Source organism: Paramacrobiotus metropolitanus, unplaced genomic scaffold, assembly GCF_019649055.1.
Source record: "Paramacrobiotus metropolitanus isolate TYO unplaced genomic scaffold, Prichtersi_v1.0 Parri_scaffold0000079, whole genome shotgun sequence".
Lineage (NCBI taxonomy): Eukaryota > Metazoa > Tardigrada > Eutardigrada > Parachela > Macrobiotidae > Paramacrobiotus > Paramacrobiotus metropolitanus.
The window spans coordinates 73,930-144,761 of NW_026570299.1; the positions used below are offsets into that span (position 1 = coordinate 73,930).

The 70,832-nt window shown below is 43.3% G+C and overlaps 8 protein-coding genes across 11 annotated transcripts; 4 read left to right on the forward strand and 4 right to left on the reverse strand.

Moving 5' to 3' along the window:
• Positions 1-4,688: 4,688 nt before the first annotated feature.
• LOC129595561 (uncharacterized) lies at positions 4,689-6,869 on the reverse strand. The gene is made up of 7 exons (XM_055492605.1): positions 6,511-6,869; positions 6,324-6,391; positions 6,049-6,255; positions 5,754-5,868; positions 5,540-5,625; positions 5,153-5,341; positions 4,689-4,947 (listed from the first exon to the last, which is right to left on the reverse strand). The coding sequence occupies exons 1-7, from the start codon at positions 6,812-6,814 to the stop codon at positions 4,879-4,881; spliced, it is 1,038 nt and encodes a 345-aa protein (XP_055348580.1). The 5' UTR covers positions 6,815-6,869; the 3' UTR covers positions 4,689-4,878.
• A 3,380-nt stretch (positions 6,870-10,249) lies between these two features.
• On the reverse strand, positions 10,250-10,732 carry LOC129595531 (uncharacterized). Its single transcript, XM_055492574.1, has one exon. The coding sequence runs from the start codon at positions 10,730-10,732 to the stop codon at positions 10,250-10,252; it is 483 nt and encodes a 160-aa protein (XP_055348549.1).
• A 620-nt stretch (positions 10,733-11,352) lies between these two features.
• Positions 11,353-12,856, reverse strand: LOC129595512 (uncharacterized). Its single transcript, XM_055492552.1, has 4 exons — positions 12,443-12,856; positions 11,916-11,999; positions 11,736-11,817; positions 11,353-11,692 (listed from the first exon to the last, which is right to left on the reverse strand). Exons 1-4 carry the CDS (start codon positions 12,528-12,530, stop codon positions 11,644-11,646), a joined length of 303 nt encoding a protein of 100 aa, XP_055348527.1. The 5' UTR covers positions 12,531-12,856; the 3' UTR covers positions 11,353-11,643.
• A 4,335-nt stretch (positions 12,857-17,191) lies between these two features.
• Positions 17,192-23,791, forward strand: LOC129595504 (membrane progestin receptor gamma-like). Of its 3 annotated transcripts, XM_055492537.1 has the most exons (8): positions 17,192-17,450; positions 17,922-18,006; positions 19,829-20,148; positions 20,378-20,493; positions 21,145-21,350; positions 21,743-21,879; positions 22,329-22,590; positions 23,373-23,791. In XM_055492537.1, the coding sequence occupies exons 3-8, from the start codon at positions 19,849-19,851 to the stop codon at positions 23,612-23,614; spliced, it is 1,263 nt and encodes a 420-aa protein (XP_055348512.1). In that variant the 5' UTR covers positions 17,192-17,450; positions 17,922-18,006; positions 19,829-19,848; the 3' UTR covers positions 23,615-23,791. The 3 variants fall into 3 exon arrangements, with proteins under 3 accessions (XP_055348512.1, XP_055348513.1, XP_055348514.1); XM_055492538.1 differs by lacking the exon at positions 17,922-18,006; XM_055492539.1 differs by lacking the exons at positions 17,192-17,450; positions 17,922-18,006 and adding an exon at positions 18,665-19,377.
• Positions 23,792-24,679: 888 nt separating this feature from the next.
• LOC129595532 (alpha-2B adrenergic receptor-like) lies at positions 24,680-25,618 on the forward strand. Its single transcript, XM_055492575.1, has one exon. It carries the CDS (start codon positions 24,680-24,682, stop codon positions 25,616-25,618), a length of 939 nt encoding a protein of 312 aa, XP_055348550.1.
• A 460-nt stretch (positions 25,619-26,078) lies between these two features.
• LOC129595505 (uncharacterized) lies at positions 26,079-30,376 on the forward strand. 2 transcript variants are annotated; one of them, XM_055492541.1, is made up of 2 exons: positions 26,079-26,805; positions 29,515-30,376. In XM_055492541.1, exon 2 carries the CDS (start codon positions 29,529-29,531, stop codon positions 30,120-30,122), a length of 594 nt encoding a protein of 197 aa, XP_055348516.1. In that variant the 5' UTR covers positions 26,079-26,805; positions 29,515-29,528; the 3' UTR covers positions 30,123-30,376. The 2 variants fall into 2 exon arrangements, with proteins under 2 accessions (XP_055348516.1, XP_055348515.1); XM_055492540.1 differs by lacking the exon at positions 26,079-26,805 and adding an exon at positions 28,799-29,308.
• Positions 30,377-43,162: 12,786 nt separating this feature from the next.
• On the forward strand, positions 43,163-43,660 carry LOC129595533 (alpha-2B adrenergic receptor-like). The gene has a single exon (XM_055492577.1). The coding sequence runs from the start codon at positions 43,163-43,165 to the stop codon at positions 43,658-43,660; it is 498 nt and encodes a 165-aa protein (XP_055348552.1).
• A 1,195-nt stretch (positions 43,661-44,855) lies between these two features.
• LOC129595568 (uncharacterized) lies at positions 44,856-55,048 on the reverse strand. Its single transcript, XM_055492615.1, has 3 exons — positions 47,850-55,048; positions 45,854-45,983; positions 44,856-45,621 (listed from the first exon to the last, which is right to left on the reverse strand). Exon 1 carries the CDS (start codon positions 54,702-54,704, stop codon positions 52,725-52,727), a length of 1,980 nt encoding a protein of 659 aa, XP_055348590.1. The 5' UTR covers positions 54,705-55,048; the 3' UTR covers positions 44,856-45,621; positions 45,854-45,983; positions 47,850-52,724.
• Between the last annotated feature and the right edge of the window lie 15,784 nt (positions 55,049-70,832).

The following is a 70,832-nucleotide window of genomic DNA, read 5'->3' on the forward strand; positions in this document are numbered from 1 at the left end:
GCTTTTCTGACAGCCATACACAGGCACGTTCCACTTACAGCAGCCGGGCTTGTTGTCATCAGGGGAAGTGACTCTGGCGCCGCCTCCATAACGGGGTTGAGGCTGCGCATCCCCTCCTCTGCACTGGACCCCACTCAGGATCTGTACACCATACAATAAAACTAGCTAGACAGCCATTCAAGCAACGACCACGATTAATCACAGATTGCCACATACCGCAAAGGAAACCAGGGCGCAAAAGGTCAAGAGAATCATCGGATTCATGATGAAACAGGCAGACTACCTAAACCGAAGAAACCTGTAGAAAGCATAAGTTTTAATTTGGATCTGGGAAAGTAAGTGTACTTCACAAATGCGACAATGAGCAAGTATCTCAAACAGCGAGATTTATATCTTTGTAGTTTCCGGTACGCGTCAGTTCCAATTGTTCGGTGCGTTGGTGCCAAAACAAATTTGCTGATAAGCACTATATTCTTGGTATCCCTCAATTTTTAGTCAGCATGCATCCGCGAAATAAGTGCATATTCCGAAGATTCTTGCTGACAAAAGAATAGAGAAACATAGCGCTGTGTGTATTGAGCGCGCCAAGTTATCCAATCAGTGAAAGCTGAACAGGCGGTGGCGGTCCTGCTTTCGCGAAAGCCACTCGAGGAAAACGAAAGCGTTTATCGGAAGCGCCTTTTTGCATAATATATTGTAGATTTTTATGCTGGTCTCAGCTCTTCCAGCGGTACTTACACCTAAGTGCTTCTCCATGAAGCGCGCAGAGCATGTTGTCATGTCAGACTCATCGTTTCGCCTTCCTGTAATTTCAGCGGTTCAGTGTACACACCACTATACAAACACTGTAATTGATTTTTCAAAAAATTTTGAAATCTTAATACAAATACTAATCATGTGCAGAAAATATTTAATTCGAATTCTTGCAACTTAGAAAGCCGAGAAAACTATGGTGCTGCAAGATCAACGAATCTCGGCAATCTTTGTGGTAATAACTGTGATAATTTGTGTTAGCACATCCATAAAATTTCTGAACTACATAACGTTGCAGCCGTTTATGAGGAGTAGAACGTCCCAGTATATGCAGAGTACTAATACCATATAAATATGTACCAAGAATCTGCTGTTATTGTTAGCTCAACGGACAGCGGTGCACGCACTGCACGACTACTGTGCACTTATGAGATTCTGTAACATCCAAAGGTTTTGCAGGTTAGCAGCTGTTGATCTTCGGTTATTTCGTTTCTATCGTCAACCGTAAACGCGCGAATAAACTGCATCCATCGTCGTGCACCGCACATAAACAAGGAACCTTTCAAACACAGTTATTAGAAACTACAGCAAGAATTCATCATCCTCTAATACAGCCGGTTGTGCTGGTATTGCTTCCAACACGACCGCAGTTCGGGTCGATTTCATTTCGATTTTCCTTCAGTTGCAGCACGAAGGTCCCGTAGGAGAATAAAACACCCATCATCTGCAACAGTATTTGCCGGTAACGAGAGTACAAGCATGTTGAAGAGGTACAGTACGACGCTGATGCCGGTCGTAAATAATGACCAGCAAATGCAGATTCTAAGCATTATCGTTGACATCTTACCGTTCCAACGAACGTTCGGTCGATGGCGACAATACCACCCAAGGAAAACCCGGCGGGATTCGACATTATCCAGTATAAATCCGTAAACATTTTGCTAAACTTGAGCGGATTTGTTTGCCAATCAGTCAAAGTCCGGATTTCCTTTGTCACATTCGCCTTAAAATGTGCATTAATACATAGTAATTGATTTCACTTTCATCGGTTAATATTTTTAAATACACCGCATTGTGACTTTGCACAAGTTATGCATAAAAGGCCAGTATATGACAATCTTCCTTGACATCACTGAATTAGCAATATTACCAATACCAGGGTATATGATTTCTTTGACAGCACTTATGTTGGCTGAAAAATCTGATGAATTATTATCATCATTACCTGTTCACGGACATATATCATAGCAGCAGTAATAATCAGGGTGGAAGTTATAGTTAGTGCCACGCTGTATGCGTGAAGTCCTGCCGGTGTGACAGCGGTTGCAGGCGTTGAATTGGCGAAATTATTGATCGTCCATACAATCCAGACAATCGACTGTACAAAGAACACCAGCAGAAATCCCCCGATATGCTGCGACAGGCTTTCGATCAAATTGCACATATTGAAGTAATTGCGAATGTGTTCTTTTAAGATTCCTTCCTCTTTCTCCAATTTCAGGCGCTGCTTAATCCGCAAGAACAACCGACCAATGATGCAGCAGAAAACGACGAAGAGTGTCGCAATAAAGTTGACCAAAAACGTTCGGATAACGAGAAACCCGGTGTAGATGTACTGGATAAATCGTGTCTTAAAGCACGAAACACCGTAAGTATCCGCTACAAATTTCGTTTCGGCTGCGCTAGCTAAACTGAAGCTAATGTGAAACCAGCGTGGATGAAAATTCTGAGCGCACGTCAATATAGTGAAGAGTGTAACCGTCGTCACGGTGATAATTAGCCGCCGTTCTCGTTGAGAAAAGTATTCCGCTTCGTAGTGCCGGATGCGCTGCATGGTTGCCAGAATGTTTTTCCACTCAACTGCCACGATCACCGATGCCAAAAGCGAGACAACTTCCCGTTGTCGCAAACACACCAAGTAGAAGAAGTTTTCCATGGTTCCTGTCAAACCGTACATCAGTAATGGAAACGTGACGCAAGAAACGTAAAAAAACTTGATCACGGTGAATATAATAATCCAGGAGTAAGCGGCGATGACCTTCCAGTAATATTTACCGGGGCGCTCGTGATCAGTCATCCATAACGGACAGATTCCACTGACTTTGAGAAGCGTCTCCCAGAATGTGACTACAACGTTGAGAAACTGACTGATGACCTTTGGGCGTTTTGAACCAGTTGTTAAATCCATCTCCGAGCGGCTTTTTTAGAGTGGTAGGGGAACTGCAGAACCCAGCCTGTATTTATGTAACAAAGTTAAGTGTCCCGTGCTTATGATGGTAGTGAGTGTCTCGCCTAAATGGTAAGGGTTACGTAACAAGGTTTTCGGATTCCCCAGGGAATGAAATAAGTCTTCACTGTTCGGTTTGCCTGGCAGGGCGTTTTTGAAAACGTCGGCATTAAATGCTGGTGATGAAACCCCTCTCGATGATTCTGTTTTCGACAGTCCGGTTCAATAGATGTGTACAACTGCATTTGCAATTGTTAGAAATACTCTGTACATCGAGATAGTGCTATGGAGACAGCGTCGTTTGCGCTGCAGCAGGCGCTCAATTCTGCGTTCATAGCCGCTGCCGCTGCTCCTGAGTTTCGCATCATCATAGCGTAAGGTGCCACACTTTTTGGAAGCAGAAAAACATAGAACGTAGCGCATAATTGCCCTGTCGCTGTGTGCGGTTTCTGTGCTCTCATTTAATTGCGTAAACTTTTATGATCGATCTAACTTTTATTTCTTTTTTCGAGGCTTTAGAAAACACGCTCTGTGAATTTTCTATGCTGTTACGATGCCCGTGTACCATGATTTCCAATTTAGCATTAGCGATCATGTTACACGAAACACAATATTACGATTAAGTAACCGTATGTTACAATTGCAGTTACATCAGAGAAACATACGAAATACCTATTGTAGTTTAGGTTTTTATCCTGCCGGCGTGGTTGCTGTTGTTGCGGCCCTCGTCGTCACACATGAGCTCCACAGTGCGGTATCCACCGGCCTGCAATATTTCATGCACACCATGATGCACTGCTCTAATCTATTTGGCTATAGCGTCCTTCCCGTCAAGTTGTCCGTCGCTATCATGTTGCTAAACGAATCCGGATCCCACAACGCAAAACTTTAAATTACTGCTGCACTCACGTGACAATTTACCTATCTGAATTATGGAACCGGTGTTTCAGCTTGGAACGTGACGGTAAAAACGCTATCCGTGGCTGTGGCTCCACCGGAATCGTAAACTTGACAGGAAGGGTTTGTAAACTTTGCTGCAGTCTCGATGGTAATTTCCGGAGATGTCTGCCTTTACCGGTACTTATTGGAATGAAACGTTTCACCATCGCAATGCTTTCCATTACTTCCAGTGTGCCGACCGCTCGTAGTTGGAGTCTGACATAAGCTGTAGACTGTATGTTCAGATAGAGAGTGTAAAAGTGAACTAACGTAGTTCCTGCTTTTTCTACTGCACAGGTTCTGCAGCGAAATGTTTGCTGTACATGCTCATGTTTAGTAAAGTTCTTAATCTATTGCAGTAGCTTGTTAATTTATTTAGCAGAGAGCAGCATCTTAACAATTGTGTCATAATCAGCACCAATCGCAGCGATCTACTACACTTAAAGGAAAATGACTTTGGAGACAAAGCGAGCACACTGTCTCAATTTTGTCTTTGGAGACAAAATTGGAGACAAAGCGAGTCTTTGGAGACAAAGCGAGCACACTGTCTCAATTTTGCTGATTCTGGTACTCCTTTTTAGCGGGACAGGAGCGCGCTTCTGTGCCACTGTCGCGATTAAAAATAATTGTCATCTCAGTATGGACATGACCGAAAGTCTAAGCGTAATTTCTGTTTTTTTTTTCTACTGAAAGGAGATCCTGGCTTAGGTTCTTATACATACCGTAGCGTAACAGTGGATTTTGCATACAGACTGTAAAATGCAGGATGCATGGCGTTCCTTTTTATCTGTAGGCGGTCAAAACAGCCATTTACTATGTCGCAGAAGATCCTGTATAATTGGTAAGTCACAACTCATTTCGTATTTCTAGACTGCGGTCGCATCATAAAAAAACACTATTTTTTAAATTAATATTTTTTTTATCCATTCATGTTTTTTATATTCATTCATTTCGAATAATTAGGAGGTCGTGGTGGTGGTAGCGGTAGTTGTCGTTGGCTTGCAGTATCCAAGGTTCTCCAGATACATCTAGAGTAACATCATCGCGGTTCACCGGGACAGAATTAGGCCCTCATATACTATAGTGATTACTTTATGGTTTATAGTAGTTCTATGTATTGCAAATCACATTGCGTTAATTCTAAATGATCTGAACTATGGGATGGCACGAGGCGCAGTTGTTAAAGTAGTGTAGTCGGTGTACAATACAGGTACTGTATATGGGCGGGTTTACCTGTATATAGTAGACTCCTAGCTGATAGCCGGTGAAGCTGTCAGTGATGGTCATCACGCCGTAGTTGGGAATGCCCGAGTTGACGTCGCATCCCGGATTGTTGACGTTGACAATCAGAGCGCCGTCGCTGCGCACTTCCGCGCAGGGCAGGTTACTCAGTTGGTAGGATAATCGGTAGAAAGGGCAGCTCTAATACAGATCAATTTGTCACATACCACTACCACTTATTAATTTATTACAAATTTTACAAAAGGTTATACACGAATCTGCAATATACAGACCCAGCAAATATCTGCTAAAGCATGGTACAATTATTCGTTGTTAACTTGTTATACCCAAACTGCGCCTCTTACGCACAGGTACAAGAAATGCACGCAGACTGCTTACTATATAATCCGGGGTAAGAAACTGTTCTTGGCAGTAGATCGGATGGTAGTTTCCGTTGTTTTGTGACGTCGAAAGTGTGTAAGAAACTGTAGCATAAAAAGCAGCGATACTCGTGCCGTTAATTGTGAGGTGATGTTGCAGTGCCGTGCTTAGAGTTCAATGATACTACTAAGGCAGTACGTATTAATTTTTAATGAATAAATTTTCTATGTACCGCTGCAAGCTGGCGGTGTTGTTGCGCCCATGGCTGTTGTTGTTGCCGCCGTGGATGTTGTCGTTGCTCCCGTCGCTGTTGTTGTGCCGTAGCAGCTCAGCATTGAAGTGTCTATCTGCAGTAAGAATTTCACGGTAATTATCGCTCTGGCTATCAATTGGCAATCCTTATTTTCGGCATAGATCTAATATTATAATTTCACAATTATTCATCTTCATCATGGCAACAAAAGTTAGAATTAGGAAGTTGATGGAATTTGGAACTACAACGGAAAACGTAACACTGCAGTGCTGACCTGGATCGAGCTGGTCGCTAGGGTCGCCCCCGTCCAGCTATCCCTTGCTGTTAAGTTGCCCATATAAACGATTCCGGGTCCCACAGCGCAGCCGCCGCTAACGGGATTAAACCGTACTACGCCGAAGCTATCAATGGAGGTACAAGAAAATGGCAATGAAGGTATGCCTGCCACCAGCTGAAAGGTCACCCTCGAAGAGGGGCATCCCTGAAAATGGTTGACAGTACAGTATGGAAAATTCAAGAACATGTTTTGTGTTTGCACCATTTCCTTACTATTACGGTGGCTGGGTTAAACGTCTGATCGCATATCCAGAGATGAAACGGTCCCTGGTCAATAGTTACTGCAGTAAACCAAAAAACAGAGCATAATAAGCACCGTGTTATGTGCCTCAACCACAACAAAATTTTAACAGAAAAATTGTGATTCAAAATGTTTGGCATTTCTTATGACTTTACCCACCGCTGCAAGTAGGAAGTGGCGCGGTGGTTGTCGTTTCCGGTGGACAGGGTGGATTAGGCCCCGGAAGGAGCGGAACAGGGTAGTAGACAACCGGCGCACCGCCTCCGCAACCACCACCGCAACACCGGTTTCCGCCCAGCAGGTAGGATAACATCCCGGCGAACCCGTTACATCCTCCAGATCCAGGATAGCCCCCTCCGTATCCCTGATATCCGGGATAGGATCCATCGCCTCCCCATGGATACTGGCAGTTGATTGTGCAGCACATCAGGCTGCAGATAAAGGTTACCGTAAGCAGATTCATTTTTATAATTTACTATGAGTCCAGTTAAAAAAGGCGCCTTAACGTGGGGTCTGCAGCTGCCGGATGCATGTCTGGCTTTCCGCAAAGGCCTTTATATAATTGTAATTTCTTGTTTTTTTATTACCTTTCCTTATTTGCGAGGTATTTACGAACGTGCACTTGTGTCATTGATTATCGTTTTTACAGGAACTTTTCGTATTTCATAGTGTAAGAGGCCAAACATCTTCTAGTTGTTAAAAGTTTCTGGTGGATATTCTGCCTGGCCGGGATGTCGCTGTGCAACGATTCTAGCGCATACACGTGCCGGTTTTATGATGGCTTATAATCTAGGAACGAATTACTGGTATTTCGGTGTAGAACGTAACAGTAAAACGTTATCAGTGGCGCCAGCGGAACACTTGGCAACTTCTTTGAGAGGTTTTCAGGCTTTGTCCAAATAGTAGCGACGGTAATTCCCGAAGACGTATTCTTTTATCGGTACTTAACTGAATGAAACGTTTCAGGATGGTGATGTGTTCACGTTGCTTTCGGTGGCCGCCATTGCTGCCACAGGGTAGATCGACAGCTTCTGTAGTGAGCATAACAATACTTTTTTCTGCATTTCCTTTTGTGAATTGCATCTTTTCCAACATTTTTATAAAATTAAGCGCTATATGAGCTACAGCGCACATAGTACTTCTTTTGACCATGAAACAAGAGTCATTTTGTTATACGAATAACGTTATTAACGTTATACGATAAGCTGTAAAAATAAAGTGGATATACTGCGCACGCACTACCCGGTACAGAATAAGCATTGCACTGGGGTATACAAGTACCGTTGGCAGTCAGCTGAAGTCAGATTACACGTATAATTACTCGACTTACAACATAATGTTGATGCATGTGCATAATATAATAATTATTACATGCGTATAATATTGATACCTGTGCTGTATTTAAATTTATTTACTTATTTACCGGCTAGTCGACCATGCCTACAGAGTATGTAACTGTACAATTTGAAGTACTTAATATGAGATTAAAGCAAAGTCATTATAAATTGAGGGTACAAATATTTAAACATCATTTATTAAATTATTACAAATCGTTCTTCTCAAGCGAATAGAAACTTGTTGCAGAACAAAAGAAGAATTACAGTACTAGGACTGGATCAACTGCGAAAACGCGGCACCCGCTTTTAGTTCGAAATTCACGATCGGTTATATTAACTGTTCGCCCCAGTTCCCATGCATTTACACCCATCAATAAGCCAAAAGCGCGCTGGCTGAAATCTGTCTTGTAAAACTCGATACAACCTTTAATTCTAGCTTGTAAGCAATTGCAAGCTTAACACTCGCACAATTTCACGTTCGATTTACGTCGGCTTTTCCTGTGCGCCGGCCAGGCAGCTCCAATCACGATCGTGCAACACGCCCATTTCCGGCTGTGTTACGAGGCTTTTACACTCTTGCGCCAAATTTAACATTCCAGTTACAGTTTGCCTGATCTGATTTTTTTATCATTTCCTGAATTTTGTAATTCATTTACTTTTGCGCTTCGCAGAGTAAGTTCCGATATTAGAAAATCTGGGTCGACCCATTGTAGTTTTGTAAGTTCCTAAATCATCGGTATTATGGAGCATTGATTTGCAGATCAAGACTGGGACGCTCAGTAATACCCTTGTCATGGGCCTTGTGCCTGCGAAAAATATCGTTTTCTGAATAATTTATATTAACTCGTTCTTCAAAGTCTGCGATATCTACCGTAGCTCAAAAACACAGCCAGCAGCGCATATCTGCAGAATCTACGAGGAAAGATGGTCGATGTTATGTCTACTTTTCAAATGGAGTCGACTCCTGGGTAGTTAGCCGTGTTTATTTGAGCCGTCACTATGGCAAATTCGGTTCTTATTTTTGCGAGATGGACTCATCTAGGAAGCCGAGGCTCCCATTTACTCTGATGAACTGGTCTCCATTGCGTTATTTCCAGATAATAACAATCACAACAATGTAACGAACTGCTTATCTTCTGACGTACGGGATCGATAAACATATTCGGACGTTTCATCAGTGAGCTCTTCGGTTTCTGTATAAACCAGCAATTCAACTTGCTCTGACTCTGAGGCTGTTTTTACACGGTTGCTGCTGAGGTCGACCTCAGACGCGGTGTTCACACGGCTCCTAATTAGCAAATGATATTATTTTTACATTTTAGATTATTTTTTGGAGGAAAACATATTATCAATAATGAAAAGCAAAGAAAACTATCGAATAACAATCATGCCTCAACCACCTAAATAATCAGCAAATAAAGTATTGGTAAGATTAAATTAGCGCAGTCTGCTACAAAGCCAGTCCGAGGGAGACGGTAGAATCGCGGACAGAGCGATTTTTATAGTCTCCTGTGTCACAAACTTTTCTTCCCGTATCAACAAAACAATTTTCCCTAAATGTCAAATGGTTTTAAAATATGCTGAATGACAGGATCTAGCAACGTACGTTGTCCGATTTGAAAACAAAAAATCTGGTCGAGCGTAAATAAGGAAAACGTGTGTCACTTCCGGTTCGGGAGTGTTCCCGTTTTTGTTGGCCAAAATTAACACAGTTGGTCTGCTTTCCTCAAATTTGATCTAGTTTGATAGCTTATCAAATTCTCTAGGAATACATGTAAGGCTAGAGAGCGTGGCACAACTACAGAATTTGTTTTCAGTTTTTTAAGCATTTATTGCGCCTGAGCGGCAGTAGAAATTGTGCGAGTGTTAAGGGATTTGGCCCGGTACATAGCACCAAGTTCGTGATCATCCAGGGGAAGTTTCGCTGGTGCGCGCTCCCAAACACTTTTTTGCATTGCTTTATGGTATTTTGTAGCCAGAAGAATTGTTTACCTAGGTGAGAAAACCGTTTGCAACATATCCGGTTGCGAAGTTATGAGGGTATCAAAATTCCAAGAGTTTGAATGCAGTCAGGTGTAATAAAGTTCACCGATCCTTTCAAATTTTGCGCGCAATGCACATTACCATGAAGATCGTTTTGACACGGATCCAGACTTCTACGATTTTTTCAAATTTTAAAATGAATTTTAAAATTTTTGAAATTAATTTTAAAATTTGAAAACATGTTAGAACAGTGGATCCGTGTCAAAACGATCTTCATGGTTATGTGCATTTACAAAATTCGAAAGGGATCGGTCCATGACTTTACACCTGAATGCATTTAAACTTTTTGAAATTTTGTTACCTCATAACTCCGCAACCGGATGTTGCGCGCGAAAACGGATTTCACGCCTATGTACACCAATCATTTGGCTACACAATGTCAAAAACCAACCCAAAAAAGTGTTTGAAAGTGCGCGAAAGCGAATATTCCCGTCAATGTACACGATTGTAGCGCTATGTACCGGGCCAAATCCCTTAAGCAAAGAATGACTTGATTACATCAGAATCCCGGTCACGGATTATCCCAGTATCCCAGGACGCCCTGTCGTCGACGTCAGCCCCGGAATGGGTGTCACCAGCACCGGCACACCTGGAACCGTCGGTCCACTGCCGGCGGGCAACCCCACACCTCCTGGGATAGCCCCAACCGTCGGGAGGACACCACCGGGGAATGGCGTGGTCCCGAGCACTTCCAAAGGCAGCGTTGTGGTCGGGACAGTGGCCGGTAGTGTTGTTGGGACGGTAGGTGGGTTGGTGGCAACGGTGGCGCCCGTGGTGATGGGTGGTGGAGTAGCCGGTACACCTCCGGGGCCGATGGGACCGTTGGGTACCGGGACGACGTTAATCGGCGATCCGGGGAAGAGTATCGATACGGGACGTTCGGGGAAGGGTAGGTGCGCCGTGAGGATGTTGGCGCCCTCCGGACGTCCGGGAATCGGATCGCAGATGGTCGTATGAACGACTCCCAGGAATATTAACAACGGTGTGTGGATGGGTAGCATTATCGATGATTAAACGAAATCAGTTAAGGAATTATGAGTATTTTTGCTAAGTTTATGTAAAACTTGGTGCTTGTGTTCCGACTGTTTAATAAGCAGATGCATATTCAGAACACATTTACCGGTATCTGTGTACAACATTACCGATTAACGTTGAGACAGGAAATTTCCGCTTGAGATGCCAACGTGGTTCTTCCTCTTTTTTGTTTGTTTCTTCTTACGCTTCGTCAGTCAGCTGAACATTTTTCTGCCTATGTACTGCGAGTTCGATTCGTTAGTGAATCAACCAAAAACAAACTGCAAAATCACGATCGCAATGCGCTGGATGCAGTTGTATACCTATTTGATGCGCCTTAATTTCACCGTGATTGTTGTAGTACAATAACGGGGATTACACATGAAAATTGTATATAATTTGTACGACAGAAACATTGATCTTAAGTTGTGCTTAATTGATATCTGTGAATATATGTATATGTAAACAAGTTTTTCGAAGCCTAGAAGTATACATTGCCGATAGAAGCCGTACAATTCGTCCGTAATCGTTGTAATCCGGTCCAGGCCTAAACGGTGCTGTACTTGGGCACATATAATTGCTTGTTGTATGACGTAATATGAAAGCATCACTGCATTATTTTATTCAAAAGGCGTGCGTTTGAAGCGATGTATCACTTGTAAATAATCACTTGTTAACCAAAAAAATTCTACCTACAACGGTAGTACACATTCACTGTAGCTCTCGAGCTACGAGAGTCCGATACGCACTGTACCTCTACATACACAAATGTAGTAACCGGTATAACTATGTGGGATTAAAACTTCCAGAACGGCTTCTTCCAGCACAGTCGTATCCAGCCGATCCGTCGAAGTGTTAATACAATGATACGTACGAGTGCACATTGAGACTGATTGAGTTACAGTCGTACGCTTCCGCCCTGCAGGGAGCCCGGCAAGCTAATATAGGCGATTTGAAAGGCGCTAATATACGAGCTAATATAGGCGATAGGCGATTTGAAAGTTAGAGTCCTGTGCACGTTGTGGTAACTGTTTGGCCTCGTCGGATGTTATACACTTCTTTGCTCGCTCGGCTAAAATGTAATTGTACGTGTTAGCTGTAATATTCCTTCTCGCTATCCACGTAAATCGCCATAATTATAAAAATTAATTCGGGCTTGCTGGGTCGTACCAGGGCTTTCGTTCATCCGGTCCCAGGCGTTGAACGGCCAATCGGGGTCCGATGCATAGTAATCATTGCATGGCGGAAGGTTGGCTGTAAAATGTACCATTATTCATCTATACTCGTAGCTACAAAACGTTGTTACTTATTTTTCGTATGGTAAGATCAGTATGCCAAGTAGCCCGATGATGTAATAACATTAATTTATAACTCTTCCTTTCTTCGTGTCAGCCAGAAACACATATGTACATACACGGTGACTACACCTATGAACGTAATGATTTATCGTTTCATGTTTTACCCACATATCTATAGAACGATAAAATGTATTTTGGATTTACTGAGCGAAGCTGCCCTATGTACATATTGCGAATAAGATCCACCAGTTTTACGTAATTAAATATTTCACGCGATTCAGTTTTATTTCGGAAAGTTGAAAATCTGCGGAGTGCTGTACACTTTTCTGTGCCATAATATCATTGATTTTACAGTTTTTACGAAGTAGAGCAACAAATACACGTATAGTTGTTACATACCTTGTAACGGAGCACCGTAAGCATCCCGGTAGATTAGCGACACAACAAGGAGTATCCCGCCGATCCGTAGGTGCTGGTTGCCTTTCATTTCAATGTGCAAAATTCACAACGAATATTATGAATTGTCAAAAAGCCTGTATAACGTAACAGATCCCGGTTAAAAAAGATACGGATCACTCTGAAGCTCTACTCGTTGAATATTTAATTACAGTATGACGACTAAATAATATTCAACGACCATATTTTTGGAATGCCAGTTATATGCTTGTTCGCCAAGCAATAATATTATGATAATATTACTAATATATGCCACAATAAACAGTGGCAGAAAACGGTTTCTCGCAAGTCGGTTCGTGTAGTTTGCCGTCGGAAATGAAATCAGCTCAGAATCAGCTGACAGTCGCCTGTAAACTTTACAATTAATTTAGTAACAGGAAAATGACATAATAATTTTCATTACGGTCCTTGCTCATTGCTGCATGCATGAATTACGCCTAAAGAACGAACTATACCGGAAAGCACCAGTTTCCTTACGGCAAAACAACTTGATTAGGGAAGCAATGATTCAAATATCGGATGCCCATGTCGAAGCGGCGAAAGTTGAGAAACATTTTTGTTGCCTGTTTCATTAAAATACCGGGTGGCTGAACAAAATGGCAGTCTCCTGCTTTCGTTTGTATCTCGCAGACCGTTTGTCGCACCATAAACTGTTTAAGCTTGTTCGATAGAGAATTTTATTAGCTACAAACTTGAAAAGTTTTCGAAAAAATTAAGCCGTCTTCTTTTGCAATGGTGCCAAATGAAACCGTCTGAAATTTTTTCGTGTCCCAGCTCACCAAACATAAAATCTTGTGCCATTTCTTCCCGTTACGGACTTTTTTAAACATTTTAACTGTTTCCTTTAGCAAAACAAGTTTTCTTTCAACAGCGAAAAAGTTGCGGACATGCTGCAAACGCTGAACGAGTTATGCAGTCATGACAGATCGTGACTTTTCCAAAAAATGTCGATTTTTTATTTGGTATTTTCGAGTAATTTCGGTTAAAAGTTTTGGCTGCATGACAGGTTGCACCAAAAAATGCAGGTTTAAATTCAGAATGTAGCTAACACATTGCCTTTCAGAAAAAATATTAAACCATTTAAGCTTTAAGAGCGCTGGTTAGAAATTTGCTTTCAAAAACTTTGTTTGCCGGTTTCACGAGAATTACTCGTGCAACGTCTTTGCTATTCAGCGCACTGGCCAAGCACGGTTGCTAGAATACTGCAGTTCCTTACAATAAAAAAAAACGAGAAACAACCCCTCTACCAAAAACAGTAAAATAAGCTGCCTTAATGCCATTAGTTGGAGAGCAAGAATTTTTAATTTAGAAACGGATAATTTTAGATTTTCGCTTCCAGGACATCGTCCAAACCCAGCCAGTTCTACAAAACAATTTATAAAAAATTTCGGCCTTATGGTAAGTTTGACTTCACTTAACTTTTTTATGTTAAAAGCAATGCTCTATCGAATGAAAATCGGATAACGTCAATTAAGTGTTGGACGGATCCAGCGCACCATGATAAAACAGACGGCCATTTTGTTCAGCCACCCGGTAATCGTGTGCAGATGATGCAATTTGCATTAGGGCTGACATATTTCGACAATCTGACGATCTATCAGGAAGGAGTTTTGTTTGATTGCTCTAAATACAGTGCATGTACAAATATAGGAGGTTTATACTGGAGCAGCAGCAGTACATTGCAGCATTGTTGTGACCACATCGATACAGAACAAATGCGGCTTTTATAGGACTTCCGCTTCGCGAAAAAAACGATTCCTCACGTGCACGACTAACTGCTTAAGGGAAGTGGCCCGGTACATGGCACCAAATCCTTTACATTCACGAAATCTTTCACTTTTGCGCACTCCCAAACCCTTTTATCTTTTGTTTTATGACATTCTGTAGCCAGATGATTTGCATACACAAGCCAGAAAACCATTTGTGCGCGCAACATCCGGTTCGGGAGTTAGGGCTCCTAGAAAATTCAATAAAGTTTAAATGCATTCAGGTGTACCGAAAGTCTCATTATGGACCGATCTCCTTCTAATTTTGCGCGTAAATGCACCTGGCCAGGAAGATCGTTTTTGCACCGATTCCAGGATTCCAAGAGTTTTTTTTCAAATTTTAAAGTGAATTTTAAAATTTTTGAAATTCATTTTAAAATTTGAAAAACATGCTGGAACAGTGGATCGGTGTAAAAACGATCTTCATGGCCCTGTGCATTTACGTGAAAAGTTTGAAGGAGATTAGTTCGTGATGAGACTTTTGGTACACCTGAAAGCATTTAAACTTTTGGGAATTTTCTTACAGCCATAACTCCCGAACCGGATGTTGCGCGCACAAACGGTTTTCACACCAGTGTACACAAATCATCTGGCTACAGAATGCCATAAAACGAAACAAAGATGTGTTTTGGAGTGCGCGAGAATGAAAGTTTCCGTGCACGTACACGAATTCAGTACCATGTACCGGGCCACTTCCCTTAATGCTCGTATACAGATATACGAATACTAGCTATAGTCAAAGCACAGCCAATAATGCTAAATTCAAGGGTAAGGATAACGGTGTAATTACCGACTCCGATAACGAGTACATGCACACTGCGTTTTGATTAAAATCAAGGTACTTAACTTTTAACTACATGCGGTGCAGCACTGATTGCATAACAGCAGCGCTCTGTAATTTAGTCACTTTAATAGCTCATAACATTCTTGTCTTATAATATTTTCAAAATTTGCGGGTTATTTGCAGTCATGGATTTATGCTATGCGATTGTGCCCCGGTAGGACAGGTTCACCCTTTATCCGCGCCCTTGCGTACCGCATATGATTAATGTTGTTGCACTAATCTTTCCACAAACAATACGAGTAGGGATCGGCACACGATGCAACAGTGCAATTAAGAACCGCGTGCACATGTACACTGGGAGCGGTAATTCTTGTTTGGTATTGTCCACTAATTTTAGCATCATCAAAATTAAATAATACGCTGTGTAAAAGTTGTTGATACTGCGATTTATCTTTCAAATTAATCCGATCACAGATTTTGTGCAATTATGAGCGCAAATGCACAATGCAGAAGTGCCTAGTTATGTTCGTAGACGGTAATCTGAATAATTAAGAAAATTATTCAGTATATGGCACTCGTACAAATGGTAAGGGAAAAAATGCTTTGAGTGCGTGAAAGCGAAATTTCCATGCCTGTGCCTACACGGATCTGGTACAAGGTACCATGTTACGGTACGAGGTACCTTGCTGCTCTCATGCATGCAACATCTGCGTAAATCACTTGTCATAAATTATTACGTCGTCAAACACGTATATGTTGCCGAACTTTGTGAGTTAATTGTGAAATTGTGGTTATGTGTTAAACGGTGATTCCATCGTATGTGGGTTAAAAAAACGTACCCGAAACAATAAACAATCAAACTGAACTGAGGCAAACGGCCTGCGGTACCTGGTACTAGTATATGTAAACCCGGATATAGATATATAAACATTTACTGCAAACGTTCCCTTAAGGGAAGTGGCCCGGTACGTGGTACCAAATTCGTGTATATGCACGAAAACGTTCAATTTCGCGCACTCCCAAACACATTTTTGTTTCGGTGTACGACATTCTGTAGCCAGAGGATTTGTATACACTGGCGTGAAAACCGTTTAGTAAAGTATCATTTAGAATTCAAACAAAATAAAGATGATTTTACGGAAAAGCGGGTTTTAATTACGCAGCAGCATATACGTCATAAACCGGTACATACATTCACATGTGCAGGCGGTCGAATAACAGAAAACATCTCCTTTAAATTCGCCGCCGATGGTGCTGTTCCCAATAGTAAGTATATTTATATAATACGGTTTTATTATTTGTTTCGAAATGCGGTTATCTTTCTTATACAGAAAACCTGCAGCTCTTTCACATGGAGGTTTATGAGGTCAAAAAATCATTGCGAGAACCCTTGTATAGGTACGTACATTCGTACGCCGGGATCATACTAGGTGCTTGGAATATCTACAGGTTAACCAAATATTGTAACTTGTACAGAAAAGAATTTTTTGTGGTTGTTTTATACAGTTTGTCTGCATTATGTTGCAGGTCATTTGCGCATGCTGCTTGCAGATATACGCGATATATTCAAGCATACTTCTATTACTGATTATTGTAAAATTATGATTATGATTATTTTAAAATCAGTATGACGATTACATCAGCTGGTATATAAAATATGTATCTATACGGTATTAAAAATTGTAAAGGTAATAAATATACATCAAAAACACACAGACGGTTATTGTAAGTATTATACGTAATTATAAGTGAGAAAACCTGTCGCTACCGTGCATATCCGCCATCAGATCCGATACTGAAATTAGCTTCAAAACTGGATGATTATTGTGAGTAATTGGAAAATTTCCCGATGGATGAATTGCCGCATAGTATTCCCGATGATACACATTGCACACTAATTTAAATAAAAGAAAGATGATTTCATTTTGCTTACACCACCGGAAGAGAAAAATGATTCTGCAGAAACAGCCAGAAACCTTATTTATTCAGCTGACGAACCGGTGAATCAGCCGCTACAACGTTGAAAAACGATTGGTCGACTTGCCGGAAATGGGCGGTCGGTCTGCCTCCGCACTGACTCACCACTTGTTGCCGCGGCTTATAAAGCCTGCTCGAAAGTTTCCAAACTGAAAGCCTGCAAGTTGCAACAGCGATGCAAGAGAAAAATCTGCTGACTTCTCAAATCTGCAGCAGATTTTCAAAATTAAAACCAAATTCATTTCTAATTTTATCCCTTCTTAAAAGTTACAGTTTATTTTAATTTATATTTCCTGTTATCCACACTAAAAAGTGTATGGATTATCTGTGATAAATTCCCATATTGGCGTAAAAATCGCCAGTGATCGAGAGTGCCTGATTTTTGTGTTGAACCTGGCTTTCTGATTTTGCGTTGATTTTTCGGGTAAGTCATGACTGTAACGTTCGCCAAGGTTTTCTCAATGTTCCGATTAATTCTGAATATTTTTTTAAATTTTCTACTATTATATTTTGCAAAATGCGTGTGGTGGTACGAAGATGAACGCGGTAGATGTACGTTTTTGCCCGGTTGCGAGTTTGCATGTTCAAACACGTTTTCACGCGTTTCGGTTGGGTTCGCGCATGAACACGGTTCTCTGCCTCCCGCTGCATACAATGCATTTTTTCATTCTTCCTATCTGGCCACCCACGCGTCAACAACCGGTTTATGGGGTTATGATTTATGAAACTGAGCGGTGGTGTTAATTTTCCCGACAATCTGCGCTGTTGTATGGTGATTATTTGTGCACCTGTTGAATGTCGTTGTGCGCATTCATTACGCATTTGACGATGATACTGTCTGCATTCCTGCATGAATGAACCGCTTGATCGGTGCATTTGTCATTTTTGTGTGCAGGTGGGTACGAATAGGCCGGATAGTTGTGGCGGACGGCGGAGAAGGGAAGGGAAGGCCTGGGGCTGTTTTTTTGATCAAGTTCGTGGTGAGTGTTCAAATCCGCAAAGATGAGGAAAAAATTTTTAAAAATATTCAGTAAATTTTTAGAATTATTCGTTTGGTTTGAGGGTTTCGGGAATTTTAGTAATTCTTAGGAATTTATTCGCCGGAATTATTATTTGACGATTTTAGAAATTATTATTCCGTTGAGTTTGTTTATTATTTTTTTTATGAACCGCTTTGATTCATTTTGTTTTCAGTAAAAAATTCTTAAAAGATCATTTTTTACTATGAATATTATTGAATTTTGCTGTTGTTGATTTTATTGTGTTGCTTTTTTGGAATTTCACGGTGTTGCAGTTGTGTTATAAAAAATACTGCGTTCCTCAAGTACTAACTCAACGTATTTTTTCACTGCCTGATTCAGTTTCAACAGGTGCAAACCGTACACACTTCTGTTTTTTTGGCTATTAATAGAAAAATACATAAGTGACAGAATTGTTGAAAAAGAAATTATTAGAAAAAAATACATTAAAAGAAAATTTTTGGTTATTAATATAAAACTAATTATATTTTTGAACAGTTAATAGGCTGATATGTGTTTCATGCGATAGGATGCCCGAGATCTCAGCGCCTTTTCACTACGATTTTTTCATTCTCCATGTAGTTTTCGTCTGAAGGTTTACGATTGATGCTTAATGAGTGATTGTTTCCAAATCTCTTGTTAAAAGTAATCATGTAGATTTTAAAGTGTGGAATATAAATAAATAAAAAGGTTTTTGTACAGATAGTTCGGCAGATTTCCAATTTTTGTCGGTCTTGTGCATCAATTTATTCACAGAAAATAAATTTGTGTATAACTAATCACCGATTTCCGTTTTCTTTTTGTTTTCGTTGTATTTGTGTTTATTTACTGTTGGTTTACTTTAGCGATTGCCACGGGTGTGATAATTTACCGTAGATTTATTTTTATAATTTCTCCGAAAATGTTCAGCGGATAAAACGTTTACGTCTGTGAAAAACTCCCTGGAAGCGATAAATTCGGTTATCTTTTGTTTGCTTTGTCCGCGCTGGAATCGGCGATTTTATTTGGCAAGTCTGGCTGCGTAGCGCACAAGTGCCCATCACGTTTTTGATAGTTTACCGATCCGCAACACGGCAACAGAGCAAACATGCGAGTGCTTGTGTCGTAAAATTTTGTCCGCTGTTTTCATACGATAAACAACGATAACGCTGACGCATTGCGGCGGCGCAACCTTCGTGCCGAAATTACGACAAAACGTTTAACCGGTTGCCGGTGTGCGTGATAAAGCGGATTAGTTTAATTACTGTTTTTCTGTTACGCTTGCCGAAAATACCGGCAGAATAAAAACGGAGCGCTTGGAAAACTGTCTCGTATTGGCTGTTTTTATTTACGGTAAATGCATCGTATTTTATTTATTAAAAATAAATTTGCTATTCGTGTTTTTTTAGATGAATATTTTATGCCGCTGTATAATCGATATTAATTTAGGATGGTTAAATTTTGAAATTTTTGCAAAACGTAATTTCTGGTGCTTCCAAGATTAAGGCAATAAATTTCGAAATTCTCAGGTATGTGAGATATTGTTACATAATTTAGTGAATGAGAAGTACACATATAATGTCTCTGTATTTTGATGTTTTAAATATTTGTACACGTTATACTGATATTTTATCTTTAATTTGTTTTTCATGTTAAAACGAGTGGTAATCAGAATGTCACTTCTTTAAGATATAATAAACTTTAATTTTTCCTTTTTTTAAGTTCTAATGTTTCTGTTTTTTAGATTTTTAATTTTTCTGAATTTGTAATTTGTTTAAATTCTCAAGAAATGTTTTACTTGTAGTTGTGGACATTCTGTAAAGAATGGAAGAAGATAGTGAAAGGCACTCGAACAGCTATCTCCGGCGCCGGCACTCCGGCAATGGCGATCGTCTCCGGTTGGATACTGCCGAATCCTCCCCGCCCCGCTCCCGCTTAGTCCGGGAGAATTTCAAGTATTTTCCCGTGCAGATCCCCTCCTCCCAGGTGCTGATGGAGCGCATTGTGGAGCGCGTGCGCGGTGTGGAGAAACTGAAGGAAATCACGACGAAGAGCATCAGCGTTCCGCTTCTTCTCAATTCCGCCGGCCTACCAATCGATCAGGTTCCCGAAGACTATCACGAAGTAATTTTTAAAAAATTTTCTTTAGCGCGTAATGCGAGGTTTTCTTTTTTTTTGCTGAATTTTTAAAAACCTGTCTAATCCGCATCATTTCCAACACAGCAGAATAAAATAATCGTCGTGTTGAAAAATCGGAAAAAATATTTTGTCGCACCGGTAGATTGCCGGTAAAGTGACAGTATCAGGTTGATAATTCTCGATAATTTTTATTTTGGGTGTTGTATTTGTTTAGCCGTTCATATTGAATGGATACCGCTGTCACAATATCGGCGCGTACCAGTCGCTGCGCAGTGGCTTCCTGGAGCGGAATAACGAGGCCATTAACGTGTGGACGCATTTCCTGCCCAGGTAATGACCGAAGACAACCATAGGAAATGCAGCAGAAAACTTTTGGGTTTATCTTTGATTTTGCGCCAATTTGATCGCCGTTTCTGGGGTCATCATTTCCAGGTTTACACCTTCATATCTGTTGTAGTTGGAGTATCCTTATTTATCAATTTTCCTCTATTAATAATCGTAAATAAAATTAAATATATACATACACATGCGAATTGCATCGGATGGCAGACAAGATGCTTTCGTAGTGCAGCGGCACGCGCAGAATTTGATCCATTGATAGCGTGGTAAGCCGTTCGGCATTTAAAATGAGACGTCTTCAGTTTTGCGATAGAGGTTTTTAATTCGTTCGGATATATTTTTTTCGCAGGAAGGAACAGTATTTCAATAAAACACTGCAAATAAATAGAGTCTGCTGGCTGCCGTTAGCCGCTGTAATTTTTTGATGTTATAGTTGATAATCATTTGCAAAACTAGCTGAGGGAATAGCTGATGGGCGGATTAAACTGTCTTAAATTTATTGGCCAAAAAATTATTCTTTTGCTACGCGTAAGTAATTAATCCAGTATATTTAGTCCGTTTCGTTGTGGACGCCAAGAGTATGTAACGTTGATGCGGGATGTACGGTATGTTGAGCTGACGCGGTTGCTTTTCCCTCTGCAGCGTGTACTTTCTATGGCGGTTCTGCAACCACCTGGGCAGTGTGGAATACGGCGACGCCTACTTTACGCCGTGGTTCCTCTACTCGCTGACGCTGGTCATGTATCCCATGCTCTCCTCCCTGGCGCACGCCCTCAACAACATGTCCGTCCGGGCGCGGCACATTTGCTTTTTTGTCGACTACCTCGGATGCAGTTGGTATACTGTTGGTACGTTTAACATATATTATATTTTTATAATAGATAAATAAAATACGAATTAGATTGAAGGATTAATAAAAATACAGTAAACATTTTTTCGTTCCGTTTGTTTTGGTGGTGATTTCGCCTTGGATGAATTTTGGCCCAACACGGAAATTTATGGGTGCATCATAAATAATAATATTTCGATTAAAAACTGACTGCAAAATGTACGAAGAAAAATATTTTGTGGAAAACGTTCTTCGTGAAAACAGAATAAAATTTCAACGGCAGAGTATATAAAACGCTTGAAATGAGTTAGAATAATTTTATTAATATTTATTTGTATGGATTGATTGCCTCTGCACGAAATACTGAATTGTACATGACTGTTCAATTTAATTAAACCGGTATTTGTACAGGAGCGGCCATTTTATACCACGCCTACTCCTTCCCCAGTGAAGCGCTGGGCAGCGTCTTCGACCGCTACTTCATCTGGATCGCCGGCCTGAACGCGGTGCTCAGCACCGGCACGGCGTCCGCATCCCGCTTTCTTCCGGTAAGTCCAAAACACTGACTGTGGGATCCTGTAGTGGTTATGGGTTTGACTGGCCTTCGTGGCTCGTGTTATTCCCGTAAATGCCGCCAGATGGTCCATTCAGTCTTACTACTGAGTCGGTACTCTGTAGTGTTTCGTAGTGAAGTGGATTCTTTCGCTCAGACCAGTTCCAGTGATCTTACCAGTACATTTGTATTTACGAATTACGATAACATGATGTCATTTTTATCTTTAAATTACGCTCACTTTATTTAAAATAATTAATTTAATCTTCGCCTAATAATAAGTCCGTTTTTATGAGGCAGACGAAACATTCGAAATCATCGCTTCTTGTTTCGTTACAAGCTTGACGTCAGCCCAACACAACTGTCGATCAAGAAGGGCTTTTTAGCGACCTAGATCCAATGGTCTGCGTACTCGAGCACAGTAATATGGGTATGTGGTTGCAGCCGGGCAAAGTGCGGAAGACCGTGCGGGTGTTGGCGTTCGGGCTGCCGTATCTGTACGACAGTCTGCCGCTGTTCTACCGCTTCTACACCGGCACGGAGCATCCCTCCGAGTTGGCCGCGCTGGACCTGTTCTTCCGCAAATTCATCATGACGTCGCTGGCGCTCTTCTTCTACGGCTTCCATGTGCCCGAGCGCATTCTGCCGGGACGGTTCGATATCATCGGGCACAGCCATCAGCTGTTCCACATCAGCAGCGCCGTGGGTACGCTATACGGGATTTATTACTAATTTTTTAAAATTAATTACATAATTCAATTATTCCATAATCGAGCGGAAGCAAAATTCAGTTATTATTAAATCGTTTACATTAGATTTAAATTGGCTTTATGATGACTCAATTAACTCTATTTAACGCTATTTTCTGTCGGTAACAAACCAGCTACAGGCGATCTTTTCCCTGGGTATACAGGCAAATTTGTTTTAAAACTGAAATTAAATCTGAATAAATTAAATACCGATTAACGGTAATTGTCTCCCGTCCCAGCGAAATTCTGGGTTCTTTTTGGTGGCTTTCTCTTTGAAAATTTCTTTCCATATTACTACCGCAAAACAACCCTGCTTAGCTAAAGCCAAAACTACATAATTTGACTCGCTGACCAAACCTACTACGAAGTAAAAAAATCGATTTGAAATACACTGCTTCATCCGTAGCAAAATAACCCCATCTGGAAAAGCAGCAGAAATTTCTAATCGGTCAAATTATACGGAAGCCTACAGAACGAAAACTGCAATAAAAAGAAAATATCGTAGTGAAGTGGTGATGTAAGCTGGATGTCCTGAACGTGCAGTATTAATCAACATGCCGAACTACAGATTAAATCATTATTTAGCGAAATAGATGATGTTAAATTTTTTAATAAAAACCCAGCAGACCGAAGATTTTCCGTACAGCAAATATCTGGTAAAATGGTGGCGTGAATGTTTTTTCTGAATAAAATAAAAGTAATTAATAGCAATTTGAAACATAAATAATATTGTTTGCAGCGAGTTCCTATCAAATGGAGGGCAGCTGGCTGGATCTGCAGGCCCGCCGCGGCCTCCTGCAACTGCCCAACCACGCCCAGCACGTAGCCTGCGCTTCGCTCGTCGCCTGGAGCGTGCTGGCCATCAACACCGGGATTGTCCTGTTCTTCGCCTGGCGCATCATGACGGCGCCGGCGCCCCCCGCTGTGATCGTCCGCAAAACGGTGCCAAGCCCTGTTGAGACCAAATCTTTGCAAAACTGACCATAAGGTTAATATTTGTGATTTTTGTACTAAGTGTTGTTGATTTGATTTTGTGCTTCTATAGAATTTTAGTCAATTGGTGGTGGGAGATTTCGATGTTCTTATTAAATGGAAAATAGATGCTTTGTGTTTTCTAGCGCCTGTAATAAATCAAAGAAGGCCAAAATTAAAAGCGATAAGACGTTTATTCGACAAAATTACCAGTTCAGAGCGGAAATTTGTTGACGAAAAATTTCAAAACATAGAAAGATTTCTGTTTCTTATTAAAAAAATACTTGCTCGCTCGGCAGAGAGAAAAATTGAACCAAGAAGACTTTTAAGTTTATTTAATGGCGAAAAGCAACCGAACCCAGGCTAGCATGCGACGCTGTACTACGAAATTCACTGAACAGATTCTGCCTTGTCGTTCGTGTAGTTTGATGGTTCTCAGTCCAAACAGTCAGTGTTGTCATAAAATCTGGTGACTGCGCGCATCCTGAGTTCCCAAAATCGGCGTCTTCAGAGTCACTGCTTCCCGTAAAACCTGGGACGAGACTGCGCCGGGCATTTTACCGGCTGCAGTAATTTCGCACTCCGCTAATATAAATCAACATTAAGTGTCCTCTGTCGACGCATACAATACCACTTGCAGTCTTGCTAAATGTATAACCTGACTTCCAGGTTTCTCCTGGTCAGCGTCTACTCAGTAGCTACATATCCGACAACAGTTTCGATCTCAAAAGGTTATTTTTGGCAGGAAAACGAATCCATTGAAAACATTTCTGCAGCCATATCGTGTTCATCGCTTCCGCAATGGGCTGCGTCGGCGCGTGCTGTCTCGCGTCTCTTCCACGCAAGAGTTAAATTCAAGATGTGTCTAGTACACAGCCGTAACAGGAACACAAGCCACGTTTTGTTTATTATCACCCGCGCACATTTTTACTTGAGTCCTGTTATAGTGTTACGAAAACCTTATCTATAAGATTACACTTTTGCTAGTCAGTCACCGAGGAATGTCTACGTTTTACAGTGTTTTCATACTACAAAGGTCACTCTGAAAGTTTTGCATTGACTTTTTAATTTATAATGAGTACGATTAACTCAACATTGCTGACCAATGTCACGCCAGTAATCAGTGCCGTCCAACCGAAATGGACGCCCTTCCTCACCGGCCAAGCCGTGGTCCTCGGTCTCTCGCTCTTCTCCAACATCCTGGTCCTCATCGAGTTCCTCCGCATCCCCTCCCGCATCACCCCCTTCACCGTCTATTTAATCGTGCTCCTCCTCAGCAACCTGTTATTTCTCAGCGTCGTCCCCTTAACGGAACTATCCAATCAGCTCTACGGCCGTTGGTGGATGGGGCGGGCCGTGTGCTACCTCCACAACTACTTCAACGGTGTCGGTTCCGGCTCACAGATCTGCATCCACGTCTCCATCTCCATCAACCGCTTGTGGGCGGTGCATTACCCGATTTCCTATAAAAACAACCATAACAAAAAAGTTGCGTTGCTGACGTGCTTATCCGCGGTAATTTTCGCCCACGTCATCGGACTCCCGGGCTGCATCATGGATATCATGTACTACGGTATTGACTTAAAGTACGGATGCCATATTAATTATTTGGCGCAGGTGTTGTGGGGGAAATTCGAAAACGCGTTACTGCATATTCTGCCGTTGGTGCTGATTATCGGAGCGTACGTGCATTTATGTATTAATCGTGTTCGCCGACGAAGAAAGATCCGGGAGAGCGGCAGCGGAAAGGTCAGTGCCGGGACGTCTACGGAAGATGGGGGAAAGCGGAAGGAAGCGGTTCGGCCGTTTTTGGTGTTGTCGTTGACCGCGGTCAGTGTGACGGTGTGCTGGACGCCGGCCGTGGTGTACTTTGCCGTGATCAAGTTTGCCGGCTTGTGGATGCCGGAGTGGTTCTTTATCCTGTCGGTCATGTTCTACTCCATGCAAGCGCTATTTGATCCGTGGTTGTTTGCCGTGGCATTGTTAGCCACCAATCGGAAATGGTGTAGTTAGCGAGGGACGCCGTGGGTTAGGTGTGCGTGACCACCCCGCGCGGCTGAATTGTTGTGAAGATTCGGTTTCCTTGTTGCATGCAGACTTGCAATATCATCCTGCTGTCCTATCGATCATGATCAGTGTCACACAGCCAGCCCATCAGAAAGTTAGAAAAATGTATTATATTATGCATTAGTTTCATAACCTGTGTGTGCGGAAAATTAATAGCGTTCTACGTATTAAAACAGTTTATACTACCAAATACCAAACATATAGTCAGAAGTCCCAGGTGCCATCGCTGCTGCTTCCTTCGCTCTAGATGATATACTGCATTATGTTACATAACCGGATTACTCATGTAGTAATGTAACCTATGGTCATATATGCTTTTCCCTATGGTCATGTACCTATGGTCATGTGTGCGTTTATCTTATGGTCATAGTCCATGTTTTTGCCTTTCTCATGCCCTTGTGAGCCAGATGTACTGACAATGCGTGATTGTCTGATATTAGGTCGTTTCCCTGGATGTCCTGTTATTTCCGGCTTAGGCCGTTATATAAGCTCATGTTTACTTGTTATTTGTTAGTTCTTAGCTGAGTATCATTAAAGTGGCTAAAACCCGATATTCTTATACGTCTACGGATAGTGTAAGCGTAGCAATTATAACGTGCAGAACATTAATCTTTACACAATTTACCTATTTCAAAATTCAGCAACGGTTCGATTAGTCACAGTGTCACATTTATTGGTTGCAAGTTGCCAAAGTTTCTAGAGCTTTTCATTTGCCATGTCCTGGCAGTGTAATCGGCAGGTGCTACTGCCAGGTTACCCGCAACTTTTACGCACATGCACAAGATCAAGACATTTTGCCCCGGCAATCCGTTTGGTGGGCTGTACGAGCGATGCCCACGAATGTCTGTACATCCAATCTCTCCTCCCCATTCACCGGGACATTTCACCACATAGAAAACTCCGACTGTCCCCCGACTTGTGATTATTCCACACTTCATCAACGGCAACGGCCGGCACCACCAGCTCGGAGAGTTCGAAGTTCGGGAAACTGATCAGCAGACGCTTGACGATGCCGGCCGCGCAGCGCTGCATGCCCCAGACACGTGTAACCCGGGTTTGGAACGAAGATGGACACATCCAATTCCGCGCTGGTGTCAGCGCTGTCCCATACCCATACCAGGACCCAGGTGGCTGTGAGTACCCAGGGCGTCCTCGTAGCTCAGCAGCGGTTAGACGAGACGGCATGATCCGTGCCCCAGTAGATAACATGACCTTTTGTAACATAGTGATTACTTGTCGTAACGTGGCACCGGAAGTAGGTGTGTCGATTTTCTGCTTTAAATTTAGCACTGCTATGCCTCAATAAATTTTGATTTTAGCAACTTTGATATACTGTAATTTGATATAGATTTTAACAACTTTGTAGTTGTAAGTACTTATTTACGGCCGTACTGTCTCTGCAAATTCTTGCACTCATGCATGTTGCCATTTCGGACTGCTATTCGATCCATGACGGTTAGGTAGCTCTTTCCAAACACATCAGTTGCTGCGAATAAAATGACAAAGGGCAAGGGTTATTTGGCCACTGTTGTGCGCACTGCGCAGCGTAGTTGCACGAATAATTTGCACGGAGATAGCAAAGGCATAAACTCGGCAGCGGCTTCAACCGGCGAATCCCGATCGGTTTAATTTATAATTTAATTCTTGGTAATTATCTGGAGAGGTAATACACAGCTGTCCCATCTCGTGCGAGCTGGAACAAAAGTTTTATTTGATGTGTTTCGTGTGACGCTGTTGCATCCAGTCATAAACAGTTCGGGCAATGATTACAACGATTGGCTACTGCCTGCGTAAATTAAATTACAATGGTTATCACTCGAAGTGCAGTAATAATGTGTTCGATCTTTGCAAGCTGAGAAACAGAAACGTACTAGCTGGATAGTACCGCGATGCAAATTGTAGTCTGCAGTTTGTTTATAACACCACATAGCAAACACACAGGAACGGATTATCTCCGTTTTATCACCGCCGTCAGTGCACTTTGTCAGCATGACCTACTAGTTGTCCCGAAGGGAGATTGAATAATTTCACCAAAAATGTCTCGTTCCAAACGTTATGCAAGGCAATTTGGGGCAGCCCCATAGTACAACTTTGATCTGGGATGATGGATATACGGGCAATTCGGGGATCGGTGGCCAATTCCCACAGTAATTTTCCGTTCGACTTGTGGAGAGATTCGTCGTGCAGTACCGGTTTCCAGCAATCAAAGGTGTAGTGTCCATCCACTTCGCACTCGTCGGCACCGAGCACCACCCAGCCAATGGGACCGGTCGCTACACCCCCTACCGCTGCCGCCCAAGCACCGCCCCCTAAACTCCCTGTAAGGCCTCCCACACATCCGGTCGTCATGACACTTGAGACCGTCGCACTGCCGCCGCTAACTAAAGCGCTGACGGCGGTTAAAGAGCCGAGAACACCACCACCAGCAACAGCAGTTCCTACGGTTGTCCCAATAGTTGCGGCAGTCCCAGCGCTAGCGGCGGCAGCGGCGGTACTAATGGATGCTGCCGTAAACCCTGCCGCTTGGCCGACTCCGGCCACTCCAGCAGCCGCCGCCGGTATTGCTGCGCCTCCTGTGGCCACTACAGTAGCCACTGTCGCAATTGCACCCACAGTCAAAGCAACCATTGTTGACTGGATGCCTGAAATCACAGTTGAAAATTATGCATAAATATTTCAGCATCGCTTGAATACAGCAGATTGTGGAAATAGCTTGGAGGCAAGATTTTATTCTGTACCTGGCAATCGGCAATTTTCGATCGAGATGCTGCTACACAGGCAACAACTATGTGCAACTCGTATATTATTACAGTCTGTATATTATAACTATACAATTGTACATGTATGAATGCGTTGGACCATGTGCGCTCAATAAAACCCTTCAAATCCCGTTATTAGCCAATTAATACCAAAATTCTTGGATTATATACAGTACTCTGTATCGTGATAAAAGGCTGCATATATACTGCACTACTACTCTGGTGTGGCTAAATGTTTTGCTATGTCAATTAGCAACCTTGCTTTATTTCTTTATCGTTCATACACGTGTTACTTATCTCTTGCGGTATAGTGGAACTTTTTATGTGTTGAATTTTACTTAACGGCCAACCCATTTATTAAAAGAACAGAAATGGGATCAAGCATGAGGAATGCATCAGAAGTTTATCGTAAAGCAAGCGAGCACACTGCGCACGTCTGTTGAACTCCCATCCATCACTTCGTCCTCGAATATGTGAAAGTGAATTTATTGTCAACAATCCACAAATCTTTGAGTGGGTTCGGAGTTCCCGAACGAATGTTTGAGCTTGTTATCGGTCATGACTGATAAGCAATTAATAATTTACTGATGAACAGGGCCGTACCCGTTCGTCATTAATTTTGTTACAGTAGTTCCATTGACTGCTGGCGAACAACTAGCGCGCTAGGACTATGATCTACCAACATTACTGCACATGTTAACTGCAACTCGCTAGAATACTATCATATAAAATTCTTCCGCTGCGCTCAGCGCTCCACTCCCGAGCAGACAACGCCATTCTATTTCCGAGTTTGAATAAAGTGTAGTGTTAATTGCTTTTTACGGGTTTTTGTTGAGAGCGATTGGTCTTCTAGTGCGTGAGCTGCAGTTTAAAAAGCGTAAGTCATAACTTTTATGTGCATTGATCTACGATATTAGCAGCTCACGCTTGAACCGATTTCTAAGTGTATACACCTAGTTGCTCTTCTCTCCATTATTTTTTCTATGGTGTCCAAATCATTCTATCCTGGCTTTACTCTAAGCATATCTGCAATCAAACTTGACTACTCGTACCGCTGTACAGAAACATGTGGCCTGTTTTCAGAAAGCATTCCAAATATGACGGTAATCACCGGCAGCGTGATTGGGGCCGTCGCAACAGCTGGTGTGGCCACAGGTCCGGCTGCATTCGGGGCTGCTGCGGGAACATTAGTGAGCATCCTCAGCGGCAGCACAGTGGGCATGGCCGGGTCAACGTTGGGAACAGCGGCTGCTAGCGGTGGTGTAATGGGAGCCGTAACGGGGTCACTCGCATCCGTCCTTGGCAATGCTACACCATACTCTGTCATTCACGGTTCCCTACTGGGAGCAGTCACGGGAGCTGGTTCGAGTGCTGCCTATACCGCGGCTGTCGTGGGTGCTGCCAGTGGGCCCCTTAGTTTGTTGGTACTGGGTGCCGACATCGCTGAATCGGATGCAGCCTGCACCTTTGATTGCTGGAAGCCCATACTGCACGATGAGTCCACTGAGCCCTCCAATGGGATGCTGTTACAAGATGTCATAGCAGATAAGCGGATTGCCGATGTCACACTTTCCTTCAGCAACCTGTCAGATCCCCATATCGTACTGCACAACATTTGGGGCGAGATGTTCCGCATCGATATGGTTTCCTTGCCTTCTGGACATTTGGCAACGCATGCCAACAAGATTTAATACTGCTGAAAATAAATTATTCTGTCCTGCAATGATTCATAGATCAAACCTGCTGCTCGGAACTTTGTTGAAATATCTGTATGTCGTATGTACGTATATCATATCGTATAATTATTGTCGTCCATGTTAATTGTATCTGTGTTCACTAATTAATTATATCTACATGTTTACGAAGTTTTATTCGACATCAGTCAATTCACAGATCAGATGGGCTAGCACAGGTTTACAATACTTAAAATGGTCAAAGATTTAAAACTGAAAAAACATCGAAAATCTTTGGTCCCATTAGAGATCTTAGGGCGTGCAATCGGTGTACCCAAAATCGCAACTGCATTTCCTCTGAGTACAGCAAGGCTCAAGCGCTGCCTTAAGAAGGCCGTAGATCGAGGTTCTCCAGTAACTTCGCGCATCTTACGGCCGGCGAAACGGATGAGCTCAGCAAAAGCCACTCCAAACGTACCGAGCGTCTCGACCGCCAGAGGGTAGAATAAATATCCCCGACCTTCGACGAGAGCATATATGTTGCGCTTGCTGTTTTCAGCCAACTCGGCTACGCTTCCGGCTTTCCTGGAATGGGCACTAACGGGGGACATGACCACAGTGCCCCAGCATGTCGCATCTATCTATATGTTAATTATATCTATATTACGAGTATTAAGTATCTATATATTGGTTTTTGAATATCTATATTAATTTATCGTTGTCGAACAATATGATGATCGAGGGAATGAACATTGGAACTCGGCAACTTCTTTTTTCTTGTTTAATAAGCCGCTGCGCCTTGAGCAAAGTCGCAAAAATGGTTACGGTTTAAACTGACGAAAAACGTATTTATAACAGAATTCACGTATTAAGTTGGAATAGAGCATTACAGACAGGGTAAGGGTCCGGTATTCACGTACAAGCCGGTGAGCTTAACCACGGCGAATTACACCCCCGCCGGCGTCTAGCACGTCACACGGACGTTGTCAACGACAACACCAAGAACGGTCGCTCCGCTTCTTTACGCTTTCCGCCTTTTTTCTGCTTTATATGTCATTTAAGAATTAGCGGAAATTAAATTACCGCGTAATTTTGTCAGTTCCCTGTACATGCATCCCTGTTCCTTCCGGCACTGTTTCAGGCCGTATGCATCTTGCCTGTGCACATCGTCTATCGTTGTCGTTTTGCCATAACGGTTTTCACCTGTTGCTAACTGTATAATTTTTGATAACCACCCGCCCGCCCTACTTTAGCGGCGGCATTACTGTAGTTGTTTTCACGGTTTATGATGTATGCTATCAAATCAATAAAGGGGGGCAAAGAAATCGGGCGCAGGCGGAGGGTGCCGGCAGTGAGCGGTCTGTGCCGACAGGTAAGGCTCTCAGCTGCAGTTGTGCACCTTCGGCCATGCCGATGACATTTAACTCCACAAAACGCACGTCGCGTTGTCTCACAGATCGGAATACCAGATCAGAATCTGCGGATAATTTAACTTATAGTAACCTTCACTGTAGAATAACCTTCATACAAGCGCATTTCGAAACATACTCACGGCTATACGTTAGTCGTAACAGATCACTGTACGATACAGATGGGCTTTAAGTCACACAGGTCGACTACGTTGCGTTCGACTACGTTTCAAGGTGTGCTTGTATTATACTGTAGACAATTATTCTGGTTGCGGTGTTAGTGGGGTGCCGAGCAGCATAAATTTACGACGAATGCGCGGCTGTAGGGATTATAATTAGCGGTTGGCGGTCGTGGACGCTTTTAACTGACTTGGCGCAATTACTCAGATGGCCGACTGGGTTGGCACTGATTCATCCCAAGCAGTTAAACACAACACCGTAACTCACGGCATGTTTAATGGCAGGGGTGTACAAGAACGGAGACAGGTTTGAGATAAGAAATTAGGCAAGAAAGAACAAGTGGTATAGCAAGCGAGTGCAAGAATGAATTCCAAAAATTCAAGAGGAGGAGAACTAATCGGTGAAACGGACAGAAATTCATTACTAGACGAAATTTTGAAATATTGATGAATCATAACTGGGCGGTCTCGTACACATATTAGTGATATTACCGATACAATACATTAGCAAACATTAGAAGGATAATCACTAAGATACTGACATGCTATGCGGAAGTCGCACCGCGACAACCGCACTAGATGACCAAACCTACTCAATCGGTAGAGTGGGAATATGCTTTGGACTCCGTAAGTGGTACTACTGCCCACTTCCGCTAGGTACGATCGGATTGCTGTGCCTAACGAAAGTTACCGAACCCGAAACACTCAGGAACTTCCCAAATGTTTAATCACCAAACTGAATGAACGAACAAACAGAAAAGAACAGAACCGAACAGAACGAGATATGAACTTCCTTCTAACCTAGAGTCACACGACCTTTCAGCTAGCAACAAGCTCACAGATTTAGCTGAAGTTAGAAACTTCAGACTGATTCGTTAAACCAGAATCGTGGATGGAAATAGCGATCAAATCCGTTAGATAAGAACAGCAAGTCGTACGTAACAGAACTGACAACACGTACGTCATAACACGTACGTACGTAATACGCGCAACTACGCATAGCGCGTTAATACGCACGATTTAATACATTCTGTCCCGGCAAACCAATCGGCCGGCTGTACGCGGAATGCCCCACGAACGTCTGCACATCCAGTCCCTCGTCCGTATTCCCCGGAACATTCCACCACAGGGAGAATTCCGTCTTCCCTCCGGACTTGCGGTTGCTCCAAACCTCCTCCTTGGCCACGACCGGCAAGAGAAACTCGGAATGAACGCTTCGCAGGCCGGGAAAGTCCTCGGCCGATGCAGTACGGCGACGGCTGCCGCCGTCGGCCACATGCCACAGACACGTGTATCCGGGATGCGGCACCGGATTGAAGACGCTGATATCCCGCTCCGCGTTATCGCACACCCGTTCCAGCTGACTGGGTACGTCCAGAGCGTCCTGAAAGCCCGGCAACGGTTTTACGAGGATGGCCATGTCGGTGCCGCGGTATACGGCATGCGGGGTGTGGCATAGTGGCCGGGGTAAAAGTATCCGGAAGGGAAAAGGACTGGTTCCCAGATGGAAGCGTTCCGCGTGTCCTCGGCGGACCCCTCGCTGCCTGTATTGGCCCAGATCTGGTCAAAGTAGCGATGACAGTTTGTTTTCGGGGTCGGATCTACCGCCAGAGTCCAGCTGAGGATACACAGTAAAATCGTCGTCTAGTACAATTACATCATGGTAAAGTAGCAGTGAAATAACTTGTTGACAATCTATAAAATTACGTGCAGTATAACTAGTCTGGGTTGTTGAACAATTCTGCTGGTGTGTCTATTTAGTGAGCGATTAAAATACGAGTACCTGTGGAACAAGGAGCACTGACGAAACACTTTAAGTACTTGTTATGTTTTATTCAGCTTAACGTCTACTACGATCAGGATAAGTTCCTGCATTAGGTGGTAGACTACCGTAAACCAAGATAAGATCGAGACTTCGCAAAGTAAAACAAATATTCAAATTCAAATTTTACAACAATTTATGGTGATCAATATGCAAAAAACGTTTAGTCCAATTTAGATCCTTCCATTTGAGGGAATCCAGAGAGGTTTTGAAATAGCCGATTGTCCTTTATGCGTCCTTGGGTAACTTTATTTCGTTCCACAAACTGGCTAAGAAGGAATAACTCCGCTCACTTAGAAATATCCGTCCGTTAGATGATTCCGTTCCAGTAGGCTCCACTGCGTAGGGATGCTCGTCCAAGGCCGTTACCTGTCTCGTTCTACCTGCAACACAATCAGCAGCAGAACACTTCTCGCGAAATTTGAAAAATCTAGTTCCATAAGGAACCAGACCAAACAACAGTTTGTACATTAGCAATAACAGCTTTCGAATTCGACAGAACAACAGCGATTTGTACCCTCCTTTCTCAAGCGTTTCTGTGTATTCGAACGAACGCGGACCGAATCGAATAGTTTTTAAAAACCTTTCCTGACAGTTTTCTATTGCGTCAACTAACAACTTTTGCTGGTAAAATGTAACAGTACTGCCATATTCAGTTATCGGTCTTACTACTGAATCATACAGTCTTCTTCGTGCTGCACTATTCTGAAACGGAAAAAGCGCGTTTAAATACCGTATTCGTTTTTTCATGCGACTGGCTAAATTGTAGCAATGAGACTGCCAACTAAGATGGCGGTCAATGTGAAGACCGAGATATTTGGTCTCCTCAGCTACCGGTATACTTTCATTGTTTAAAAAATATAAACTGTCCTGCAGTTTGACACGTTTCTTCGTAAAACGAACATGAACAGATTTCTTTGGGTTAAAAGTCAGTAGGTTGGTTTTGGCAAACTGGGAAATTTTATTCAGCGCTAACTGAAAGTCTTCTTCGTCAGCTACACACTCAACTTTTCGTAATACACAAACATCGTCAGCAAACACAAATAATTCGCAATCAGTCGGCAAATCACCGATTTCGTTCATGAGGCATAAAAACTTTTGTGGTCCCACAATTGAGCCTTGTGGAACACCACTTGTAACATTTTTGAATGAAGATATCTTTCCATCAACAATAACTGCCTGTGAACGTCCCCTCAAATAGTCACTGAGAAGTTCGACTAACTGGCAGTTAACATTCATCTTACGTAACTTAGAAATTACGGTGTTGTGATCAGCTTTGTCGAAAGCATTGGTGCAGTCTAAGAAAACGCAGTCTACATCTACACCATTAGCAATAAAATCCATAACCTTTTGCACAAAAATCTGACACAAACGTTCTGGGGAGTGACCTTTACGGTAACCAAACTGATAATCGGAAATAAGTCTATTGTTGTTGAAGTACACAGTTTATCGGTTATTAAGAATTCTTTCGAATAGTTTAGAAACTGGATGGAGATTAGCAACTGGTCTCCAACTTTTTGGAATCGTCGAGTCGGAAGCACTGTTTAGGACCCGGTGTTACATAGGATACTTTCCATGAAACTGAATATTTTCGTTCAGACAGGCAGGTGTTAAATAAAATTTTTAATGGCGCTATCAACGCGGCACCGCAGGTTGTAATTAGCTCATTGGTAAACACGAACGGCCCAGAACTGTCTTAATTACACCCCAAATATCAGCTCCGTTTACAAAATTCTCTTCGGCAACAGGCAAACTTTCAATCTGTTCATCTTCTAAACAATGTACTGGACACGGAACTAGTGCGTCTAAATAATGGGAATTCAGAGCTTTAGCTTTTTCTTCGTTGGTGAATGCAATGAGGTCACCACAACGTAGTGCTGGTATCCCCTCCCGGTCAACATACTTACAAACGTACGACCAAAATTTTTCGGATTTGAACAAGACGCAGTTGCTACATCCTGAAGACTACGATTAATGTAATTCTTGATGATTTCATCGCACTGGCGGGAGTAACATTTCCAGGTTGAACGTAATTTGGCTTTTCTATCATTACTGATCTCCTTAACAACGAATTTTTTGTGGGCGGTATCTCCCTTTCTTATTAATCGTTTTACGGACACGGGAAATGTCACGGAAAACACTTTTGGTTTGAGCTTGCTTCTTTTAAAAAACTGCAGCGCTAATGTAACAATCTGGTTTTCGATACAAACGGCTATCTCCGAACAGTTTTTGTTTTTCAGTGCTGAAGCCCAGTCAATCTGGTAAAGCGAATTTCGGAACGGGATAACGTTTTCTTTTAAAAATTTCCACACAACCTTTCTGCTCCTATCCTGAAAATTGTTCTTAGGGAGAAATAGTGAAAATGATATCCCTTGATGATCGTTAGTACTTGCTGGTGGGCTAACAGCTTTGATACCTTCGATAAACCATCGGGTAGGAACAATAACTAGGTCCAAGATATTTTCGTTCCGAGTTGGAAACGTAACAATTTGCTTGAAATTAAATTCTTTTAACGATTTGAGCAAAAGTTTTCCATGCAACGTACTGGAGGTAAAACTTTCCCAATCAACGTCTGGATAGTTGAAATCACCCATTAAGCAAAATCGCTCGAGATCAATTTCAGAGAATGTCACACTGATATGCTCTAAAAATTTTGGTAGAATAGTAGCGATTACATCCGGCGCTCCATAAAACACGCCCACAATGACGTTTACATATTTAATTTCAACAGCAATGATTTCATAATCTTTACTTTCGAGATCAAAACGCCGCTTCCCTGTCAAAGTCTTTTTTAATAAAACAGCGACACCGCCACATTTTTTCCCGACCCTTGCGCGGCGAAAAACCTTAAAAGATCTCCCATCCCGAAACAGACTGTCTGGCATATCAGGTTTATCAAATGTTTCCGTTAGTCCTACAACGTCTTGATTTGCTGGAAAAAGTTTTACTTGTGCTGATTTCTTTTTAATACCATTATTATTACACAGCTTTACTGCTAGTTTTACCGAATTGCATTTTCTTTGTGGTTTTTTTTTGAGCTTCTTTGTCGTTTTAGATTTCATTTTTCCGAGTTTAAAACATTTGCACCTGCGGACGCTGTTGGCTTCTGAAAGTATCTCCACAGCTTAACTGAGATATTGCTCGGCCAGATAGAATATCTGCGTTCAAGGTCAGATTTTCACAGTCTGAGAATGTACCGACACGCGCAAATGTACTGCGGCGCAAATCTTTTTCCCCCCTTGCTCTTACATCCACAAACCGCACCCGTATGTTTCTGCTTTCCAGAAATGATTTTAGTGAATCCACAGTACAGTCTCTGGGTAAACCACGTATACAGTAGTCTCTGTGTGGAACTGTATTTAGAGTCAAAGCTTTAGCAAGTGGGTCATCGCTGTTGTTACTGCCCGAGCCTCTTACGGTATTTGACCATTGTTTCTTCGAATTTTCCGATTTATTCGATACGCTCACCTTTGGTTCATTCCGGACGTTGGCGTTCCAAAATTCGCGTCCACTATGAGTCGCATGTGCATAGCTCCGCTTCGTGTAAGCCGGTTGCGCCGATTTCTTAGTCCAGCCACTGTATCCGGGTTCGCCGCCATATTGGATTTCCATCACATCTGGTTCTTCGGCAAGTAGTCCTCTCGCGTCTTTCAATTCTTTGATGTCGTCTTGCAGTTTACCTTGAGATTCACGCAGCGTCATGATATCTTTGTCCATGGCGCCAACCGATTCTTTCATTTCCACGTCAACCTCTTGGACTCGTTCACGTACAGCTGCGTCAGCCGCATCACCATCCGCGCGCACCTGCCGCTCTTCGTTCAGTTCTCTACTTAATAAACCCGGCGCTCTTCCGCTTGGTGACAGGCGCTCTTCCACATTTGCTCGCAATGATACGTTTAAAGATATGGGAAAAAAAGATTCTGGAACCTGAGATTTGGCCTACAAATGTGTTCATTAGAGAGTGGGTGTATTGAGTTATTTTCGAATCTGCTGATGATCTAAACTGGTTTTGTTGAAGTCTGCTGTGCAATGTGCATATTGTACATTGGTTGTTATTGTATAGTCTACTACCTCGAATTGAGCCTTGCCCTGAATGTGTGCGGACGTTAAACCATTAAACATTAATCAGATGGGCGAAGGTGATATTACAAATCCTGTTGACATACTGTTGCACCAGTTTTTCCGAAAAAGCGCGGATCATATCCATCGCCTTCTAGCATCTTGCGGTCCTGATAAAGTCGCTTTCTGGGTATGTTTTCCTGTGCTTAACCATGGTGCGTTCTGACCATGCCTGACTGACATCTGCTGAACAACTTTGTACCAGACAAAATGACAAATCTAACCAAACAAGAGCATCGTGTGGAGGACAGTTTAAATCGGCAAAATCTGAGGTTTTGTTCATTAATCCTGTCACACCAATTAAAAATTCCGTCCCTAACAGAAAACTACTCTTATTAAAAGTTTTAACTTTAAGTATTTGATTCGTGACTATGACTGTACGATTTCAGTTAAACCAACATGAAGCAATCATACGCAGTTCAACTTAGTACCATAAACAGCTCACCTTTACAACCATGCCGACTTCCGCCTTGTGGACACGCATAGGAAATCTTTGTTTTTCTGCCGCCTCTGCTGCGCTGCGCACGTCATCGTAAAAATCACAAATCACCGGTGTATTTGTATTATACAACATGACCACTACTGCTCACAACCTTTCTTTCACTTGGTTCACAACGTTGCACGACCTTTCAATTCGCGCACAACCTTTTTTGTTTTTTTCGCTTTTCACGTTCATGAGCAGAAGTGAAAGAACACTTCGCGGTTTACATTTTGTATTTTCCGGGCCATAATTTTGCAAAGTATAAAAAGATTACTGTACAGAAGTGTAGCAATAGCGCATGTGTGCCTAAGTTCCTGGATGGGTTGCGGAGGATGGCATCTTAAGCTATACTGATTGGAATTAGTACATTATTATACGAAATTTCTTTCAAAACCATTTCAAAACAAATAGCTGTGCCGGAAAGTAAGTTATATAGAAATAAATCAGCTACGCACCTGCCGGTAAACACAGTCAACGGCTTTAAAAGCGTCCCCACACACCGAAAAAGGTTGTGCTCGGAGTAAAAGGTAGTGCGAAAGGATGTGCATGGAGTGGTCACGTAAAAGTTTATATAAGACCAAAGTCGCATGACACTAAATTTGGACGTAGAGACAGAGTACAGTGTTTTTTAGCAGTACCTACCTGGTCGGATCTGCAAGGCCAAAACAACAGGCCCGCCAAAAATCAATACAAAAGAAATTGGCACAAAGAAAAACGTCACCCGGTCCCGGGTGATTTTGAAATTAGTTAGTGAAGAAGAAATTCGAAACCTGACTATTAAGGATGAGAAAAGTTGCACCCATTCGCAGGAGGACCGTGAAGCGGAACCATTTGCAAAGGCCAGCGAATATTTGCCTCTCTCCTCCTTCTTCGTTTTTATTAACGGTATACTGTACCGTTACAACGACGTACAGGCATCCAGCTGGTTAGCTGGTAACATTCTTGCCGGAAAACCAATTGGATGCCTGTACGTCGTTGTCGACATCGGCTTTTAGTCTGACCATAAAACTGAGGTGCTCTTCAAGAACAAGCAGAAAAAGCGACAAAAAATAACCATAGAGGCCAATCCCAGAGATCATGTACAGGACAAATACAGTACGCGAAGGTAGCATAGGCACTTATGACCGGTTTCGCGTGAAACACAAAGACGGTGATTGTCCTAAATTCGTCATCACTCTTTGCGATCTGTGCTTGTAACGTATTCGCACAGTACGCGGTGTACGTCAGCATAGCCATTATCGCACATCCGAGATTCAACAGACGATAGCGACGTGGGACTTTTTGACTGCCCGCAGAAAGCTGAAATCTCGGATAAGATTTCCCATGTCATCGCCGTGCAGTAAGAAGCTCGTCAGAGAGCGACTTAGAGTGTCGCAAATAAAATAAAACGCGGTTTCTGCCGCTTCCGGAAAGTCTACAACGGGGTCTGCTTTCAAACGCGCAGGCTCAAGCCTATATCCAAGAATGACAAATTGAGCGATGTCGAAAATAACAAATATTCCCGCCATCACACCGATACAACACTAACACTTCTTTGCGTTGTATTCGGTGTGATGGCGAGAACATTTGGGCTTTTTGTGGGGGGCCGAAATCGTACAGTTGGCCATTGTAACATACATATCAGCGACCGATAAGCGGTTAATTACTAACAAGAATCAGTGTAAAACGTGGATAATGGCAGTGCTGTCGGATCAAGTAGCGCTGATAATTTTAGCAGGACAACGCTAATCCTGTTCAACAGTGTCAAAGTTTCCTAATCTCAGTATAGAAAGGGAAAGATCATGCCATATTTAAACGTCATATATAGTTCCAGTGAACCGAAATGAATACGTTAAATTTAACAGCTAAGCAGACGGTTGAAACCCGGTTTAGCAGAATCTGTCAGGTGATGACGAACACCAAAGTCAAAATTAAAGTGTAGCCACATATTTGTTTGGACTGCTTCGTTTCCGCCACTTTGTAGGAGCAGCTTTTGACAGGTTGTTTTGGTAAATGGGCACATCAACAATGCCAATATGGGAATGGTACAGTAATTCGACATGCATGGATCCCGGCGTAACCATTGTGGCTTTATTTCTTTCCACACATCCCTCGGTGACGCGGAAAACGCAACTGAATAGTACAAGTAACTTTATTCCTTACTTACCAAGCACAACTGAATGAAATACTATACTATTCGTAAAAACGCTTCCCAGTTGTGTGACTGTTGATCTTCGGATCGTTTGACGGAAGTGCGGGAGTGTGGTTAGTTCGTTCTAAAAGCTGTGCAATGCCATCACGGCACTTACATGCATAGCACAGCGTGTCTAGTTTTTTTAATCAAATTGAAAAGTAAATTCTGTAAAAAGGGCTGACACAGCTCAGTAAACCCGATACCGGTTGTCGTCATCCAATCTGAAAACTTTACGGTTAATTCCCAACCGTATAAATGTGAACTGCACTTCTGGTCCGTTCTGGAAAACTTGTCACTAATACTACCCATGCATGCACCGCATGTCAGAAACCGCTGCCCGTAAACGGCCAGATCGGCATTGTACCACGGAATGTGATCTCAGTATGCTGAAATTCACACGTTATTCGGCAAAATCAATATTCATGCATACTGTTTATCGCTAGATCGTTTATTTTTGTGTAAATATTCATTCATTATAATTACGGCTCTAGGTGAAATGTGATGGTTTTAAAATCGTATCAGTGTTATCGCCGGTTGGTATTCGGCATTTCCCAACGACCGGTTATTTTTACTAGAAGTATACATTTTAAATTTCATACAATTCCGCCAGCCCTCAATTTTTTCTGTTACACCATTAGTGATCACCTTAGAAGTAGCGTGCACAGTGCACAATTATTTTAAGTTTTAACACTACGGCTGTGTCCATGGATTTGTATACTTAGATTGGAATATTTTTGAATTTTACTTTCTTAGTTATACTTTCGCACTCGTAGCGTTTTTTCACAAGTTGTTCAACAATAATGGATTTTTAGCCGTTTTTGAGACATATTTGTGGTATCCCACATTGGCATAATCAAGGTATCGTTACAAAACTTTTTGCCTTCCGGCTTACGGGGCATTGTTTGTAAGGCCACAGGTGTATATATATAGTGTATATTGTTTGTAACGTGCCACAGGTGTATATGTTTCGTACCACAGGTGTATATTGTTTTGTCAACCCTGCCAGTGACGCAAGGGAATGGGGTGTTTTTCATGGCCTCGACTGTGGCATTCAGATTACGTCGCATTATTTCCCGTTCGAATGTTACCGTTCCTTGGTCAAACCCGTAAATAAATGCGGTGACCCTTACGATAGTATAGAGCCACTGTATTAACGCCCCTCTGTTTTTGGCACCGTTCCCTGGCCACATCCATCCCTTTTGTCTTTCATCTAATTCCATTAGATGACTAATTGGACGCTTCGTTTTTGCCGTCATATTCTCATATTCTAACCCAAAAGTCGGCTTTAAGAACAATGTTTCTAAATTTCAAGCGATTTGAAAAGAAAGGATTTAGCCATGCACGCATCCGAAACCAGTGTACAGTAGACGCCCGTGTCTTCCCGTGCACGCAGAATCGATTTAAATTTAATTTTGCACTTTCAGTCATAACCATTTTGGTTAATTTGCGCAACTATCTGAGGCTGCTGTTAGGAAAAGTAATCGCTTATGAGTGACTAAGTGATATCAGGTTCGTGTACATGTAACATACACATTCGTGCACAATAGACGTACTTGTACATGTACGCGGGAATTTTGTACCGTCGTAGACCTAACGAGTTCAGCGAAATTACAAGAGCACATGCGGCGAATTGGTGGTGACTGGTGAGGAACATTGATAACGCATACTTTCATGCATACATGATAACGAACTGGTGGTGAGGAACACTGATAACATTGATAACACCTTAAGGGCAGTGACCAGATACATAGCATTACGTTTCGCCATTAATGAAACAAAAGAATCAATTTGAGCTACAGTCGCGTTTTGGATGATTTGGGAATGTTCTATTTAAACGTTCTAAGTGAGCGTTCTAAACGCAGCGAAGAACGTTTTCCTGACAAGATTATTGTCAAATGTCGACGATTGATCACCTCGTTTATGTAGCTTTCCTTTTTTATGAAATGCTGCCGCTTGTCTAGTTGCATTTATTAGATTTTCAAGTTACGTGATGCTGCCTCTTTGTTGTTAAACAATTCAAAAAATCAGAAATGGCTACTAAAGTCTTTCATTCTGATTTACAAGGTAATTCTGTTAATCTCTGCGGTACGCTTGAAGTAAACCGTTAATCATCCAGATGAAATGGCCTACAGCGTAGTGTAGCGGCTCCACCAAGTTATACCATACTCTAGAGTTTGAGAATGGGGAAACGGTACCCAGAGTGTGTATTGGTTGCACAGACGAATGCAGGCACATGCTTCCCGGGTGCAGTTTTTCCGTACACAAACTCTCATATGGTATGACTCGGTCGAGCCGCTACAATAATGGTTGTATTCGCGCTAACAGCCGCACCTCTTGACTCTGGTTGTCCAGAATCGGTTAAAAGGTCACTGTGGCAAAACAACAGCCGGATGCCGTCAATCATGTTCCGTTGACTGCATGCGCATTGCACAAAATGCGCTGCTAATTTGATTAGCGTAACCCGACTCTGCGGTGTCCTCGGGACATTTCGTTTTAGCGCACGCTGACGGTACGGTAAAGCACATTTTGTTAAGCAGCTTTGCACGATAGCAGCCAGCTAGTCTGCGCGGACTTCTCGTAACGCCTAATGAAGATGCAACCGTCGTCCATGCGCAAGCGAATTCCTCCATTTTGTCGTCACGGCATCCCCCTTGTTCGCTTCCGGCGGAAAGCCTGGCCTTCTTTCGCGCTATTTAAGAATTATTTTACCCAAGGAACCAGAACCTTGTACACACGTTGTAAGTCAGTGCAAAATATGAGTTTCACTGTCAGTTTGTCAGAGAAAATTTAATTTGGTTGGTCCGTTTCTTTGGCACTAACCAATCCGTAGTCGCCCGAGATTGCCTCTCCATTTTTCGTCTCGCCCGAGTGCAATATGAATACCAGTAACGCGACAGCACACGCTGAGAGTACTCCAGTGCAGCCTCACTGGACGCCGCTCCTTACCGGCCAAGCCGTTGTTCTGGGTTTCTCGCTTCTCTCCAACATCATCGTTCTTATTGAATTCATCCGCATACCCTCGAGAATTACGCCATTTACTGTCTATCTCATCATACTACTCATCATCAACTTGTTCTTTCTCAGCGTGGTCCCGTTAACGGAACTGATGAATCAGCTGTACGGCGGTTGGTGGATGGGTCGTGCCGTGTGCAATATTCACAACTACACCAGCGCCATCGGATCCGCGTCGCAGATTTGCATCCATATCTGCATCTCCATCAGCCGACTGTGGGCGGTGCATTACCCGATGGCTTATAGAATTAATCATACTAGAAAGGTGGCACTGCTCATGTGCTTATCCGCGGTGGTGGTGGTGCACGTGATTGAGCTCCGGGATGCCTCATGGACATTCTGTATTACGCTATTGAAGTGAAGGCATCAGGATGCCATATTAATTATATGGCGCAAGTGTTGTGGGCAAAATTTGAAAACGCTCTACTGCATATCGTCCCGCTGGTATTGATCCTTGTTGTGTACGCGTATTTGTACGTGAACCGGGTGCGTCGGAGACGGAAGATCCGCGAGAACGGTCGCCGAAAACCCAGCTCCGGTACTTCGCTAGAGGAAGCAGTGCGGCCGTTCCTGGTGCTATCGCTGACGGCCATCAGTGTGACGGTGTGCTGGACACCGGCGGTGGTGTACTTCGCCGTGGTCAAGTTCACCGGACTGTGGATGCCCGAGTGGTTCTTCGTGGTGGCGTCGTTGCTTTATTCTATGCAGGCTCTGTTTGATCCTTGGCTCTTTGCTGCTGGCTTGTGGAGTGCCCATAAGAAATTCTCTGGCTTAATGATAACGACTGTATGAGGATCCATGAAAAATAGATACTGACCACGTGATATGATCCCGCAATCAATTGACATCATGTAAGAGTCACGTGACCCTTCGTCTGCCGCAGGCGGTGACATCGTACGCTGCAGCCATCTGCCACCTTTGAGTACATTCAACGCTCATCACAACCAAGGGTTATAAAAGTGGTCGGGTATGAGAACGGCCGACTCCCAGACGGAGCCGCTCCGCGCACCGAGGCTACCGTCTTGCTCCAGACTCCTATGGATTGTCGATCTTACGCTGATGAAATGAATTTCTTTCCGCCTGTTTTCACGTATCGATGCAATATTACCGGCGCCACAACAACCGGTTGGGCAACTGCTGAATGCAGATATTGTATGGGGTAGTAGGAGAAAAAGGATTGCATCTCCTCCTTCTGTTCGGGCTAGCAGAGCTGATGCACCAGAAATCATAATACTAGTACGGGCCTGATTCTCGTTGAACTGAAAAGTCAACTCCGGATCTATTACCCAGCCAGGAAAGACACTAAAATGACCGCCGACTGAATCGACATGGGCTCGTTTTATTGCCGCGCAACTGGAAATTTTGACAACCTCTCTATTTCTAAATTTCAATATGAGCACAAGCCAATAAAATCTACAATGAAATACTGTCTGTACATGATGCAGATTTGGACTCCGTCCGTAATAATTACTGAAACAGTGCTGTAAAAGTAATATGGCTTCTAATTCTACGAGAACTATGCGCAGCGTAGTTGAAGAAGTTTTGTACCGAAAAAACAATGCCTGGCAATGTTTTGTGACAATTGTGTTTACGGGCTTGGCTACACAATAAACAGTCGATCAATCAGTTGCTAGCCTCCGCCTCCGCCACCACTGTCACCGCCACCGCTATCGCATCCACCGCTGTCACATCCTCCGCCACTATCACCACCTCCACTCGCATTACATCCACTGTCAACGGCGCAACCCATGTCCCATCCACCGCCTCCTCCACTGTCGCCACCTACAACGCCCCAATGGCTACCGTAGCCTGCATCGTTGGAGTAGCCGCTGCTGTCGCCGTAGAAACGACAACTGTTACCACAGGTGCACCCGTAACGGCGGCAACGATGGCAACGCTGGGCAAGCTTCGTCCTGGTGAAGCTTTCGGAGTAGTGCTCTTTACCAAGGCCGCCACTGCCCGTCACTTTCGGATTTTGATCCTTATAGACGGCTTCACAAAACGATTCACTGACTGCCGAATTTCTGCGGGGAGGATCGTGAAGATGCACGGTGTTGAAGGAATAGTTTTCACCGCCATTGCAGACGTTTTTATGGCTCTTGTCCTTATCGACTACTTTGGGAACGAATCGCGGGCCCTCTATTTCCGGATACCTTCGTGGAGGATGCTGAGGATGTTTGACAACGATGACGCTTTCAGAATAGTGTTCACCGCCAACAGCGTCACTTTTAGGGCGGTTGTCTGTACTGACTGATTTAGCCATGAGACTCAGACCACGGGCAATGGTTTCCGAATATGTTGGCGGTGAATCGTCATAACGTGCTGCAAGGAGGATAGGTGATTACAAGATTCGAGAGAAGCCTAAGGCGTTGCGTTATTTGCGGAAATATCTTCTAGCCCTCGTGTTACAGCAAAAAGTGAAAATTACGTTTCTCAAAACAAAACGAATTTTAAAAAAAACGACTTCGAAATCGTTCCTGGGGAAACTATGACCTTTTAAAGCACTCGCTACGAGTACGTACCTACTAGAAAAAAACATAGTATTCGGACTTACTTCCGAGATCTCCATTCTCTCCAAAAGGAATACCGTGCGAGTCCTCCATATCTGTATGATATGGGCAAGAAATATGGTTTGCGTCCAGAATGATTCCGATAGCTATGCGCTGTCCAAAAGATTCTCAGAACTGCAAACGTTGAGAATACGTTGAGCACAGATACTGCAACAGTAAGAGTCATATGATAAAACAGTTTTTTACAATCGAACTGAACGGCAATGTCTGATACATGAATCCGTAATACAGGTGTAGCGGCGGTGCCGCTTACTTTTGTACGAGTGCAGTTGTATGAGACGTACGGGTAGTACAGATTGCCCAGTTTAGGCTATTTAAGCGCAGCGACGACTAATGTGATGGAGTCATTCTCTGGCTTTCTGAGATTTCGGTCTTGAATTAAAGAGAATCTGGCCCGTAGTTTGGGATTCTGGTGTTTCTATCCTCCTAGTTCTAATAGAATGTAAGAACATAGGGACCCGTTTATCCAACTACGCTACAATTAGTGTAGCGGCGGTGCCGCTTACGTATGTACGAGTGCAGTTGTATGAGACGCCTGCATCCACCCAGGAGCGCCAATTGTAGCGTAGTTGGATAAACGGGTCCCTATTTCCTTGCATTCTATTAGAACTAGGAGACTAGAAACACCAGAAATCCGGACTACGGGCTTCAAGGATTTTATTTTAATGTTGTTTACTGAAAGGAAATTCAATTTTCTAATAGTCTGAAATTTGCTGCGACTATTGGTTCCTTCATTCAGGATTGTTTTGAAAATGTTTTATTTTGTTAAAAACTGGTTTTCCTACAGTAGGAATTAGAGGGTTATGTTGCCCTTTAAATGTTGGATTTTCCGAAGATTGAGATTTTGTCATGAAGCCTTTCCTTCAGTAGGAATTAAAAGGTGATATTGTCCTTTTAATCTTGGCATTTTTATTGTTATTATTTACTTTTATTGTGGAAGTATCCTGATTAGGAAATAATGAAAATGCGAATTCGATTTAATTAAGAAAGGAATATTCTGCATTCCTAAATAATTAATTTCCTGACAAGTGACAAGGAAGTAGTCGATGCTTAATGTCTGTGTGAGTGCGTTGGCCTGTCTGGCTGTATGGGGATTTCCAACCCGGATACGATCTTATCTGCCTCGCGACAAGGCGCATTGTTCTATGCCGTGCCTAACACGTGCCTGGATGGAAGCCAGCTTTGGAAGCCACGTGAAGCACTGTGTTCTGAAAGGAATATGGCGTCGCTGAATGGATTGTCGTACGGATGATGACCTGATGATTCGCCGCATGCTATGGATCATGCGCTGTCTGCTTGGGAAGGGAATGAAGCCTTTGTTCACTGGTGAGGCGGTGTTGTTGGCGATGTGATGAGTTCCTGCTGGAATCCCGGGTGTTACCGAGGAGGAAGCAGATGAATTTAATTATGATTATTAAGGAAGCAGATGGTGTTATAATGATGATGTATGTTGTGATGACTTAATGGTTGTTGTTCTATGTGAGAATTTATTTGTGACGGTGTTTTTTTTTCTGGAGAATGACGATGTTGTGTAGAATTTGGAGTAAGATCTTTTATTATTATTTTACGGAGAAAGGGGTCTTCCGCCCATGGTTGTTATTTTTTTGTGTTAATGGCATTCCTGTTTTTTTCTATCCCGGAGAAAGGAGTAGTGTAGCGGCGGTGCCGCTTACGTATGTACGAGTGCAGTTTTATGAGACGTACGGGTAGTACAGATTGCCCAGTTTAGGCTATTTAAGCGCAGCGACTGCTAATGTGATGAGGTCATTCTCTGGCTTTCTTGGATTTCGGTCTTGAATTAAAGAGAATCTGGCCCGTTATTTATTATTTATCTATTATTTTATCTGCCAATAAATATGACAGTAAGATTTTGAGGAGACCGTAATCCCTGTAGACCGTAACAAAGATAAAATTCAATGATTTCATTTCTAGAATTTAGAAAATATTCAACGGGCACATTTCTGAAAGGGCCAACATTACCTGTACATTCTGCATAGAAGAAAATCACCGAGCGAATAAAACGTATTGCTTCTAAATAAAGAAATCGACGGTCATTATCCCATAAATATCGGGAAACTATATCAATTAAACGATATCCAGCGATAATCCACTCATCCAAGAAAACATTAAGAAGCATAATTCACGAAATAAATCCTTAATAGGAATATACGATGAATGCTCATAAATTAATTCGAACGACACACTGATATCGCTTTGGCGCTTTGGTGATGCGACCTGAACGGCTGGTAAATGGCACGATGTCGACAGTCTTTTTCCGGTACTGACGCTTCGACGCTGGCTTCGCTGGCAAGGCGAGATTATCTGACGGCAGATCTAGGACTGGAATGTCAAGGTCAGTGGCTTCGACCGGCTACGTATCTTTTGGCACATCAGCAATCGGCTGCGAATCCGGCTGTACATTTTCTAATTCAGAATTATCATTCCTAATAATTTCAGGAACTTCACCCGATGGCCTTGGATAAAAAGGCTCAATACGACTGACGTTATAATTATCGATTTTCTGACGGAAAGAATGCAAAAGCTGTAATTTATAGACATTTTCATTAACACGTTCTATGACCTTATACGGTCCAGAATACTTCTGTCGCAATTTATCGGCCTTCTTGACAACATGTGCAAATTCTCGCACCTTTACAAGGTCGACTATAGAAAACTGAACTTTTCGGCGATTTATATCGGTCGCGGCGGCATTCTTATCCTGGCGTATGCCAATACGTGCTCGCGCGACTTCGTACGCTTCTTGGAAGAAATCCGTTAATTTCTGAGAATAATCAGATAAATTTAGATACGTACTGTCTTCCACAGATTTAATAATCGTATCTACTGGAAGTTCATTTTCACGACCAAACATCAACCTAAACGGCGACGTCTTTGTGACGTCATGTTCGGTAGAATTATGCGCGGACGCGATAAACGGAAGGTACTGATCCCAGTCACGTTGGTCGTCTGACGCATACATTGCCATTCCTTCAGCCAAAGGAGACATTTGTCTTTCTACTTGAGAATTTCCCTGTGGATGATACGCTGTTGTACGAAGCTGACTAACACCGATTAACTTATTAATTTCATACAGCAAATTATTTCTAAAATGCTTTCCTTGGTCAGTTAGTAACCGCTTAGGAGTGCCAAACATTAATATTACGTTCTGTACGTAGAATTTTGCTACTTCGGCAACTGATTGATCTTTTAGTGGTCTAGCCCAAATGTACTTAGTCAAGGCGTCCGCTACAACACAAGCGTATTTATTACCCAATCCTGATGCAGGAAACGGACCTAATAAATCCATGTACGCAGTACACATTGGTCCTTCTACAGGAAGATGCTGCAAATAACCTGACATAGGTTTACGAGTAACTTGCCTCATCTGGCATTGTGGACAAGTCTTTATGTACCGTTTAACGTAATTTACCATATCGTTAAACCAGAAACGACGCTTAATCAGACTTACTGTCTTATCCACGGCCTGATGTCCTGCTAGAGGAATATCATGTACAGTCCACATTACATCATTCGTAAATGTTTGGGAACCATCAGACACTTTACGTCTACACCGTTCTCTCTCCTTTTGTAATATAGGACTGAATTACGTAATACATACTGACGGTGACACGAGGCGAACTGAGGATCGGCAGGATTATCCATCGCATCCACAATTTTCTTAACAGAAGGAACCAATAGCTGTTCATCACTCAACCACCTGTCGTCCTTCCAAGGATCTTCATCGGCATTTTCATCTTCATCCTGCACTTCTGCGGCGTGCGCATAAACCGGCAGCTTATCGGCGACACCCGGTTCGGCCGGGCCAACAGGAAAACGACTTAAACAGTCCGCATTATGGTGGAATTTCCCCGGGCGGTACTGTACTTCTTTATCCAAAGTCGACAATAATAATGCCCAACGCGCAAGTCGTGGATTATTTCCGCTCTACTTTTCTATCTCTAGAAGCGCTCGATGATCAGTCTTTACAATGAAATGATTAAATTCCAAATAATGACGGAATTTCTCGTAAGAAAATATTATCGCTAATAATTCAAGATGCGTCGCCGGATAATTACGCTCGGCGGCGGTCAATGACAGGTTACAAGTAGCCACAGTTTTACCTTCCTGACTCAGGATACCGGCAACACTAATACCACACGCATCACATTCCACTACAATTTCTTTCGTAGAATCAAAACGAGTTAAAACGGGCGCATTACTGAGCGTGTCTTTCAAATCATGAAACGCCTGTAAATGTACATCACTACATTCCTTTTTGAAATTCACATTTTTCCTTACCAAAGGAGTTAATACGTATGTCATGTAGCTCATATTAGCACAAAATTTCTTATAAAAATTCGCCAGCCCTAAGAAACTCTGCAACGCAGTCACACTGTCAAGAATCGGAAACTTCCGTATGGCATCCAAATACTGTGGGTCAGCCTTAATTCCTGACTTTTTAATAATATGTCCTAGGAATTTAACCTCACGCACAGCCAGCACACATTTCTTCGGCTGAATTTTCAAACCGGCATTTTCTATTGAAGAAAGAACGATATCCATCCGTTCACACCACTGATCGAAAGTTTCAGCAAAAATAATAATATCGTCCAAATAGACTAACGCCATTGTCCACTTTACTTCTGATAGAATACCGTCCATTACACGCTGGAACGTAGCGGGGCCGTTGCACACGCCAAACGGCATTCGTTTAAATTCAAACAATCCATCCTGGGTACAGAATGCGGTTTTAGATTGATCCTCAGGCGCAATAGGAATCGCCCAATATCCCGACTTACAATCTAAAGTCGTACACCAGTCACAATCTCCTATAGCATGCAGGATATCCTCGATTATCGGCATAGAATAAGAATCTTTTACAGTTAATTTATTTAGCTGCCGGAAATCTAAACAAAATCGTACGCCAGCGTCTTTCTTTTCTACCAAAAGAATTCTGTTAGACCAGTCGGATTTGGATCGCTGGATAACGCCCTGAGCTTACAATCTTATCCACTTCATCCATGATCAACTTTCTACCGGTCTAATCATACCGGCGAGGCGTCTGCTTAAACGGCTTTGCATCGCCCGTCCTAATATAATGAAATTCGTTAGGAACATTACCGAACGGCTCCTTTTCTGTAGGAAATAATCGGACATGCTTACGCATTAACTGTTTAACTCGCTGACGCTGTTCCTCATTTAAATCATGATTTAATTTACATTCAGCGAAACTTTTCTCAAATTCCTCATCTGTCATGTAGACACTCTCCTGACCTGCACTGCCAATCGACGTAGGAACATCAGGATTTTCTTTAAAATTCTCTAAACTACCGATCATAACACCTTTCTTAATTATAATATTATTATTTGTACGATTTTCTAACCAGCATAAAATCGTATCATTTTCACACTTAACCACCGCATTAGCCAGCTGTAGTCCTATGCCTACATTCTTGGCCCGGTTTGGCAAAAACATATATTCTCCATCTTTAATTCTCTTACGCCCAGGGCTTAACTCAACGACTACGTGAGTCCTAGGAGGAACCTGAACATGTCGGGCAGAATAGACTGTTACCGGCCGGGCCAATCCACTCTCCGCAACACGTCCCACTCGGCGCTTCGGCTGCACTATTTCAGGTGTCCGCGGTTTCGGTGACTTCTCCAATCCAGAACGAGGCTGCGCATTCCCCACTTGTTTGGCCACGCCCGCAGGCACTGGTCGCACAACAGGAACATCCGACTGAGGCTGATCCGAGGTCCTCTTCTTCACCCTGGAACTCACACTCACACACGCGTCATCACCCTTTAGCCTTGCCAGGCGTTTACGCATTTCTACTGAGATTTCATCCATTACGCGTGTATCAAGCGTATTATTCAATCCCAAGTCATTTACAGAGGTAGTACCCAAACTCATCAATTCACGGGTCAACCTCTCACACTGTATTTTCTCCTCTTCTTCAACAGAATTAATTAAAGTAGGCACTTGTACCTTAATCTGAGGAAAATAATCCCGATAATCGAAAGTAATTGTCTTAATTTTTTTAAAGAAATCAGTTCCTAAAATTTAAGGATAAGGCGTACTTTCTTCTCTCACAAAGAGACTGTGCTGAAACACAATATCACAGATCTCTAAATTCACTTTCAAGCAAAAACGAAACTTTGATAACGGTACACCATTAATACCGACTACATTCCAATGCTGATAGTTCGGGTCAATGTCCTGATAGAGGATTTTATCAGTATCACAAAATTCTTTTGAAATCATAGAAACTGCTGCAGCCGTGTCAAATAAACAATTAATTTCACGGTTGTTTAATTTAATGTAAACTACCGTATCGGGACCATAAACCGGATATTCCATTTTAGAAAGCTGCTTCTTATACAAAGAATTAACGAAAACTGTACTCATATACAGTTTATCAGGAGGTTTTCTCACACGCGGCACAGACTCACCTCCCTGAGCTGCACCTAGGCGTTTTTTGCCGGATTAAACGACGGACGATTACCCGCCGCCGACGCTGCACGTCTTTCTTCCAAGAACTTTTGCCGGCGCTCTGCCACCATCTGATTCCCGGTACGAACGTTGTCGGGCCATTCAGACTGCGGCACCGACGGCCAATTGCATTCACTGCTGATATGCCCGTTTTCTGCACAGAAATAGCACTGCGGGACAAATCGACGTGATGGCGGATTCTGCATTTGCGGTCGCGGGCGAAATTCCATCGGCATTCCAGGCTGGAAATTCATGCCACCACCGGGAACCGGCGCGACTGCCGCATCGGCATAGGACTGCTTCGGTGGCGATTCCAGGGCACTGCTGGAGGGTGCCACATCCGCTGACGACTGCATCCGTGGTCAAGAATTCTGATATCCGCCCCAGCGGCTGCTACCATAACCACTGTAACGACCAAAACCACGACCACGTCCTGCATAAGGAGTCTGATAATACGGTACTTTCGAAACCGCCGGCATGCCATTTTGACCTTGCATAGGTTTCAAGGCATGCCAAACCGACGTTAAATCTCCTATTGACTTAGGATTTCGTGCAATGATAAAATTCTGCATTACCGGAAAATTTCTAAAAGAATTAACCAAAAACTGTACTTGTCGGCATGGACTCATTTCGGGATCCACATCATCCATCAGATCCGTCATCTGTACAATAAACGCATCAGCATCCATCAACCCGTCATACACGGCGGAAAATAACTGCTGTTCTGCGGAGAATTCTCTTCCTTCAGCACCAAAACGCTGTAGGAGTCTATCTTTCCAATCCTTAAATGTCCAGGATGCCGTATCATATCGAGCCATTAGCTGGCCGTGAAACTTCTCTTCAGCGCCTTGCAAGGCATAGCTGAGCTGCACCGTCTTCATCTGGCTGCCCCACTGATTCAGTTTGGACACAGCTTCAAATTTTCCTAGGAAGCTTTCAATCCTTTCATCCTTTCGTCCTGCAAAGTGAGGAGTTTTCATCCGCATCGCCGGGCCGCGTTCCTCAATAAACTCCACAGATGAGTCAGAGGTAACTGATTCCTTTGAAGGAGTATGCATCACTGATCGGCCACGAATATCCTCTGTACGCGCGCGCGGCATGATTTGATGCGCCTTTTCCATTGGAACGGTTGATTTCTGCCGCTTCATTTTATCGAAATCCTGTGCTAAGGAATCTACTTGCGCTTTCATCGTCGCCTTCCATTCATCCATTTCTTGCATTTTAGAAGTGAATGACGATTCATGCTTCAACAGCTGCTGCGTCACCAGGCCAAAAGCGGAGTTAACATCCTGTTGATGATGTTTCCACCGATCGTCATTCTTCTTTTCCATCACCAAAATATCCTGTTTCAAGGAGTTATTCATCGTATTCATATTATCAAGGATGTTCCTTTCAAAGGATGTCAACACATCTTTCAATGCATCCGCGACACTATCCGACACGTCAGCAGGCTGAACTGGTGCACTGGCATTCTGTACAGAAATGGGAACGGTACTGGAAATGGAATGCATCCGTGCACTCACCGTATGCGTCGAGGAAACTGATCCGGATGAAGGAATGGATGTGCTGTAAGTTGTGGTAACAGTAGGCAGAGAAACTGCTGAGACCGTCGCAGGGTTTCCGAAACTGGAAGTCACAATCGTCCGTAATGGAGATGATGTCACCGCTGTGGAAGTTCCAATTCCACTCGAACTGACTGGCGCCTGAAGAGAGGCCGGCAATGTCAAGCTGTTTAACACGAACTGATGCACTACCGGAAGCGATCGGATGGGAGATCCAATTCCAAATGGAATGGAATTCGGAAATGAAAAATTTCCAATCCGGTTCTTCGCCGCCGAAAACATCTGATAGGGCTTCTCCCCAAATCCTACGTCCGATTCCAGGAATCCCGTATTCTGTAATTCATTGCCATCCACTTCATCTTCCGTATCATAAAGTCCATCGGAAATAATACTAGGATCCGCTGCTTGTTTCTTCTGAAAGAGAGAATCCACATCTGAATCGATACGAGTATTTCGTTCCTCTGCTGTCTCAGTAGGATCTGTAGGGGCAAGAGGTTCGTCGGGCAACGTTTCAATTTCTTCCTGAACAGGAGTCACAGCTTTCTTTGGCGGGCTGCGGAACATCTTACTGCTTCTGGTGAAGATATTCACAAATGGCTGAATAGGGTCTGGAGGTGAAAACACAGGCACAGGAGCTGAGGCTGCACTCGTAGTCACAGTCACTGGTATACTGAGCTTCTTCACGGTTCCTGTTTTAGGAACTCTGGGTTTCCGGACTTTCTTCACAGGAGTTACTCTGAGAAGTCCACTATGAGTACGAGGACGATCAGTCGCTTCCATCCAGGAAATACCAGAAAAGACTAACTGACTGTTCTTTCCGAAAGGCGATAGAATTCATACTTGCCAGGAGCGCCAAGTGTAGTGGTATGCCCCGAGACTACCCTAATCCCTTATACAGGGGGCTCATAATTATGATGATAATTATATTTCTTATCAGAATATTACTAAACGAACGAGGACTGAGTCACCTTTTCCACCTTTTATCATCAAAATAACATAAAATCAGAATTATTAAAAGTAGCTAAATTCATCCCAAGGCAACTGATTAGTGAGCACTCATTCTAGCACAAAATTCTACGTAGAAGTACAGCAATATTATCAGCAGCGCTACACAGGCATTTGACGTCATTGCTCGTCGGTTTCATTAAGGAAGATTGATGGATCTGCCGTCACCGGTGTCAATCATAATCCAAGTAAATATGCGATTAAAGGATTTTTAGCAGTGGTTCAAATTTCATGATTACGACGTGAATGAACGTTGCTGGAGCAGCGAAAAATTACTTGCCTTTGTGATTTGATTAGCAACAAGACCGTCTACCGACGGTTCACACTATTGTTAACGGTATGCTGACATAGTGTTTCGGTTGGCGATGCCGCTTAGCTGTGAGATTCCCAGGAAAATAGTGGTAAAAAAAAGCGTTAGTATGCATTCTACGAGTATATAACTCAACAGTCGGTTCCGTGTTAACCACTACTGGTTTGAAGTACTTCAGTATTTGCTTTAGATGTGGCAAGGTATCGTACATGTACTTAAGGCCTATTTATACTTTACTTCCGTGGCGTTTTTTCTACTTCCGTCAAAATTGCTGCTCATGTACAAACCCAGTGATTAATTTCCCGCTTAAAAACAGAGCGGAAAATACAGATTCATAGTTGGCACTGGGCTCTACCACGGCCCGCCACGCTACACCCCTGAGGCGTTACGTGCATTTATCATACTTCGCTTTTAATCGCGTTCCGACCGCTTACAGAATACACCTTCAGGTTCCGTCCACCTGTCTGCATTATTAAACCCCCTGCGCGCGATTACCTTTTTCTACGTAGCGCAGCCTTCGCTTACTGTTAAATCTGCATCATTCGTTCACTTCAAACGCTCATCCCCCATGCATTACGGAATAATATCACTCAACCAATGGACTAAAAGATGGAAAACAAATTTATAATATTTTTGATTCCAAATAAGTGGAAATTCATGGCGATAAAGAAAAGTTATAGTCATTTTCCTTTCTCGTAGACAGACCATAGGATCTCTGGGTAGCTCTCCGCCGTTGATTGTATTTTAAACCGCACGAAAGATAGCCGATGGCCCGATGTCTATAACTTCTTTTGATTTCTATGAATTGTCACTAACTTAGGCTTGAAAAATTTATATTTTTTTTTCCACGTACCGGTATCTTAAATTATTGTTTTAGCGTATTTGTTTCGTAGTTTACGAGGAATGAGCATTAAAAGTAAGCCATACGATATGGATTCCAGACTTCAGTATTTTCAGTTTTTCATTGGCAAAGCCTGCCGTCGCTACCTTTCAAATGTAACCGCGCGCTGGGGGGGGGGTTTACTAATGCAGACCGATGGTCGGAACGTTGAGAAAATGTGGAAATTCGGCCTGGAAGTTGATATAAAGTTAAAAGCAAAGTATCGCTCACCCTGCATATGTACGAGTATTTATTTTTTAATTGAACTGTAATCTGTAAGCGGTCGGAATGCGAGTAAAAGCGAAGTAGCAAAAATTTTTGCCGATGCACGTCCAATATTTACCGCATGAGCGTATTTATCGTAAAACCGAAGAATTTAACAATCGAATTTTTTGACATAATAATTCATTGTGGAAATAGCTTTCTTATTGCGATAATTGTAATGTAGCGACTGCTTTCTAAGTGTCGCCATTGTGTACCTGTACCTGTACCTTTACGCCAGAAATTAATCACCCGGTTTGTACTCGTAATTGTGTACTCGTATGTACAGTCCATAATAACATAATGCGGTTATAGCGTTGTGTCATCTGTCAAAAAGCATGTACATGCATTTCCTCATCTCACGGCTGATAGAAAAGATTGCTGAAAATTGTTGATGAGTGTAATATGTACAAAGAGATGGACTTAAAAATGAGTTGGTCAGCTGCGCAGCAGGCTGTTTCCTGTGCCGGTACTTGAAGTCCATTGTACAGCATGTCACTTCTGGGTTCATCATATTATGCGGCCAGGAAGCTCTTACATAGCAGACTAATATTACGGAATTAATTAAACGTTTATTCGGACATTGAACTTTTGTTGCCAGGCCGTCAAACAAGCACACTGTGACATGTGTTGACACAGTGGCTTTGTCTAACGTCATCAGCAGCAGCATTAAAGCCGGAGAAACTGCCAAGAAAGCGGAAGAAAAAAAGTGCCGAAAATACGAATATCTGGCGCCGGAGTACGACTTCGTCCCGTTAGCTTTCGAGACTTTTGGCGTCGGCGGCAAGCTTGTATGAAATTTTTACGTGAGCTAGGAAACGCTTAAAGAACGCTTCTGGAGAAAAACGATCATACGAGTTTTTGATGCAGCGTCTTAGCATTGAAATACAGCGCTGGAATGCGCTGTCTGTGAGTCTGTGACGTCCGCTGTTCCACGTTCTGATGGTTTTAATGCTGTTTACTTTGTGTTATAATGTTTTTTGTAAGTGATGAGTAAATTACTGGCTAATGACTCAACCAATAAAATTCCTCGGCTATTGAAAAAAAGCACACTGTACAGCACGTACTTATTTGCCCGTTATACGATATTCATTTTGTACTGTATGTCGATTTTTTTCAAGTGCCCAGGAAAGTCATGTTCCTCGAATGCTGCATAAAGGTAGTAATTAATTAAAGACGATATCACTCTAAATCTTTGTTAATATCTATATACTGTATATACGTAACATGTTTCGCATAAATCTAAGCGCCACAGCAGGCAGTGGCAGTACTAGTTTTGCTGCATTTTTAGAGTTGGACGTGTTATTGCATGCACTTATTGCCGAACATGAAACACTTTTACGAAAAAATTATGCACGAAATTTCAACGATTAAGTTCCAATAATTAAATAGAGAAAAACGTTTGCGTGCGATGCATATCTGATATCGGCAAGTACAGTAATAACAAATGGATAGTATCACCAGGGCTGAGACACTCGGCAAAAAGCCGAATAGGCTGGAACACTGTGCAAACAGAAGTCTATGGAGGCCGGCAGAAATGGGCGTAGCCTGAAAGGCTACGCCCACGGAAAAACTTGCAAAAGCATTATAATTGTTTGCTATCCTCAAAACCGCAATACAAATATACCGCATTATTAACATTATTAACAACCGCATTATTAACAAATGTTAAAGGGCAATAATATTGTACACGCGTTTATTTCCATACTTTTCGTATGAGTACATTACTGTACACATGAAGTTTTTTAAAAAATTCGATACTATCACTCCCTCGTAAAACCTAGCCAGAAATAAACGCATAAAAAAATTAAAAAGGTGCACCATCAAACGCGCGTATTTCCATTGCGAAATAAACAATAGTGTATCGAGCCGTATTGTGGTCCAAATTGATATTAGTAAAACGGACTTTCATATTACTACGAAGATTGTAAAGTAAATTGCTGTACATGCAGCACGCACAAAAATCACATGCAATTCGTGATGGATATCAACAATGTTTTGCTACTAAATAATGCTCACTTGCTGTACATTATGCAACTGCCAAAATCCTGGACACAACCCATCTGCAACGCTTACTTAATCAAACTTTCTATCAGTACATCTTTTGTTCGAAACGCATTCACTCTTTCAGGCCTGCAGTCTGCCGGTGTTCTAGCGGATTATATGGCTTTCGAACAACGGAGCCTTGATCCATAGGTGCAGAGGCAGCAAGCGTGCACTGTCTCGACTAGCTTTAGCTGTTTACTGACTGTGATACAGTATCACTTTAAATTTAATTGCTAAACCGAGTTATACCGGTCGATAGGTTTCCTGCCACCGTTCGGTATCGTTCATTTGAATGTTTGCATCGCCTATACTGTTACACAAGGAATTCTTTAACGGCCCATCACATTCTACTTTATCGAGCAGTTGAATTCTAAGAAATTACGAATACATCATGCTACAACATCGAATTACACGCACAGACGTAAGATAATATTATTAGCGAATTTTAGATTTCACAAAACAAGTTACGTCCAGTTCGACGTTCGGGTAGAAGTTGGCGTTACGGGTTGATTTACGTCCGTTCGCGACGTAAGGCGCCGTAAGCCAACGTCGTTGGCTGACGCGTAAAAACTGTCTGCCTTACGTGGATCTGTGCAACGGCTCAGCCATATGTTAGAGCGACAAGCCAGCGTATGCTGCCTGTGGATCTTTTTTGTATGCTCTAACCGCCTCCCCGAGAGCAGGTTGGTCACGCTCTCGGCACTCTCGATCCGATTTATTTTTCAGCTGTACGTCACTGCAAGTGTGCATCCGTACAAGCATTTTAAACGCTGTTAAGTTTGCTAACGTACTGTTTATCTGACGCGGTAGTTTCTAGTGAACGGAGCCTAAACCATGTGAAATCTAAAATTCCCTATTTTATAGCTAGCGGCGCCGTTTTCTCTGAGCAGCCCATAACCCGACTGCAAACAGCCACGGATCGATAAGCCCCTGCATCGAGTACATTGATACCGCCACAATGAAGAACCACTCGGGCATCCACAGTCCGGTGAACTTGATAAAGGCAAAGTACACCACCGCCGGCGTCCAGCACACTGTCACACTGACGGCCGTCAACGACAGCACCAGGAACGGCCGCACCGCTTCCTCCAGCGAAGTACCGGCGCTGGGGTTTTTGGTGACCGTTCTCGCGGATCTTCCGTCTCCGACGAACGCGATTCACGTACAAATGTGCGTACACTACGAGGATCAACACCAACGGGACAACATGCAGTAGAGCGTTTTCAAATTTTCCCCACAACACTTACGCCAGATAGTTAATGTGACACCCTGCTAACTTCACATCAATAGCGTAATACAGGATGTCCATAAGGCAGCCCAGCCCGGTCGGTCAATCACATGCAAGACCACCACTGCCGTTAAGCACATCAGGAGTGCCGCCTTTCTAGTATGGTTAGTTCTATAAGAAATCGGGAAATGCACCGCCCACAGTCGGCTGATGGAGATGCAGACGTGGATGCAGATTTGGGATCCGGATCCGATGGCGCTGGTGTAGTTGTGGATGTTGCACACGGCCCGTCCCATCCACCAACCGCCGTACAGCTGATTCAGCAGCTCCGTTAGTGGAACCACACTGAGAAACAGCAGGTTGCTGATGAGCAGTATAACGAGATAGACAGTAAATGGCGTAATGCGGGAAGGGATACGGATGAATTCAATCAGAACGATGATATTGGAGAGAAGCGAGAAACCGAGAACAACGGCTTGGCCGGTGAGGAACGGTGTCCAGTGAGGCTGCATTTTAATAGTCTCAGCGTGAAGCGTCACGTTGGTAATATTCATGTCTGACATTGGTTAGGCGAAAGATTAGGAGGCACCTACTCTATAGACGGATGTGTTATTGTTCCAGAAAGCAGTTGCCCAACAGCCAACGCAGATTGAAACGCGCTTAAGCACTCAAATTTGTCAGTTATAGATTTGTACTGACTTTGATCGTTAGCACAAGATTTTGTGACAAGAGTGCAAATAATTCATAAAATAATGCTGATGAAGGCGGGAAAGGACAAAAAATCGAGGATTCTACCGCTTGAGCGTTGTTCCCTGGCTTCTCTCTAGCGGGAAGAGACTGATCGTCCTGACTGACTTGTTGAGATTGCGCTGTGTTGCTTAACCAAATGTGTTTTACTCTATAGTCTGCGTGCGTTGCACAAAGAAGACCGCAGGACGTTAGGTCAGGATTTGGGTTGCGGCTTTGCGCTAATCAAAGTAGTGGTGCGTTGTGCGCAAGCAGTAGCTCGGAGTGTAATTCCGGTTGCGTTTTTGCCACGATGAATTTTTACGAAAGATTGCTCTGCTACACGGATTTGCCATTTGATCTCGTGTGATTACCTTACGAACAGCCCTCAGGACAGTGACGTTTACAGCAGAAGACCGAGCTCCAGTGAAACCGGTGTACTTTGAACACCTACGATTTCCTGAAAAGTGCTCAATATAAGCGACTGTTCAATATTCGCAGTAGCATCCGCAGCGCGCGCCCGTTCCTAGACAGGCGTTCAATTTTTGCAGTTGTTCCATATTTACAGGAGTTCAATCTCACAGATTTCACTTTATTAAAAATGCCTGCAACAACTGCATCAGACTGCTTCAACAACTGCATCAGACTGCATCAACTGGGGATTTCACTTTCACAATATCGTACTACGGCTCAACGTTAAACTCATGCCGTGGTTTCTGGCTGAGTTTCTGCTGAAATGCGTTGCTTTTTTATGTAGACCAACACGGGAAGTTTCAACTGAGCGGTAGCCCTCATGGCAGGTTATATAGAGGAAGTAGCCCGAATACCAGAAAAAACATTGAAGGTATAGGTAATACGTAATAAAATACTGATATACATGTAGTCTATAGAAGTATTTCGATGCTGATCCGTTGACGCAGAAACTCTAGTGCTCAACGCAAGTACATATTGCAAGTTATGTACTTACTGTATGTACAAGTAGACAGTCCGTGTTTCGATGAGCGAATACAAAGTAAGTAATCTAACATCCACAAAAAAGAAACATTACAGATTTAACAAACAGCGAAACAGGCGGCCGAATTACAGAGAACATTTGATCTAAATTAGCCGTGGCTGGTGCCGTTCCCAGGATGGATGCCGCGTTTCCCGTTGGACTTCGATGCTGAACCTCTGGCGCAGATATTCCGTTGCGCGTACCTCGCCTGTTTCCTGACGAATCATCTTGCCCACTTCAGTGATTAGCTGGGATGCTCCCGGTCCGAGTGGTCCCAATGTCTCGACGCCCACCGCACGGAACAGGTAGTCCTGCGTGATGTTCTGGTACTTCGATTTTCTTCCGTTCGGCCTGAGCCGCTGCTGCGGCTTGCGTGGATGTTGCTGCGATATGTGATAAGGCCATTGTACATACACATGTCATCCCATGTTAACATCTTGCCTCGTTCCCATGGCACTAAGGTGACTCCGTCTGGGCGTTTGCCGTTGGTTCGCGATATACCCAAAGGCTCGGAGTTCAGTCTCAATGGTGGCGGAGGCGAAGGTCGTTTGAGCGTCGCGTTTAAGCTGCTGTGTCGTGACTTCCGGCCCCGACTTTTCTTACAGCTCAAGCCGTGGTAGCCTCGTGCGTCCAACCATTCACTGAAATGCAGCAACGGATGCAAATGTGTGGAGTAACGATCGGTGTTCCAAGACGCAGGCCAACAGCGATTCTTAATGCAGAGTCGTTCAGGAGATTTCCCAGTGATGCAGCTGAAGTGCATCCAGCCATGCTCGTTGTCCTTGGTGCTAACACCCAGGAGCCGTGCTTGGCTAGAAATGTCGGACTGGGCCTTTTCAGAAAGCATCTTCACGGAAGTTTGGATGACTGGTTCATCCCACATTTTCTGAAATTTTCGGGCTTCCACAGCTGGAAGATCGGCTTCCGTTACACGCTGCCACTCAGCTTCGGCGGTGCCGCAGTACACTTCCGGATCGAAGTCGGTTATTTCGGTTGCCAGTCGGGTCACTGAGTAAGCCGAGGCCAAGAAGGCCGGAAGAGCAAGCTTCTCAATACTCCGGATACCGAGACCACCTTCTGCAACTGGAAGGGATGCCTGCACCCAGTTCACGTCGGTGATGTTCACGTTGGTGATTGCCGAAGGCATTCACGAAGTATACGTAATAACACTGATATATCTATACGTAATAAAATAAAATAATACCAGTAATACATTAGATATTTTTTTTACTTAATTCTTCCTTTGAATACTTGCGAAGAACCTTACTCCAGTTTGCGCACGTTTTAACCGTGGCAGTACTATATTAAGGGACAGAGAAATCCCCTAGACCGCCCGCACTAGGCATCGGCACCACTGATGTCAAAGGAACCGACCGCTAGTGCGGGCGGACCTGGGGATTTCTCTGTCCCTTAATATCGTGCAAATACAGTACCACCAGAACAATGATATTTATTTAATCAACCGAAACTCCCGTCTAAATTGCCGTCCCCAGTTTGCACCGACAATGGTCACTTGTCGCCATGCCACATTGTATTGTCCAATCCGGTGATTGTTACAACGATTGCCGACCGTAAATTTACCGTTCTGCGCCAGCGCCAACAATAACTAACAATGGGCATTAAAATTCACTGCCCCAGCCGAACACGCGACAATCGTTGCTCCGCTTGCCAGCTCTACACGGATGCATCCACAGTACACACGCGCAAAATTAGTTAATCAAAATTTCTGGTGTTTGCAGCGTACAGTTCAAGCCCTCGTTCGAATAGTGCAACACCTGTACTGAACGGCGAGATAGTCGCTGCCAGAACCACAGCGATAGAATAAAAGCGTTCTTGAAAGTATACAATGTTTTTACTGTCGCCGTCCATAATCAGCAGCGTTTGGCCATTATGCCGTCCGTCGGGATGGGATGATGGCCAGGCGGATGCTAATATTGGACACCTCATGAGGTGGCCGGATTACCGGACCGTTTTTTCATTTTTGCATAGCAGATGCGCTTGCTGGGCTGCAGGGAGTAAGTGTGGGCTGCCTCGCAGACGACCGCAACCATAATGACTTTTTTTGGATGTAAAATGAATCATTTTACCGTTTGGAAGTGTACCTCACTACCTGCCGTCCGTAATCAACAGTCGCTAGCCATGATTCCTTCGGGCGGACGGGAGTATGAGCAGACTTTGCGTAGGAGAGGTAGCTTACTGGCGTTGTCACACAGTCAATTCGCGCAGCCTCCTAGATGACCCCCTCCCAAGTGATGTTTATTTGATGGGCCGCTAGTTTCTATTTCCTGGGCAACCAGCAGAAAATTGCCAGCGCTGCGACAACGAGCCGGACACCGAACACACCTCACCACAGACCGCTCACTTCCTGGTTACGGACGTCGTCCCTAATCAGCAACCTTCTAGCCATAATACCGTCTGTCTGACGGCATCATGGCTAGAGGAGGGCTGATTTTGGATTATCTCGGATAGCCACCCTAACAATGAGCGCGGTTCCGGGCCAACGTCAGCCAGATATTGATATTAAGCATGTACAGCAATACCAACAGGTTGTCAAGAATTGATGCTGCATGAAACAATTGGTAAAAAAAGCATTTTTGTCTCGTACAATTAATCTTTTATTTCTCAATATGTACAGCAACGAGCACCACTCAGTATAATACAATCAAATGAAGAACTTGTCCCAGTTAACATGAGAAGGGACTGTGCATAATATGCTCATAGCGTTACCTCGCATAATCTCCAAACTTAAACTTTGAAACAAAAAACAAGTGGAACGACTCTCGCCTGTTCTCATAAACAGTTTCTTACCGATCTCTTTCAACAAAACAATTGTGCCATTACAGTAGGTGCCAAATGTCTCGCATGTAATGGGAACAAAATGACAACGATCAGTAAGCGACTTGTACTTCCCCATCTTGACAGTGAATGCCAGTTCGGCGGCGGCGCCCGCACACTTCGAGGTTGCGTCAATATACGAATCCGCCATCGTGTCTCTGCATGTCACGTCCCAGACTAGCAGTTGTCCACGGTACCACTTCCATCGCGTAGCCCCATCCGGCCGCTTTCCGTTTTCACGCAAAAATCCCACAGGCTCAGGGTACGATTCAATTCCGGCATTGCACAACGTTCGCAAAATAATATCGTTAATACCGTTATGCCGTTCCCTCCTACCAACACCCTTTTGGCAGGCTTGTCCGTGGAATCCATTTTCCGTTACGTCTTTTCCACATCTGACGCAGGAGTGAGGCTCTACGATCTTAGCACCATGCCACAATCCAACAGAAATACGGAAAGTCTGGTCATCCAGGAAGTTACCGAATACCTTTGCAGGAAGAGCGTTAAGCCAGGCCCCGGCATATTTAGTGCTGACTGCTCTCAGACGTGCTTCAGTTCGCTTATCGTCTCCAACATTATTCCACAAAACGTCAACATCCTTTTGTACCACAGAATTATCCCATACGCACTGGTGAACACGTGCCAGATCCAACGGTAAATCATCACAGGCGGACTCCTGTTTCCAGCATTCGCACGCATCACTGACCAACGTCTCACTACCGCCATTGTAGATCCGTGATGTTAGCTCACGGGTCGAAAACATGGAGGCCAAAAAAGCCGAGGGAGCCAATGCTTTCGTACAATTTGTTTCTGCGTTGTTCTTCTCTTATCTTCCCTAAGCAGCCGAAATGTTCTGACACGTTTTAGTTGCTTGTGTTCATAGAAGTAGTAGAGCAGTTTAACGAAACCATCTAAAATACAGATGCAGATCGAAAGTTAAGATGTTAAACCAAATCAACGTATACAGCAATAAAATAATTGTGTACATACTGTAATCTCAACGTTTCTGTGCATAAAAATTACAATCTCATCCTTCGCGCCATTTGTCGCAGCATAGAGTTCTCATGTAAGTGCACCTGTGCTACACCTGCACAGGTCGGCGATGACCTTTACGTGTTACCTGTGTGTCCCTCTAACGATTAGGCAACGCACCCGTAAGACAGTTATCTTTATTCAGTATACACTATGCCGACTATAACAATGCTATGCTAGGTAATCCAGGTGTAGCCTGGGAGTCGACTGTTATAGGTAAAATATTGTTGCATAATTATATAACCATCAAAGCGTTTAAAATGGAGCAACTAAAGCTGTTAATAGCTGTCCTTTATTTGTTGCCATCGCACAATTAGGATCAATGCACTAGTTGCATATGATTCATCATTGTATGCTTATCTTCTATTGTCACGCCCGAGCCACACCCTATTGTTAAATAATGCTCTAAATCTTTCTTCATTGTTTTTATTCTGATTTAGATTTTCTATCCCTGATGCTTAGAGTATATAAGCAGCACTCCGATGCTGCCAAAAAATGCGCTCTGTTCATTTGGAGTTTTCATCAGTAAAAGAGTTGCCACTAGCTGCTGTTTTGTTGCGAGTATAGTTGGTTAGTGTTAGTGCCATGATTGCTATCTTCCACTATTCCTTACCATCCCGGATAGTTGTATAGGCACATTAACTTTATACTCGTCACACGACTGAGAGTCTGATGCCTGACTAATGGTAGACTGCTGTCAGACTACTGAATGGTACGGTGTGGAGGTGTGCTTTATAATTATACGGTCCTGGTCCGGATGGGCTCGGCTGCCGAGGGTTGGGCTGGTGTGGCGATAAGCCAATGACAGAGTCGATGGCGGCATGATGATGTAATATGCGGTCACCATGATGTCATATGACCGCATAGGAATGTGCAGGGCATACCTGCACGCAGGCTTCCGGTGACTAATGGTCGTGCGGTGCGACCAGTGACGATGTCGTCGCAGTACCCCATTTTCTCTTTATCTTCAGAGACAAAGTTGCGGTACACATAACTGTCTCCCTTTTAATTGTTACTGACAGGCTTATGATCAGTGGAGACATTTCCTAATTAAAATCATGACGACCTCTTACAACACTTCGGGGATCCCCATTTCCTGTTAGCGGCCCACAACCCGACAGCAGACAGTAGCGGATCGATCAGTGCTTGCGACCAGAATACAACCACCAGTTCGAATACCCACTCCGTCATCCACAATCCGCCGAACTTGAGGGCCATTTAGTACACCACCGACGGTGTCCAGCACACCGTCACAATCACCGCCGTCCACGCCAAAACCACGAACGGTCACACCTTTTCCCGCACCCGCTTCTGTGCTTTCCCGTCCATCGACGTCGCCGTGGTCTATCCGCTGTACTGCTCCTTACGGTTATCGCAGACTGCTGCATGCGGCGAACCCGGTTAATGCACAAATAAACGTACGCTGCCAGGATCAGCAACAGCGGCAGCATGTGCAACAAGCCCGTCTCGAATTTGCCCCCTAACGGTTGCTCGCGATAATTGAGATGGCAACTGGATTGAATATCTATAGCGTAGTATAACCTATCCATAATGCAGCCCGGGAGGGCGACTATGTTAGCGAATAATACCGCTGCGGCACACGTCAGCAGCGCCGTTTTTTTATTATGATGATGTATATACGAGTGCGGATAGCGTGATTAGCGTCCCGCCCACAGACGGTTTATGGAGATGGTGAAATGGATGCGGATCTGCGCGCCGGAGCCGATGCTGTTGAAGTAGTTGTGGAGGTTGCACACGGCGCGCCCCATCCATCAACGATCGTGCAGTTGATTGGCAAGTTATGTGAAGGAAGTGATGCTGAGGTACACGATGTTGACGGCGTGACGCATAGTATGGCAATCAAATAGACCGTGAAGGAGGTTCCGCGAGAGGGGACGCGGAGGAATTCGAGAAGGGCGAGGATGTTGGCGGGTAGGAAGACGCCCAGTACCACCGCTTGGATAGGTAAGAATGGCGTCATATTAGTGTTATGGACGGACCTATCAGTGAATGGCGTCCTATCAGTGTTATATTCTGGTGATAGTTGCGGTGTTCGCGGCATTGAACTGCTGTTCTTGCCGCTTGCGCATTGTCGGCCGTTGGTCGACAACTTCACAATTTCACCTAAGTTTTTCGTTGGTCCAGAGGCCATGCGATAGTTAAGCAAGTGAATCTGATTACTGTAAGACAAAAACCATAAAAAGCAGACTATTGAAGCTTCCAGTATATGGACGCTGCTGTAAAAAAGGAGTTTCCGATGATGGTGAGGGTTTCTTAAGGTATGCTGATGATGAATTCCGTTAAACAATTAAAACATTCTAGAGCGGCTTTCTTATGACTGTGCCAGTTGAGACTTTGCATGAAACGACAACCTCTGGCATAGACAACAAGCCACATAAAAGAAACAATACTTCTATGCACGATGGTTAGCTATAGCTATAGTGTAAGTATCCAAACACGAGGGGCACGTGCATCGCCGTCATAATTCTTGCATGTGGAACCTAATCCACTGCGGATGTGAGTTGGTTCGTTAGTATAGTTAGTACTGTAAGCGTGGCGATAACGAAGCACAGATGTGCGAACGAAATGCGACCGCGCTACCAAAATGATCTTTATTAAAATGAACAATTTTAATAAAGGCTAAATGCCCGACAAATCTACATCGTCCGCAGGACGATCAGAAACCCAGAAAGGGAACAAGGAGGAAAACACTGTCGACTAGTCAGGATATTCCTGGCTAGGAGAAGGCAAAATCACGGAATGAGACTGTGCATTTTATGCACAGTCGGATATCGGAAAAACAGACCGGAGCGACGGTGCGGCATCCACGCAGCCCCACTATCCTGGGCGGTGGCACCGGCCTCCTAGCATGCCACGGGACGGAACTCCGAGCTCCCGCGAGGACACGCCAAATCAAAATAAACAAACACAAGTAATGAGCAAAATGCGACCGAATACAATTTGCGGCGCATATACTAGGTTAGAAAAATCACAAAAATGTGGTGAATTTGATGAGATCCCATTCCATGATGATTCGTCTCATTCTGGAGAATAACTTGTCCTCCAAAGCAACATTTCGGCATCGTAGCTCACGCATCGTTCAGCATGTCGGTGTCAGCATAGCAGAATCGGTAACAACGGCTCGGGCGACAGCATTTAACGCTTCGCCTAGTACCTCACAAAGTGCAAATCGCACCGGCAATTTTCCACTATATTGTGGAATTTTTCGACATATTCGCCTTGCGGCGCAATCGGCAATTTTTCGAAAGAATTATTAGGCATTTCGCCTATCGGCTTTTATTTTCCGGCAAGTGCTGAGTATCTCGAGCACATATTCGTTGTACGCATCAGCGGTCAGACAACGATTCGGCTTGTATCCAAAAAGGATAGTACGGCAAAACTCGTAATCGGCTATGGACATATGCCCAGCGGTAATGTCTTGAAGTTCCTTCTTGTCGGAAGTTTTCTCAAGTTCGGCAGTAAACACAGGTGTATTCACACTGCGTCGGCGGTGATACAACAATCAATTGCTGCGTGTCAGCTAGACAGCTGAAGTCGGCACTGCTTACATAGGGACAGTTGGTAGTTGCTGTCCTTGCGGTCGGTATTACACTAAATCGGCTTCGGCTTTATTCGGCCTGCAAATAAATTACACTAATTCATTTGCATTAATTAAACGGCATTTAAATTTAATTTAAATCGGTAACTTTTTGCGGCGTATTTTCTTCGGCAATAATAAATTAATTCGGCTTTATTCTGATAATTTTTCGGCATGGTAAATCTGGAAATGCTACGATCCCCGGCGTTATGACTGTAATAAATTACAGTATCGGCATAAATTTCGGCAAAATACAAAATTGCGGCATTACATTGTAATATAAATGAATATATATTGCTCGACAAATAAACGACGTTTATTTGACAATTATTTCGTCAAATTATGCGGCTTATAAGCAAAGAGGTACGGACCTCACAACACGAGGATTTATTGATGGTCGACTCGAAGATGCGTAGTTTTTTAATTCACGCAATATTTCGGCTACAATGTCTGCTGTAGATAACTACAGTAGTCGGCGGAATAATAATTATGAATTATTATCACCAATTATTCTGCGTTTTTATAGCGACAAATTCATTTAATCGGCAAATTAAATCGACTATAATTACCACAATAATCTATATTCGGCAATTAATTCACTCGGCGCTAAGTTCCCACAATCGATACAATCGACGTGACAGTACGGACCACAACAACGTTTGTGGGAAAATGATCGGCAAAAAGTACGAAGCTCAGCATTACGAAGATAATTCTGTTTTAATTAAACGACAGAATTTCGGCGATCTAAACCAGAAAATTCTGGTACGATAAATATACCGGCTCGATATTATCTACAATAATTTATACTGGTTAATGGATCATAATTATACGCTAAATTAATCGGCTATTTAACGCTCTATTAACGGCTTCCCTAAAAAATTTTTTTTTCCCGATTAATCGGCATTATTACTTATTAATTCGGCGAGCAACAAGGTACGGACCACATGTTGCGGGGGATTGTAGAATTTATATTACGGCTATATTTTCCCAGCATTTCAGCTCGAGGGACGTATCAAAACATTCTTCTATCGGCTACTTAATTTTCTAATTTAATCGACTTGTTCGTGATTGTGCGAGAGGCACAGACCACGATTGAGCAGGGGATAATGACGGCTATTGAATTAATATCTCATGTAATTGGTGATTAATTATCGGCTAATTTTACGGAATTAATATCGGCAGTTATCGGCGTTTTTAATTCTAAACTGAATTATCGACGTCACGGCGCATTAATTACATGAATAATTCGGCAATTATTTCAGTAATTAATCAGTAATTTATCGGAATTAATTACGACTAATCACTAGTTAATTCGAAATTAATAGTGAAAAATCTCCAGGTTGGAGCGGTTAATAGGAATCGGCAAGAGGTATGGACCACTACGGTAGAAATCTAGTGGGGATTTAATTCGGCAGGAGGTACGAACCTCCCGATAGTGGGGATATAGTCGGCAATTATCGTACATGTACGTAACCGTTTTTGTTACGGCGCACATGTAACTTGAGTTTAATCGACGTTTTCTTATTATTTTTACGGCTAGCATCTTCGGCAACCACGCTTTCGGGTTCCCACTGATCATCGTCATTGACGGCTTCGGTATTATTTTCGGTATCTTTATTTGCGGCTTCAACAGTTTCAACTGTATCGGCTGGTATGAACGGCTCAGCGTTCACATTTAGTCCATTTTCGGCAGATTTTGGCAGGGAGATCGTACTGGTTATTCCCTTACGATTCTCTTCGGTAGTATTATAACGTTTGAGACGCTCGCAATTCACGATGCGAGTTTCTCCCGGCTTATCTTTATTCTCAATTTCAACGGCGTTAGTATACGGGAAACCGGTAACTTCCCATCTACCTCCGAATTTTTCTCGGAAAGATTCGGTTTCACCTTTCTTCTTCTCTCGCTTTAGAAGAACTAGTTCACCGATCTGATAATCGTCTTCTCGACGTTTTTTATTAAAACGTTCGGCTGTTTTAATAAATTCTTCTCGCA

Bases quoted from the DNA above. Each gene is read 5' to 3' on its own strand.
- LOC129595533 (XM_055492577.1), top strand. From the start codon at position 43,163: ATGAATACCAGTAACGCGACAGCACACGCTGAGAGTACTCCAGTGCAG.
- LOC129595505 (XM_055492541.1), top strand. From the start codon at position 29,529: ATGACGGTAATCACCGGCAGCGTGATTGGGGCCGTCGCAACAGCTGGT.
- LOC129595568 (XM_055492615.1), bottom strand. From the start codon at position 54,704: ATGGAAGCGACTGATCGTCCTCGTACTCATAGTGGACTTCTCAGAGTA.
- LOC129595512 (XM_055492552.1), bottom strand. From the start codon at position 12,530: ATGAAAGGCAACCAGCACCTACGGATCGGCGGGATACTCCTTGTTGTG. The intron at 12,000-12,442 runs GTATGTAACAAC...TACATTTTACAG, and splicing joins TTACGGTGCTCCGTTACAAG to CCAACCTTCCGCCATGCAAT. The intron at 11,818-11,915 runs GTACGACCCAGC...ATTACATTTTAG, and splicing joins CCGGATGAACGAAAGCCCTG to CCGAGCGAGCAAAGAAGTGT.
- LOC129595531 (XM_055492574.1), bottom strand. From the start codon at position 10,732: ATGCTACCCATCCACACACCGTTGTTAATATTCCTGGGAGTCGTTCAT.
- LOC129595504 (XM_055492537.1), top strand. From the start codon at position 19,849: ATGGAAGAAGATAGTGAAAGGCACTCGAACAGCTATCTCCGGCGCCGG. The intron at 20,149-20,377 runs GTAATTTTTAAA...GTATTTGTTTAG, and splicing joins TTCCCGAAGACTATCACGAA to CCGTTCATATTGAATGGATA. The intron at 21,880-22,328 runs GTAAGTCCAAAA...ATGTGGTTGCAG, and splicing joins CCGCATCCCGCTTTCTTCCG to CCGGGCAAAGTGCGGAAGAC.
- LOC129595561 (XM_055492605.1), bottom strand. From the start codon at position 6,814: ATGAATCTGCTTACGGTAACCTTTATCTGCAGCCTGATGTGCTGCACA. The intron at 6,256-6,323 runs GTAAGGAAATGG...AACCATTTTCAG, and splicing joins TTAACCCAGCCACCGTAATA to GGATGCCCCTCTTCGAGGGT. The intron at 4,948-5,152 runs GTAAACCCGCCC...ATGTTACTCTAG, and splicing joins TAGGAGTCTACTATATACAG to ATGTATCTGGAGAACCTTGG.
- LOC129595532 (XM_055492575.1), top strand. From the start codon at position 24,680: ATGAGTACGATTAACTCAACATTGCTGACCAATGTCACGCCAGTAATC.